Here is a 72089-nt window from a genome sequence, read left to right on the forward strand (position 1 = left end):
AATGGATCAGCAAAAACAAAACAAATAATGGACACCATAAAAAAAAATACACATATCTGAAAAAAGGTGATCAGTGCAAGTTAAAATTCAAGATATAAGAATTTGGGACAGTGGCAAATATAAGATTTATTCATTTGTATAGTCTGCTTTGTTAAATACATTTTGATATATTATAGGTTTTTTGCTGATGTTAGAAAAAACCAAGATGAAAAGAATGCAATTCCTATCTTCTACATGTGAACTAATTTGTAAACCATTTTGTTGTGTGCTATATTTGAATGTGAACCAGAGGTTAGAGAAGTTCAGAAAATTTTATAAAACCTAGTTAAGTCAGGAGATGGCAGAGAATGTATCATTCAAAAAGTAATATTTGAGTCACTGTAAATGACAAATAAGAGAACATCTTAAGCAGAAGAAACCACAGGTCAGTGAGCAGGCATAAAATATTGATCATTTCCTGTGGTTATCTCCTAGGAGAAATGTTCATAAGTATCACAAATACTGCAAAGATAAGCAAGAATTGGATCAAGAATCCCTTGCATGTGATATTAAGAATTTTAAAATGTATCACATGAGATTTGTGAAATTATGGAAGAACGTTAAGACTGGTTGGTAGGATTTAAAATTTAAAAGATGTAGCTGGTGGTACTGTAGAAAACAGACTAGATGAGATAAAGAAGGAAAAGGAGTTAGGAGCTGTGTTAGACACCTCTGAGGAAACGCTTCAGATCCTCTTTGGCTCAGCTGTCTTTGTATGGCTCCGTCTGACCTCAGACAGCTGCAGGCTGACCACACTTTCCCGCATGGCCTACTCTGATCATATGCTTTGTACTGCTTTTCCTGAGGCTTCCCTGTTGACCTTTGCGGTCCCACTTGATAACCACATATGTGCAACCCCAAAGTGTAAGGCTGTAAAAGCCCCATGATAAATCTTTGACTAATGGGACACGAGAACAAGTTGATGTATTCTTCTAATTTTAGTTTACTAGTTATTTAGTATTATTATAATTTTAGAATCTAGTATAGTTCTTCTAATAATTCTAATTTCCTTAACCATGCTCTTTCCTATAAATGCAGGTCAAAGGACTTCTCAGGGATGGTCTTTTGAGGACTAGCAGTCACACTTAGTGGCAGCCAGCTAGATACTGTGTCCACTGATATGTTCTCTTTCCTTCCCTTACTTATACCCCAGGTATTCCATAAAAAAATTTATTTTAACTGTAGCAGTGAAAAAAGGAAGAGAATGGATTTAAGAGGTATTAAGAAGATAGACTGAACACGGACATGTGGCTGACTGGTGATATGTGAGTAGTAGATAGTAAACTAGAGCAGCCTCTAAGACAGTAGTCTGGATGATATTTTGGAGAGTAGTGCCATAGAACAAATTAACAAATACAGAAAGAGAGACAGGCTTCAAAATGCAGAATATATTCAAGTTTAGATAAGACATAATTTATCATTGAGAAGGAACAATAAAAAGGTCATTGGAAATATGAGTATAGAGCTCAGAAAAAAAAAAATATGAGTATAGAGGTCAGAAAAAGTTTAGTCTAGTAGCTACAATTTGGAAGTCATCAGCTTTAAAGTAGCCAAGTAAAATCATAGAGAAGAGGATCAAGAATAATATTCTTGTGTGTTCTATAAGTGAGGTACATAGAAGAAGAAAAGTAAGAAAAAGTCTTACAAACAGTAGTAAATGTGAAAGAAAGAGAGGAAAAATAATAAAAGGCTGGAGCCAAGGAAAGAAAGCACTTCAAGAAGAGAGTGATTAACTGTTAAATGTGGCAAAGAGATTAGATAAATAATAGAGTGAAAATCATGAACTGGTTTGATAGTTAAGTCATTGTTGACCTGAGCATTTTCAGTAGTAGACTGGGGGAGAAAATAAATCTATAGAATAAAATAGCTGAAAATAATGAAGTAAAGCAGGAAAACTGTAGAAACACACAGGTAAATATGTATGTAGGATTTCCCTGGTCTCAGTGGTAAAGAATCTGCCTGCCAGTGTAGGAGATATGGGTTCGATCCCTGGGTCAGGAAGATCCCCTGAAGAAGAAAATGACAACCCACTCCAGTATTCCAGCCTGGGAAATCCCATGGGCAGAGGAGCCTAGCAGGCTACAGTCCAAGTTGTCACAGAAGAGTCAGACACAATTTAGGGACCAAACAACAACAACAAATATTTGTGTAACAGGTATTTCTCAGTTTGTCCCATCTTGTTCCATCAGGATTTTCTCCACCAGTAACTTGAAGACACTTTCAATGAAAGAGGTCTGGCTAACAAATCCCCACTAAAACGTGACATGGACTTAAGCCTTTCATTGTTCTGCTAGAGATTCACTACTGCTATTATTGGCAATTCTCTCACCTTCTGTTTTCCACTGACAAGATTCCTTGTTTTAATCCCTCTAGTGAAATGGTAGAATCAGGAAGACTTATCCATTGTTTCAGTTTGAATAAGTACAACATATTTCCATTGAAATAATTAGCCATGGCTTTTATTTATCCATTCATTCATGGGAAATATTTTCACAGGACACCGGGAAACACTTAATGTCTAGAGCAGAGCTGCACTGAGATAGGCAGAGCCATTTTCTCACAACTACACTGGAAACACATATCCAGGATATGCATGATACTCAAGGAATAAACAAATCTCCACCACTTCCCTACTCCATCCTCTACCCCTCAACAACTTAAAAACAAATAAATAAGCAAACAGCGTATCTCTCTCCTTTCTCTTCTCTCATTTTCCACTACATATATTGCCTTTCACAGTTCTAAGTCAAGCATCTTGTCCCATTTGGAGATTCAGTAACTAAGTAAGAAAGAAGACTGTAAAGTAATGAGAATCCTATATTAATATATTCAATCTTTAATGAGGTTTATTCTTTACTAAGCAAGGACTATGCTTCTTATTGAATAAGAGGGATTTCTAGTATTTTAACATGATTCAGAACAATTAGAATGTATCTTTATGTAAAGTGGAATTAAGAAAAGGTGATTTATGACTGCAAAGTTATTGTTTGAATAACGATTATGTGGGGATTTATTTTGTCACTGAACACATCAAATTGATTTGGGACATCATTATGAATCTAAAAATTTATAAGAATGTGAAAGAATTCCTGCTCAGTTTCCTTTTCCAGTAAAAGCAAATCCTGAACATACCAGTATGTTAGAAACTATGTGTAGGGCATGCAGGATCAAGTTTACTAATAATTTGTGATGAGTAAAATAATATTGCTAGATTATTCCAGTAAAAATAAAATAAGTTGGCACTAATGTATGCAAATATATTCAAACATGTTCTGAGACTCTGGCAGAAATGAGAAATAAAACCAAAAGTACAGATAAAATAACAAGAGAGGGATACAGGAGAAGAATGATAAAGAGATCTGACCTGCTCAGAAATGGAAAAGAAAACAAAATTCTAATAGCTCTAAATCATACTAAAATACTAGAAATGTGTCTGATTCAATAAGAAATACTGTTCTTGATTCATAAAGAATAAGCATAGCTCATATCTGACATAGAGATATGGTCAGCTTTGTTCACCAAACTAAGACTAAAAAGAGTTAAGTAGCTCTTAAAAATTGCCAGTTTTGAGGAGCTACTTCTAGAAGGGTTAAGTAAGGCCCTTCTAAAATATCCCTTCTGAATATAATTGCAAATGATGTTTAACAAAATACTAGCAAACCTAATCCCAGAAACATAAAAAGATTATATACCATGACCATGTAGGATTTATCCCAGGAGTGTAAGATTTGTTCAACTTACAAATGAACCACTTAATACCCCATATGACTAAACCAAAAAATACATATTCATCTGAGTAGGAAAAAAAATTGACAAAACTCAACATTCTTTTCTAACGAAACACTAAACAAAATAAGAATAAAGAGTAACTCCTCAGTCTGACTGTTAAAGGAGAACTAAAAAAAAACTCAGAGCTAATATCATACTTTATGTAGAAAGACTGCAAAACTTCTCTTTATAATCAAGAAACATAATTACATCTGTTCTTACCACTTCTGTTCAGCATTGAATTGGAGGTTCCAGCAAGGGCAATTGGGAAAGAATAAAAAATAAAAGACACCCATATAGGAAAGGAAGAAGTAGCTTGTCTCTATCCTCAGATGACATGAAAAAATCTTACAAGATACTTGATCAAGATACAAAGATAATTTTGTATCTTTTTTGTATCTTTGTATCTGTTTTTATACACTAACAATGAACAATCTGAAAGTGAAATTAAGAAAGTAATTCTATTTATAATAGCATAAAAGAATTACAAATAAATAATAATTCAACAATAGAAAGTAAGATTTATACACTGAAAAACTACAAAACATCATTGAAAGATGATAAAGAAGACCTAAATAAATAGAAAACTTATCCTATCTACATGGATGAGAGGATCAAATATTGAAGCTGGTATAGCAGTCTGTTCCCTTAAAACTTCTGTGTGGAACCCTAATCCTCAGTGGAATGTGTTTTTATTTGGAAATAAGGTCATTGCAGATGTAATTAGTTAAAGTAAGTTTAGGTTATATTGGAGGAGCATGGGTTCCTAATCCAATAAAACCTGGTTTCCTTATGAAAAGAATGCCATGTGAAGAGAAAGAAATGTGTATAGAAGTCATGCAAAGGCACAGGAAGAATGCCATCTACATGGAACCTCGAAGGTTGCCAGCAAGCCACCAAAAGCTAAGAGAAAGGCATGGAACAGATTTTAATTCATAGTCTTCAGAAGGAACCAGTTCTGCTGATGCCTTGTTCTCAGGATTCTAGCTTCCAGAACTGTGAGAAAATAAATTGCTGGTGTTTAATAAATTTCTGTCAGTTTGTGATACTTTGAACAGCAATCTCAATAAATTAATAGATTTAGCAATACTCTCAAAATTTACCTGCTGATTCAGTTGTATTGGAATTCAATACAATTACAAAAAGTATTCCAGCTGCCTTTTGCAGAAATAGACAAACTCATCTAAAAAAGTTCATAGGGTAAATTGTGAGACTCAATATATCCAAAAAAAAAAAAAAGAGAGAGAGAGAGAGAGAGAGAGAGGAAAAATCTTGCTCCCAATTTCAGAACATAAAAAGTCACAATAATTAAGTACAACGTGGATGGGAATAAGAATAAACATATATACAAATGAAATGGGCTGAGCATCCAAAATAAATCCTTATACTCTTGGTCAACTGACTTTAACAAGGATGCCGCTATAATTGGGCTTCCCATGTGACTGCTATAATAAAAAGGAGAAAGACCAGTCTTTTCAACAAATAGTGTCATGGCAACTGGATGCTGCTGCTGCTGCTGCTGCTGCTGCTAAGTCACTTCAGTTGTGTCTGACTCTGTGCGACCCCATAGAAAGCAGCCCACCAGGCTCCCCCGTCCCTGGGATTCTCCAGGCAAGAACACTGGAGTGGGTTGCCATTTCCTTCTCCAATGCATGAAAGTAAAAAGTGAAAGTGAAGTCGTTCAGTCGTGTCCGAATCTTAGCGACCCCATGGACGGCAGCCCACCAGGCTCCTCCGTCCATGGGATTTTCCAGGCAAGAGTACTGCAGTGGGGTGCCATTGCCTTCTCCTGCAACAGGATATCCATCTGTAAAAGAATGAAATTGAATCCCTCCCTCCTATCTTATACAAAAGTGACTCAAAACAGATCACGAAACTAAACATAAACGCTAAAACTATAGAACTATTAGATGAAAACATAAGAAATGTAAACCTTCATTATCTTGGATTAGGTAATGGTTTCTTAGCTATGATACCAGAAGTATAAGCAGCAAAAGATACAATAGATAAATATGATGACTTTAAGTTGCTTCACTTTTGTGTTTTCTTTCCATATTGCCTTCTCATATGCACATATCTTTTGTATTATTTTTAGACATAAGCAAAAAATTATTATTCACAAAAAGTTTATTCATCATTCCATCATAATTATTTTTATAACATCATCTTCTAATTTTATGCTTATCTGTATAAGTAAGATTATATATATTTTTGTTGTTTTTAGTTATTTTTAAATTTATATTTATTTATTTTAATTGGAGGCTAATTACTTTACAATATTGTATTGGTTCTGCCATATATCAACATGAATCTGCCACAGGCATACACGTGTTCCCCATCCTGAATACCCCTCCCACCTCCCTCCCTGTACCATCCCTCTGGGTCATCCCAGTGCACCAGCCCCAAGGATCCTGTATAGAACCTGGACTGGTGATTCATTTCTTATATGATGTTATACATATTTTCATGACATTCCCCCAAATCATCCCACCCTCTCTCTCTCTCTCCCTCTCCCACAGAGTCCAAAAGACTGTTCTGTACATCTGTATCTCTTTTGCTGTCTCGCATACAGGGGTATCGTTACCATCTTTCTAAATTCCATATATATGTGTTAGTATAATGTATTGGTGTTTTCCTTTCTGGCTTACTTCACTCTGTATAATCAGTTTCATCCAGCTCATTAGAACTGATTCAAATGTATTCTTTTTAATGGCTGAGTAATACTCCATTGTGTATATGTACCACAGCTTTCTTATCCATTCATCTGCTGATGGACATCTAGGTTGCTTCCATGTCCTGGCTATTATAAACAGTGCTGCAATGAACATTGGGGTACATGTGTCTCTTTCAATTCTGGTTTCCTCGGTGTGTATGCCCAGCAGTGGGATTGCTGGGTCATAAGGCAGTTCTATTTCCAGTTTTTTAAGGATCTCCACACTGTTCTCCATAGTGGCTGTACTAGTTTGCATTCCCACCAACAGTGTAAGAGGGTTCCCTTTTCTCCACACCCTCTCCAGCATTTATTGCTTATAGACTTTTGGATCACAGCCATTCTGACTGGCATGAAATGGTACCTCATTGTGGTTTTGATTTGCATTTCTCTGATAATGAGTGATGTTGAGCATTTTTTCATGTGTTTGTTAGTCATCCATATATCTTCTTTGGAGAAATGTCTATTTAGTTCTTTGGCCCATTTTTTGATTGGGTCATTTATTTTTCTGGCATTGAGCTGCATAAGTTGCTTGTATATTTTTGAGATTAGTTGTTTGTCAGTTGCTTCATTTGCTGTTATTTTCTCCCATTCAGAAGGCTGTCTTTTCACCTTGCTTATAGTTTCCTTTGTTGTGCAGAAGCTTTTAATTTTAATTAGGTCCCATTTGTTTATTTTTGCTTTTATTTGCAGTATTCTGGGAGGTGGGTCATAGAGGATCCTGCTGTGATTTATGTCGGGGAGTGTTTTGCCTATGTTCTCCTCTAGGAGGTTTTTTTTTGTTGTTGTTATTGTTGTTTTACTTTATTTTACTTTACAATACTGTATTGGTTTTGCCATACATCAACATGAATCCTCCATGGGTGTACATGGGTTCCCAATCCTGAGCCCCCCTCCCATCTCCCTCCCCATACCATCTCTCTGGGTCATCCCAGTGTAGTTTCTGGACTTAGGTTTAGATCTTTAATCCATTTTGAGTTTATTTTTGTGTATGGTGTTAGAAAGTGTTCTAGTTTCATTCTTTTACAAGTGGTTGACCAGTTTTCCCAGCACCACTTGTTAAAGAGATTGCCTTTTCTCCATTGTATGTTCTTGCCTCCTTTGTCAAAGACAAGGTGTCCACAGGTGGGTGGATTTATCTCTGGGCTTTCTATTTTGTTCCATTGATCTATATTTCTGTCTTTGTGCCACTACCATACTGTCTTGATGACTGTGGCTTTGTAGTAGAGCCTGAAGTCAGGCAGGTTGATTCCTCCAGTTCCATTCTTCTTTCTCAAGATTGCTTTGGCTATTTGAAGTTTTTTTGTATTTCTGTACAAATTATGAAATTATTTGTTCTAGCTCTGTGAAAAATACCGCTGGCAGGTTGATAGGGATTGCATTGAATCTGTAGATTGCTTTGGGTAGTATACTCATTTTCACTATATTGATTCTTCTGATCCGTGAACATGGTATATTTCTCCATCTGTTAGTGTCCTCTTTGATTTATTTCACCAGTGTTTTATAGCTTTCTATATATAGGTCTTTAGTTTCTTTAGGTAGATATATCCCTAAGTATTTTTTTCTTTTCACTGCAGTGGTGAATGGAATTTTTTCCTTAATTTCTTTTTCTACTTTCTCATTAGTGTATAGGAATGCAAGGGATTTCTATGTGTTGATTTTTCTTAATGTGTTGATTTTATATCCTGCAACTTTACTATATTCATTGCTTAGCTCTAGCAATTTTCTGGTGGAATCTTTAGGGTTTTCTATGTAGAGGATCATATCATCTGCAAACAGTGAGAGTTTTACTTCTTCTTTTCCAATTTGGATTCCTTTTATTTCTTTTTCTGCTCTGATTGCTGTGGCCAAAACTTCTAGAGCTATGTTGAATAGTAGTGCTGAAACTGGGCACCCTTGTCTTGTTCCTGACTTTAGGGGAAATGCTTTCAATTTTTCACCATTGAGGATAATGTTTGCTGTGGGTTTGTCATATATAGCTTTTATTATGTTAAGGTATGTTCCTTCTATTCCTGCTTTCTGGAGAGTTTTTTTTTTTTTTAATCATAAATGGATGTTGAATTTTGTCAAAGGCCTCCTCTGCATCTATTGAGATAATCATATGGCTTTTATTTTTCAATTTGTTAATGTGGTGATTTCTGATTACAGTTTCAATTTCCATGCTTGTGATGGGTCTGTTAAGATTTTCTATTTCTTTCTGGTTCAGTTTTGGAAAGTTATACTTTTCTAAGAATTTGTCCATTTCTTCCAAGTGGTCCATTTTATTGGCGTATAATTGCTGATAGTAGTCTCTTATAATACTTTGTATTTCTGTGTTTTCTGTGAGCTTTCCATTTTCATTTCTAATTTTATTGATTTGATCTTTCTCCCTTTGTTTCTTGATGAGTCTGGCTAATGGTTTGTCAGTTTTATTTATCCTTTCAAAGAACCAGCTTTTGGCTTTGTTGATTTTTGCTATGGTCTCTTTTGTTTCTTTTGCATTTATTTCTGCCCTAATTTTTAAGATTTCTTTCCTTCTACTAACCCTGTGGTTCTCCATTTCTTCCTTTTCTAGTTGCTTTAGGTGTAGAGTTAGGTTATTTATTTGACTTTTTTCTTGTTTTTTGAGGTATGCCTGTATTGCTATGAACTTTCCCCTTAGCACTGCTTTTACAGTATCCCACAGGTTTTGGGTTGTTGTGTTTTCATTTTCATTCATTTCTATGCATATTTTGATTTCTTTTTTGATTTCTCTGTGATTTGTTGATTATTCAGCAGCGTGTTGTTCAGCCTCCATATGTTGCAATTTTTAATAGTTTTTCTCCTGTAATTGAGATCTAATCATACTGCATTGTGGTCAGAAAAGATGCTTGGAATGATTTCAATTTTTTTTTTATTTACCAAGGCTGGATTTATGGCCCAGGATGTGATCTATCCTGGAGAAGCTTCCGTGTAAACCTGAGAAAAAGGTGAAATTCATTGTTTTGGGGCGAAATGTCCTATAGATATCAATTAGGTCTAGCTGGTCTATTGTATTATTTAAAGTTTGTGTTTCCTCGTTAATTTTCTATTTAGTTGATCTATCCATAGGTGTGAGTGGGGGTATTAAAGTCCCATTATTATTGTGTTATTGTGAATCTCCCCTTCCACACTTGTTAGCATTTGTCTTACATATTGTTGTGCTCCTATGTTGAGTGCATATATATTTATGATTTTTATATCTTCTTCTTGGATTGATCCTTTGATCATTATGTATTGTCCTTCTTTGTCTCTTTTCACAGCGTTTGGTTTAAAGTCTATTTTATCTGATTTGAGCATTGCTACTCCTGCTTTCTTTTGGTCTCTATTTGCGTGGAATATCTTTTTCCAGCCCTTCACTTTCAGTCTGTATGTGTCCCCTGTTTTGAGGTGGATCTCTTGTAAACAACATATATAGGGGTCTTGTTTTCGTATCCATTCAGCCAGTCTTTGTCTTTTGGTTGGGGCATTCAACCCAATTACGTTTAAGGTAATTATTGATAAGTATGATCCCGTTGTCATTTACTTTATTGTTTTTGGTTGGAGTTTATACACCCTTTTTGTGTTTCCAGTCTAGAAAAGATCCTTTAGCATTTGTTGGAGAGCTGGTTTGGTGGTGCTGAATTCTCTCAGCTTTTGCTTGTCTGTAAAGCTTCTGATTTCTCCTTCATATTTGAATGAGATCCTTGCTGGGTACAGTAATCTGGGTTGTAGGTTATTTTCTTTCATCACTTTAACTATGTCCTGCCATTCCCTCCTGGTCTGAAGAGTTTCTTTTGAAAGATCAGCTGTTATCCTTATGGGAATCCCCTTGTGTGTTATTTGTTGTTTTTCCCTTGCTGCTTTTAGTATTTGTTCTTTGTGTTTGACCTTTGTTAATTTGATTAATATGTATCTTGGGGTGTTTTGCTTTGGGTTTATCCTGTTTGGGACTCTCTGTGTTTCTTGGACTTGGGTGATTATTTCCTTCCCCATTTTAGGGAAGTTTTCAACTATTATCTGCTCAAGTATTTTCTCATGGTCTTTCTTTTTGTCTTCTTCTTCTGGTACTCCTATTATTTGAATGTTTGTTGGGATGTTTAATATTGCCCTGGAGGTCTCTGAGATTGTCCTCTTTTCTTTTAATTCATTTTTTTCCCTCTCTGATTCATTTATTTCTACCATTCTATCTTCTACTTCATTAATCCTATCTTCTGCCTCTGTTATTCTACTATTTGTTGCCTCCAGAGTGTTTTTGATCTCATTTATTGCATTATTTGTTATATATTAACTCTTTTTTATTTCTTCTAGGTCCTTGTTAAACCTTTTTTGTATCTTCTCAATCCTTGTCTCCAGGCTATTTATCTCTGATTCCATTTTGATTTCAAGATTTTGGTTCATTTTCACTATCATTATTTGGATTTCTTTATCAGGTTGATTCCCTATCTCTTCCTCTTTTGTTTGGTCTGGTGGGCATTTCTCCTGTTCCTTTACCTGCTGGGTATTCCTCTGTCTCTTCATCTTGTTTATATTGCTGTTTGGGGGTGGCCTTTCTGCATTCTGGCAGTTTGGGGAGTTCTCTTTATTGTGGAGTTTCCTCTCTGTGGGTGGGGTTGTACAGGTGGCTTGTCAAGATTTCCTGGTTAGGGAAGCTTGTGTCAGTGTTCTAGTGGGTGGAGCTGGATTTCTTCCCTCTGGAGTGCAATGAAGTGTCCAGTAATGAGTTATGAGGTATCAATGGGTTTGGAGTAACTTTGGGCAGCTTGTATATTGAAGCTCATGGGTGTGTTCCTGTGTTGCTAGAGAATTTGCATGGTATGTCTTGCTCTGGAACTTGTTGACCATTGTGTGGTGCTTGGTTTCAGTGTAAGTATCGAGGCATTTGATGAGCTCCTGTAGATTAATGTTCCCCAGAGTCAGGAGTTCTCTGATGTTCTCCAGATTTGGACTTACGCCACCTGCTTCTGGTTTTCAGTCTTATTTTTACAGTAGTCTCAAGACTTCTCCATCTATACAGCACCATTGATAAAACATCTAGGTTAAAGATGAAAAGTTTCTCCACAATGAGGGACACCCAGAGAGGTTCACAGATTTACATGGAGAAGAGAAGTGGGAGGAGGGAGTTAGAGGTGACCTGAATGAGATGAGGTGGAATCAAAAGAGGAGAGAGCAAGCTAGCCAGTAATCACTTCCTTATGTGCGCTCCACAGTCTGGACGGCTCAGAGATGTTCACGGAGTTATACAGAGAAGAGAAGAGGGAGGAAAGAGATAGAGGTGGACAGGAGGATAAAGGGAGGAATCAAAAGGAGAGAGACAGATCCAGCCAGTAATCAGTTCCTTAAGTGTTCTCCACCATCTGGAACACACAGAGAGATTCACAGAGTTGGGTAGAGAAGAGAAGGGGGAGGGAGGACAATAGAGGCAACCTGGTGGAGAAAAAGGAGAGTCCAAAGGGGAAGAGAACAATCAGGCCATGATCTTGCTCCCAAGTAAAAATGGGTAATGAAGATTGTGTTCTTAAAGGTACAAAATTGATAGCAAATACCAAAAAGCAAAGATTTAAAATCTAGAGTAGAGGTTGGATTTTCAAAAATACAATATTAAAGAAAGAAAGAAAGAAAAAAGTCACAAAATTATAAATATATATATATATGGCGTTTGCTTTAAAAAATATGGTCTCTCTCTCTCTTTTTTTTTTTTTTTTTTTTGCAAAGTAATAGTAGGTTATAAAAATGAAAATTAAAGGAGTAATAGAGGACTTAAAAATTTAAAAAAAAATTTTTTAAAGAATGATAGTAAAAATAGTAAAAATGTATCTAGGACTTTCTCTGGTGCTGTTATGGACAGTGTGGGGTAAATTCATTTTTGGATAGTTCCTTGATCTGGCTTATATTTCTCAAGGTCTATAGGCCCCTTCCTATGTAGTCAGTACTAACTACAGGGTTTTAATCTATTGCATCTGTCACTTCCAATGCAGTTCCCTCTGTTTTAGCTTGTTCTGTTTGCTGGTCTCTTCAGTGTCTGATTTCCACCCTGACACAAGGGGTGGTGGTGGACACATTTTTAGGCTCACTTGTTCAGTTGCACTGTGGGGAGGGAGGGACACTGCAAACAAATAACCCAGCTGTGCTTGCAGTGTCTCAGCCACACTGGACCTGCCCCCACTCAGTGCGTGTGCCCTCCCTGCCCACACTCCTCAGGCTCTAGGTTGCTCTGCCAGGAACTGTCTGATGCTGGCCCTGGGCTGCATGCACCTCCCAGGTCTAAGCAGCTCAGGTTCAGGAATTCAGGTAGTCCTCAGAGGCACAGACTCAGTTGGGCCTGCGTTTTGTGCCCTTCCCAGGTCCGAGCAGCTCAGGTGATGAGGTGTTTGGCGAGCATGGTCACTGTGACTTATCGCTGCCCCCGTTCCTGCCGCTCAGTTTTCTGGGTGTAAAACCGGCACACCTTCTTGGGTGGATGTTGACCGTCCAGAACCCCAAGAAGTCTTAGTTAGCAAAGAAGCCTGCTTACAGTTTGGTAGATAATGTCTCTCTGGGGCTGTGTTTGCCCCCTTCCAACTCTGACTGCCTGTCACTGAGGGGGATGGTCTGCAGCAGGCTAGCTCTGTTCAGTCCTTTGTTCTGTGAGCGGGCCTGATGGTGGCTTAGGTTAGGGCTTTTCACATGATAGCTATCCCACAGTCTGGTTTGCTAGCCCAAGTGAGTTCCCTCAGATTGACCTCAGGGATTTCAGGACCAGTCCTTACTCTAAGCAATGCAGCCTGTGCCTCCCTGCCCAACCCCTGCTTGCTACTGGCTGGTGCAGGCGTCTGCGCTGCTTCTCTTCTGGGGAAGTTACCGTTGGGCATGTAACCTGTGGGATTTAATTATTTATATATTTTTCCTCCCAGTTATGTTGCCCTCTGTGGTTCCAAGGCTCGTCACAGACTCGGCAGTGAGAGTGTTTCCTGGTGTTTGGAAACTTCTCTCTTTTTAAGACTCCCTTCCCGGGATGGAGTTCCATCCCTACCTCTTTTGTCTCTTTTTTTGTCTTTTATATTTTTTCCTACCTCCTTTCGAAGACACTGGGCTGCTTTTCTGGGAACCTGATGTCCTCAGCCAGCATTCAGAAGTTGTTTTGTAGGATTTACTCAGCGTTTAAATGTTCTTTTGATGAATTCGTGGGGGAGAAAGTGGTCTCCCCGTCCTATTCCTCCGCCATCTTAGGACCACCTCCAAGTAAGATTATATGACACATAAATTCTTATATATTTAGTATCATAGCAATTGCAATGAAGTGAACCAATAAATCAAAATGAGATATATTTTTATCTCATTTTATCTCAATATAATGGAGATAAATATATCTCAATATATTGGAGAACATATTTGCAATCATATAGCTGATAAAAGACTTGTATCTGTAATATATGAAGAACCACTGCAACTCAACAATATAGGCAGAACACACTTGGACATAAATCCTAGCAAGATCTTTTTCAATCCACCTCCTGGAATAATGAAAATAAAAACAAAAATTAAAAAATAGAACCTAGCTAAACTTAAAAACTTTGCACAGCAAAGGAAATCATAAACAAAATGTAAAGACCACACTCAGAATAAGAGAAAATATTTGCAAGGAAGCACTAACATGAGATTAATCTCCAAAATACACAAACAGTTCATGCAGCTCAATATAAAAAAATAAATAAATAAACAGCAGAAGACCTAAATAGACATTTCTCAAAAGAAGACATACAGATAAACAACAAACAGATGAAAAGTTGCTCAACATCTAAGTAGTAGAGAAATGCAAATCAAAACTACAATGAAGTTTCACCTCACACCGGTCTGAATGGCCATCATCAAAAAATCTACAAACAATAAATCCTAAAGAGGGTGTGAAGAAAAGGTAATTCTCCTACGGTGTTGGTGGAATATATATGGGTACAGCCACTATGTGGAACAGTATGCAAGTTCCTTAAAACACTGAAAATAGAGCTTTCATATAATCCAGCAATCCCACTCCTAGGAATACATCCAGATAACACCATAATTTAAAAAGATATATGCATCCCAATGGTCATTGCAGCACTATTTACAACAGCGAGAGCATTGAAGCAACCTAGACGTCCATCAACAGAGGAATGGATAAAGAAGATGTGTTCCATATATATAATGGAATGTTATCTGCCATAATGAAGAACAAAATCATGCCATTTACAATCACATGGATAGACCTAGAGATTGTCATGCTGAGTGAAAGTCAAATATAGAAAGACAAATATCTTATGATATCACTTATATGTGGAACTTAAAAAATAGGGTACAAATAAACTTATCTACAAAGCAGAATTACTGATGTAGAAAACAAACATGGTTACAAGGGGGCAAAGTGGGAGAGGAATAAATTGGAAGATTGAGATTGAAGTATACACAGTACTATACATAATAACTGGAGAAGGCAATAGCACCCCACTCCAGTACTCCTGCCTGGAAAATCCCATGGACGGAGGAGCCTGGTAGGCTGCAGTCCATGGGGTCCCTGAGGGTCGGACACGACTGAATGACTTCACTTTCACTTTTCACTTTCATGTATTGGAGAAGGAAATGGCAACCCACTCCAGTGTTCTTGCCTGGAGAATCCCAGGGACGGGGGAGCCTGGTGGGCTGCTGTCTATGGGGTCACACAGAGTCGAACACAACTGAAGTGACTTAGCAGCAGTAGCAGACATAATAATTAATAAGGACCTACGTTATAGCATGGAGAACTCTACTTAATAATCTGTAACAGCTTACCTCAGTTCAGTTCAGTTGAGTCGCTCAGTCGTGTCCGACTCTTTGCAACCCCAGGAATTGCAGCACGCCAGGCCTCCCTGTCCATCACCAACTCCCGGAGTTCACTCAAACTCACGTCCATCGAATCGGTGATGCCATCCAGCCATCTCATCCTCAGTCATCCCCTTCTCCTCCTGCCTCCAATCCCTGCCAGCATCAGAGTCTTTTCCAATGAGTCAACTCTTCGCATGAGGTGGCCAAAGTACTGGAGTTTCAGCTTTAGCATCATTCCTTCCAAAGAACACCCAGGATCAATTTCCTTTAGAATGGACTGGTTGGATCTGCTTGCAGTCCAAGGGACTCTCAAGAGTCTTCTCCAACACCACAGTTCAAAAGCATTAATTCTTCGGTGCTCAGCTTTCTTCGCAGTCCAACTCTCACAACCATACATGACCACTGGAGAAAATCTAAAAAAAGAGTGAATATATGTGTATGTATTACTGGTTGACTTTGTTGTACACTTGAAACCAACACAACATTGTAAATCAACAATGCATGCAAAGTCACTTCAGTCTTATTTGACTCTTTGTGGCACCATGGACCATATCCTGCCAGGCTCCTCTGTCCATGGGATTCTCTAAGCAAGAATTCTGGAATGGGTTGCCATTTCCTTCTCCAATACCCTAATATAAAATTTAAAAAAAAAACCTAAAAATTGACACTGAATTTGACATTTCTCCAAAGATATACTACAAATGGCCAATAAGCATATAAAACAGTAACATCATTACTCATAATAAAAATTCATTATGCGACTGTGGTCAAAAAGACAGATGATAGCAAGCATTGGCAAAGACATGGAAAAACTAGAATTCTCAGACATTGCTGATGGGAAAGTAAAATACTATAGATGTTTTGGAAAATAGTTGGCCACTGTCTCTACCATATGACCTAGCAATCTCACCTCAAACTATATACTCAAACCTTGGAAATACCTGCTCCAACAAAAGTTTAGACATGAATGTTCATAGCATCATCATTCATTACTGCTAAAAATGTGAAAACAACACGTGTCCATCAATTAATGAAGAGGTAAACAAAACATACAATGAAATATTATTCAGATTAAAAAAGAATTAAGTTCTGATATTTGCTACAACATGGTTGAACCTTGAAGATACTATGCTAAATGAATGAAACTGAACACAAGGACCACATACTCTATGATTTCATTTATATGAAAAGCCCAAAATAGGGAAATCCATAGGGACAGAAATAGATTAATGGTTATCAGGAGCTGGGAATGTCTGCTCATGTGTAAGTGGTCTTTTGGGGGTTGATAGACACTTTCTACTTTCATGCATTGGAGAAGGAAATGGCAACCCACTCCAGTGTTGCCTGGGACGTGGCTGCTGTCTATGGGGTTGCACAGAGTCGGACACGACTGAAGCGACTTAGCAGCAGCAGCAGCAGATATATTTTGGAGTTAGATGGTGATGATTGTACAACTTTATCAATATTCCACTCTGTACACTTTTAAAATAATACAAGTGAATTATACACTTTAAAATAAATCAATAATAATGCTAGCAAATAAACTATTACGATTTCCAGCATTGGGTATGACATAGACTCTTGAAATCAAAATTTCTAAAGATAGGCTGAGTGTTAACATTTTGAATACTTTCAAATAGAAACTAATAGAAACAAGTAGCCCATTTCCTCATAGGCAAATGTATGAGACTCCTTATTAGATAATTACTTTGAGATATCTCCTTTGTTTATCATGATTATTTTTTATATTAGGGGAAAACTATAAATGCTAAAAAATGTTTAATTACTTATCATCCTACAATTATAACATAATTATTTCCATTTTAAATACCTGTCAATCCTTATTCTTTCCCTTATAAATGTAATTATGTTATATATTTAAATATTTTAACCATCATACAATTACATTGTGCTGAAATTAACAAGTAAAATATCTGTTACTAACAAGTTAATATTTCAATAATGAGATAATCCTAAAATTAGAATCTTGGTACACATAGACTTTCTTGTCATAGACTTTTTCCTTAAGATTATCTTCCAGAAGTGATTTTTGAGCCAAAGTCCTTAATATTAGCATAGTACACAACTCTCCTTCCCAGAAAAGGTGGTACTAATCTAAATGTCATTGTTATTAAGTAAAATTTTTGCCACTCTTCACAAGCATATTATCATGGCCATCAATTATTTTTGCTAGATTAGTGTTGTCATAATACAATGTTTAATGGTCAAAATTGTATTGCTTGTTTTGGTGTTGTTGCTTAAGCAGATGTCAAGTTAGGCCCTCCTAGAGAGTTGTTCCAGATGATACTATGAAACTACAATAGTAGGCTAATTAAACTAGCAGTATTCCAGAATAATCTGTAATACTATCTGTTTTGGAAATCATCAGACCTGAGCTTTCTAACATTCATACTACATTCATAAAACCTTCACAATATAGTCCTGAGTAAAATTATGAAAACTATAAGAATTGCCATCTCTCATAATGACCCCTTCCCACTTAATAGCCCTGTTACTGCCACTCTAATTTTGATTTTCATTCTTCTTTACAGTGCATAAAAATTGATACATTATTTATAACAAAAAAAAACACTGCAAGGATATGTAAATTTTAAAATTGCTTATCCATCCCCCTCAATATTCATACCAGTCAAATCCCAACTGTATGATAACAAATATTAACACTCTAGAATGTATCTTTAATTCTTTTCCTCTATTTTTATGCAGTCATATACAGAAATGTTTAGCATCCATTTTTCTCTATGACTACTAAGACTGTCATAATTATTCCATAAGCTTCCCACCAAAATATATCCTCTATTTATTTTCATTCATGAATGACTAACCACTTATGGTATTAATCTTCCAATAATAATTTATTGCCAATAGGTCAAAAATTTGTAAATTAGAAATCAAATTGTGACAGCAGAACTGCAAGCATACATCAGTGTATAAAAGAGGATTGTGGATAATTGGAGTAAGGGAAGGAAAGTAGGTGACCTTCCAAAACCTCAGAAATATCTTTGAGTTATTAGCCTTTCTTAATTTATAAAATATATATGTAGTAGTCTTTGAGCAATTCTTATTTACCAAGTGTACATTACCTGGTAGGTTTCTGTTTACAGACAGATGTTACAATAACCTCACAGTCACATACAAACATGGTTATTCTTTCATCCATTTGAAGAATATATTAGTTCTTTCATGTTACAGAAGAACAATACATGTTCATCAGTGAAAAGTGTCTTTGTGATTTATGATCTGACTTTTTATATGAGAATAAAATAGGGGGACTATGGTTTTTCCAGTAGTCATGTATGGATGTGAGAGTTGGACTATAAAGAAAGCTGAGAGTCAAAGAATTGATGCTTTTGGACTGTAGTGTTGAATACTCTTGAGAGTCCCTTGGACTGCAAGGAGAGCCAACCATTCAATCCTAAAGGAAATCAGTCCTGAATATTCATAGGAAAGACTGATGCTGAAGCTGGAACTCAAATACTTTGGCCACTCATTGGAAAAGACCCTGATGCTGGGAAAGATTGAAGACAGGAGGAGAAGGGGACGACAGAGGATGAGATGGTTGGGTGGCATCACCGATTCAATGGACATGAGTTTGAGTAAACTCTGGGAGCTGGTGATGGACAGGGAACCCTGGAGTGCTGCACTCTAAGTGGTGGCAAGGAGTCGGACACGACTGAGTGACTGAACTGAACTGAACATGTAATGTATTAAACAATAAATATGATTATGAAATAATAGAAAACAATGAGGAAAGAATGAGGTAATGTGCAATGTGTAGGTAGCTCCTCTCACTCTGTCCCAGGTGATATGTGGGAGAATAAAATGCAAAGAACATCTAAGCTCTCCTTTTGTCTGTGTCTTTGAAGTTCACACCTGCTAATTACACCACTGTATCTCTAACTGTATAGCTTAGTTGAAGAAATTACTTATTGGGATTAGAGAAAATTTGACCACTGACTGCACTACACAGAGAACATCAATCGTTTTCCTGTTTAAAAAAAAAAAAATCAAAACTCTAAAACACCGTTTAAAAAATTGCATGGTTCTGAAACAGTAATGAAGACAGTTTAAAATGAAACGTTACCAAATGTCGTGGGAACACTGTTTAGAGATTTTTCAAGATAGATAATATTAGAAGGTAGATGTTTATCATTTCATGCATTCCTCTAGGATTATTTTTACTTACATTTCCCTGAAAATGGCAATGAAACCATTTCATGAAATAATAAACTAATTTATTGTGCCACCATGAAATCAATATATTTCTGACATTAAAGGTAGCTGAGTTCACTTGGGTCATATATGTTTACATTCTAAGTATGGAAGTAACATTTCAACACTGGAAACCTATGATTTCGTTTTGTGTATTATTTTCTAAAAATATTGTTGAGTGTATCAACTTTGCTTCCATTTTCTCATCTTTCTTCCTTAACACAAACCTGCTTTGTTTCCAAAAACCTAGTGCAAATCACAATCAAAGAGGAAAGATGAAGAGAGGGGAAATAGTAGTAAAACCCAGTTTTAATGGGTGAATTAAGATCCAAGACATTAGTAGTGTTCATGGTAGGAGTGGCTGAGGATTTTAGAAGCAATTTGGAAAGTAAGGTAGAATAAGCTAATGGTTACCAGGTCTATGACAAAAGAGACAAAGGATTGGTTTTATTATCTGGCAGCTGACAGCCCTGAGATAAAACTTCAAGGTTAACACAGCTATAAAACTGGATTTCTGTGTTATATCAGCAGAACTATTTGTGAATGTCCAAAGCTTACTTGATCTAATATTTTATATCCATTAGCATATTAAAAGTGATTTATTATGTAATCTTTGGAAAATGGGACACAAAATATGTGGTAGAGATAAAGGTTAGGGCCAGAACATAAATCATACTTAAGGTGAAACATCTAAAATATGGTACCTGCTAAGTCCTGGGGCAGCATGAGGCAATTGATAACTCAAAGAACAAAATGTATACATGATTACAGTCATCTTTGCCTGCATAAAAATATACATTTTCCTCAATAAATTGCCATTAATATTTTTAGAACTGAAAATGGACCATAACAAAAGATTTATCAGATCACAAAAACAGCTTAGGAAAATAATATTTTAAGAAAACATCAACAAATTTTCAAATATGATCATTTAACAATGATCAAGTGCCAGACTTAAATATGTCCTCAAAATTTCAATAGACAATATTCAAAGATTTTAAATGCTATTACAAACTGTTCTCCAAATAAAACAAAAATATGCACAAAATCTTGTATAATCCTACTTGAAATTAATGGGTTCATGATTTGCAAAAAGTGTATAATTTAACTAGAAGATACATGTCCACAGCCTTCATGTATAAAAATGTATACACTATGTTATACAGCGACTTCCCATTAGTTATCTATTGTTTATGGTAATGTATAGGTTTTGATATTTGTCCCACTCTCTCAATTTATCCCACTTTCTCCTTCCCTCACTGTGTCCAAAGTCTGTTCTCTATGTCTGCTTCTCTATTGCTGCCCTGTTAATATATTCATCAGTACCATTTTTCTAAATTCCATACATATGCATTAACATAAGAAATTTGTTTTTGCTCTTTCTGACTTACTTCACTCTGTATAACAGGCTCTAGGTTCACCTCACTAGAATCGATTCAAGGGAGCCCAGCCTGGTGTTCTGTGACAAGCTACAGGGGCAGAATGGGGTGGGAGGTGGGGGGAAGGTTCAAGAGGGAGGGGACGTATGTACACACATTTTTGTATGGCAGAAGCCAACATAATATTGTAAAGTAACTATCCTCCAATTTAAATAAAGTAAAAAAAAAAAAATGCTTACACTAGCTTTATGTTTCACAGGAAAAGAAAAAAAAAAAGTATTTCTTAATGAAATGGATATAATTGCCTAAATTTAAATTTACTCTGATCCATGGGAGGGAAATGAACACCCAAGGGCCAATAAAGAATTACAACAATTAGAAATGTTAAAGCTTTGACACGGTTATTAGATTCTAGACATTAATGAATGGACTGCTATGATGACAAATATGATTTGTTTAGTCTAAGAAGCACAATTATATGAGCCAATTTTTGAAAATTGTAAAATGTTTCTAGTTTTGATTAGTTAAAAAAAATACTCTGTATATTTGAATTTAAATTTACTTAGGTCTAAACGTTATTTACAGAAATTAAGTTGTATAACTTTTAGGAAAAATCAAACAAGAATTTCTGCTTATTAAACTAAAAAAATGTTTTGGCATATCTAAGTACCATCCTGCCATTCAGTTTCTTATCACACTAAAATGACCTAAAATGCTTAAAAATAGTGCCTTCTTTCCTGAGGGTAAACAGGCTCCTTGACATTGCCTGAGGCTATTTGCATTAAAACCTGCCTCTTCACAATTGGTGCTAAGTAAACCATAATTTAACCCTTTCACTTCTCTCATTATTACAAACAGAAAATTTTGATGTCAAGCAAAGCAAAAGATAATTTAATCCTTGTTCACACTTGTATTTGCATGCTCAGTTTTGTCCAGCTCTTCATGACCCAATGCATTATTACAATTAGAGATGCCTGAGGTAGTGAGAAGGGCACTGAAAGGAAACACGAGAGAAACACCTGGGTGCAGGTCATTGCTTACCACTAGTTTGCAGTAATGCTTTGGTCTCATCACCTTATCTTTGACTCTAATTGCTTTCACCTCTATACTGAGGGCATTGAATAAGAGAATGTATCACTGATTTTTCCAACTGAACTGATGAAGTAATAATTAATGTAAAATTACTGTTCTAGACTATTTGATTTAATAATCTACTGTGCATTGATGCTTTAATAAATCAGTCAAGACAGTTGGCAATAAATGCAATGTAATGTAAGACTTATGCTTAAACTTTCAGAGTTGTTTGATATATTTTTAAGAACATATTTAATTGTCAGCTCTTTTAGTACTAGAGAACTAAGTCTTCTAAAAATATCTAAGATAGAATTTTAAAAAACAGCAGTGTATAAGTTAAATCTCTTCAGCAGTTGATGTTTAGCTCTGTGTTCACATAAAAGAAAAAATAAACCTTTTAAATTAGGAAAACTATGATTTAAAAATAAGGATTCTAAAAAAAAAAAATAATAAGGATTCTAACTTCTTTAAAAAAATGGAAGGTTTGGGAAAACTGGTCCACTCATTAATACGGAAAAACAATTGTCAGATGAAGGCATCTGTGGCCGTTTGACAGAGCAGTTCTCACCTCAGTTTCCATTCAGCCTCACTTTCTTATTTACATTGTAGGTTTTGGGTTTTTAGATCATAATCTATTTCAAAGATTCATCAAGTGATTAATCTGAGTTGAGAGAATAAAAGGAGACTTGGTCATCAGGGAAAGTGATGACCTACAGGAACTCTAGCAGAAAACGTGAAATCAGCAAATTTAACTATTACCTTTCTCTATTTGTCACTAAGAAACATATCATCCTAAGAATATGCAAGCAAAAATTTTTCCTCTAAATATGTACAGACAAAAGGGCATTTTTAAAATTGTTATATAAAATATATAGTGCCTGAGCTGTGTGTAATTTTGAATTGTAGCAGTAAAAATTTAGCTATGTGAACAGGAACCAAAAGACAGACTGTGCACTATATTTCCTGCTCATATGTTGTCTCAGCTGTTTTGCACTTTACAGTTTCAGCTGAAGAATGTCCATTTATCACGTAATGCTAATCAGTTATCATTCTACTCTACATTTTGCACAAAACATTGCTGGGAAGTCTGTTCTGGATTTGATGGATAGCCAGAATGGGACAGCACATAACCAAAAAAGGCATAAATACTCACAGATGTCTGGTCATAGAGATGAGCTAAAATCAAAGAAAATTAGAGCTGGATAAGACAGACGTGATCATAGAGCACATCAGGGAAGCATAAACTTGCCTTTTCTTCACCTTTTTCATCCAAATGGTCTTTTTTCTCATTCAAATAAATATTCAGACCAGAAGGCCTTTCATTTGTTTCCTTAAACTAGTAGACTTTTTTTTTTTCACCTCAAATGTAAACCCCACATCAAGAAGACAAAAAGCAGAAATCCTGTTTATTACCAAAGACATCCAAAAAGCTGTCCAAATCCAAATGAGAGCATATGGTACAAATCCCCCCTTTTTATCCTCCAGCATTCCCCATCTCATCCCCTCATCTCACTGTCTGTATGGTTTGAGAAATCTGTATGTCTTTTAAATTCAGGAGCCACCTAGCAAAAGTCATTTTTCCATGCTGAAATAATTGACTAGCTGAGAATAATGCAATAAGTTTACTGTCTTCTTATTCCATCAATGATTTTGTATTTTTGCCAAGCAGTATCCGATTATTGTGAATGTTTCTCAAATGTTAATTTTATTGTTGAATATTATTCTTTCAATGTATTGTTATCTGTGCCTCAGGCTTTCATTGTTCATACTGTTGGTATTCTTTTAAGAGTGCCAACCAAACGTTGCTCTCATAGCCACTCATGAAAATTATTCCATATGAACTAGACTCAACCTGAGCATTATGACTTTAACATTTCTGCCTGTAAAAAGAGTTACTGCTGTTTTCTCTTATATCATGTCAACTAACGGAAATTTAAAATTAGAGAATGGTAGTTGTTTTCTTCTTGAAAACTGTCCTTTCACTTCATGATACAACAAAATATATTTTATGTGGATATTCTATCATATAGTTAATGTTCAATACACAGCAGCAGCAGCTCTCTCAAAGTTGTATTGTTTTCCAAATTTCTTGAGAGATTTAAATCATAATATTTAAACATATAAAAGATACTTTTAAAGTATTAGATATTTGCCTAACACATGTCAAGATTTCAAGTCAATTGGTGACTGTGTGGATCACAATAAACTGTGGAAAATTCTGAAAGAGATGGGAATACCAGACCACCTAACCTGCCTCTTGAGAAATCTGTATGCAGGTCAGGAAGCAACAGTTAGAACTGGACATGGAACAACAGACTGGTTCCAAATAGGAAAAGGAGTACATCAAGGCTGTATATTGTCACCCTGCTTGTTTAACTTCTATGCAGAGTACGTCATGAGAAACGCTGGGCTGGAGGAAGCACACACTGGAATCAAGATTTCAGAGAGAAAATTCAATAACCTCAGATATGCAGATGACATCACGCTTATGGCAGAAAGTGAAGAGGAGCTAAAAAGCCTCTTGATGAAAGTGAAAGTGGAGAGTGAAAAAGTTGGCTTAAAGCTCAACATTCAGAAAACGAAGATCGTGGCATCCGGTCTCATCACTTCATGGGAAATAGATGGGGAAACAGTGGAAAAGTGCCAGACTTTATTTTTTTGGGCTCCAAAATCACACAGATGGTGACTGCAGCCATGAAATTAAAAGACACTTACTCCTTGGAAGAAAAGTTATGACCAACCTAGATAGTATACTCAAAAGCAGACACATTACTTTGCCAACTAAGGTCCGTCTAGTCAAGGCTATGGTTTTCCTGTGGTCATGTATGGGTGTGAGAGTTGGACTGTGAAGAATTGATACTTTTGAACTGTGGTGTTGGAGAAGACTGTTGAGAGTCCCTTGGACTGCAAGGCGATCCAACCAGTCCATTCTGAAGGAGATCAACCTTGGGATTCCTTTGGAAGGAATGATGCTAAAGCTGAAACTCCAGTACTTTGGCCACCTCATGCAAAGAGTTGACTCATTGGAAAAGACTCTGATGCTGGCAGGGATTGGGGGCAGGAGGAGAAGGGGACGACAGAGGATGAGATGGCTGGATGGCATCACGGACTCGATGGACGTGAGTCTAAATGAACTCCAGGAGATGGTGATGGACAGGGAGGCCTGGCCTGCTTTGATTCATGGGGTTGCGGAGAGTTGGACACTACTGAGCAATTGAACTGAACTGAACTGAAATGGTGACATCAATTCCAGAAAGAGATTTGAAGATTAGGAAAGCACTGTAGATTATAACTCTTCACACTAGATTTTTAAAGGGAAATCTTGTCACTTCAGCAAGCTTGTAAAGACCAAGGTAAGAATTATAATAAGGAAGGCTCAAAGTAATCATCCACTTCAAACTCACATCTCTTGAAGATATTTTTCAGCACAGATTTTTGAACATATATTTCTTTACAGTTTATTTTTAGTTGTAGTTGCTAGAAGGAAATTTACTTGACTTATACATTATTATGCTTTCTTTCCAAGAAAGAAAAATATCACATTATTAAGCAGAAAAATTACTATTTCTCAAAACTAACAGTTCATTCTTTACATACATGACCATTAGTTCTATTTCATTCTTTAACAGAATTGTACAATTCTTGCCAATAGTTCTAAATGATTTAGCAAAAAAAGACCATCCCCTCTTCTTCCAGCTCAAATATTTTAAAAGGTAAAGGGAAAATTGTGAATTATAAAATCTTGTTAACATATTTTACCTGGTGGGTAGCAAATGAGAAACATAGAAAATAAAAAAATCATATAAAATGAAAAATAAGCAAAAAAATATAAATTTGAGACATACCTTTCAAAATTTAAAACAACCATCTGATGATTTATATATAAATTTAAGACAGAATCTACTTAGTTCATTAATTTATTCCATTTAAAAATTTTATTTATTCAATACATAATTACTGAGTAATTGCTATTTATAAGACACTCCACTAACATGTGAAAACATGTTATTAGAATCAGACTTCTAGAGTCAAGGCCAATTAATTTCAGCTTGATTAGAGGGCACAGAAGATATATCTTGCTACTCTCTATTTGACAAAAACCTGTATTTGGTGAAACTGATAATACAAATTCAGGATCAAAATTAATTCACTAGCACTGGGTATGTCACCAATGAATGCTAACAACACAATTTCCCATTCAAAGAGCACTGCAATTAACTTTATCAAAAAATGAAAGGAAACATGAGTAACTCCAGTGCTTCATAATAATGCTTTTTATGTTTTGGCAAACATCTTAAATGTATTGATTCATCATTAATTTCATAAATGGTTGTGGAGCATCTACCATATGACTTAATTCTGAGTTAGCTGTGGTGAATAAGCATAAAGATCCAACAAACTAGAGAGGAAGACAGACAGGAGAGCAGGCAATGTCAATATAAGCAGTTGAATCAAGGGAGACATCTCGGAGAAGATGAAGAGGAGAGACCATGTTTAGGGATTTCAGATTTTATCCTTTAGATAACAGGAAGATACTAAGGATAAATAAACTGGGAAGTAACTTAATACATTTCCTTTTTAAAAAGATAATTCTCATTGAAAGTTTGAAAAAAGGGAAAATATAATAGAAAAACAAAATACTAGAAGTAAAAAGAGCAGTTGGAGGATATTTTCAGGAAATAAAACAGAATAGTGTCTGGAACTAAAATCATGATTATAAAGATGGAAAGAAGTAATTTGATGTGAGATAAAACAAAAGAGTTAGAAAAGGTTTACTAAAGTGATTGATTTGATATTTTGGCTGGTGAAAAGAATATTATAGATGGCACTGAGGAACATGTATGATAACTCAGATTCACCGTATGCAAAAATCATTCAGCTACATGAACATTCATCACATATATTTATTATTTCTATACTTAAAATTAGCTTATTAATTTGATATATAAGTTATTCCCCCATAAAATTCAAACATTGATTCATTCTTCATTCATGCATTCATTCAGTTATTAATCTGTCAGGTATTTATTGAGATTCATCTGAATGAACACAGTTCCATACAGTATCAAGGTAAATGGGGCATAACTAGTTAAAAAGAGATAGAAGAATAGAAGACAAAAACATGTGCAAATGTGATAGTAGGGACACAGCATGTACAGTGAACTTAGAAAGGTAGAAGATAAAAACTGAAAATGCAAAGAAAATGTGATGCAAGTAGGAGCTGATTGAGAGACCATGCTGAAACCTATATTCAACATATTACTTATAATTAATCTAAGAAAAACTGGCAAACTTCCAAGAATTTTAAGCAGAGGAGAAAAAGGTAGTGCCATTACTACATTTGTGTTTTGAAAAGGTTATTCTGGCTACAATGTGAAAAAATGGATTGCCAGTTGTTAAGGAAATAAATAAGAGATTGCTTTTAGGGGATATATTTAATGGTATTAAGCAGCAGAATATTGAAGTGAAGAGTATGGAGAACAGATAAATATATTTAGAATACATAAGCTACAAAGTTTAGCAAAAAAATATAAAAAGGAGGGAGAAAAGAAGGGTTATCAAGATTTCTGGCTTGAATTACTATATGGATAGAACTACCATTTACCAAGATGGACAACTTTGGAAGGAGACAGTTTCATTTGGGGAAAGATCATACTTTTGTTCCTTTAAGACAAGAAAAAAGATCTCATAGGTGGCTGGATATATAGTGTGATCCAAATAGACTAATAAGCTTGACCTCAGAAAGGTGAGCACTTCTGTTTTCTCTGTGAAGTGGAATATAACATCAGAAATGGAGTAGGAAATAATGGAAATTGGGGTTAGTGAAGAAAATAAAAGTTTTAAATATTTGAATGAACACATTGATCAAGGAAATATTAACAAGTTAAGGTTGGCAAGCAATGTGGAGATAAGTACCATGCATTTGTAGTGGAACTTGTTTCCACTGGGATTTCTCTTTCAGTGTTGGGTCATAGGCAAGACATAATTAGATTCATCCATGATTTTCTGGAAAGAAAAACAAAAGTGAAACAAGGATGTTTTGTATCTTGATAAGATTACAACTGAAATTATTAATCATTGACTTTAATTTGGATAAAAAGAAAACAAAGAAGCCTTAAATATTGGGAAAATTAGTTATAACTGCTTTCTTATGGTGCTGAGGAAGAATTAAAATGGCAATTGTAGAACTAGAAAGGTGGAAGAGAGCAAAGTGACATTTAAGTGAGAAATTTTGGAAACAGGGCTGTTATGGGCAATGATAGTCCAAAATGTTACTGTGGAAGAGAAAAATTTAAGAAATCAAAGAGCTGCATGAAACAGATTATTGGAGGATGATACATTCATGTGGATTTGAAATCATTCAAGATGAAGGCAAAGCTTGTATAAATAAGGTGCTTACATTTCTGCTAGGTAAGAATGAATAACATGATAAGAGAGAGAATAGAAGCTTAATTTTCAAAGATGCAAGACCAAGTAGGAGGCTGTCATGGGCTGAATTGTTACCCCCTTCTTAAACATATATGTTGAAGTTCTAACCTCTAGCATATCAGAATATAACTCTATTTGGAGATGAGTTGTTTTAAAAGGCAGTGAAGATTGAATGAGGTGATTAGGGTGGGCTCTAATCCAATAGGTCTGGTGCCCTTATAAGAAGAGAAGATTAGGTCACAGATGCTCACAGAGGGAAGACGGTATCTAGGTAACAGGGAGAAGATAGCCACCTATACATCAAAGAAAAGCCTCAGAAGAAACAACCCTGCTGACACCTCCATCTGGGACTTTTAGTCTCCAGAACTGTGAGAGCATAACTTTCTGTTTTTAAGCCACTCAATCTGTGGTACTTTGTTGTGGCAGAAAATTGACATAGGGGAATTAGGGGAAGAATGGAGCAGCAAAAGGGAACTATCAACCCCTATTCTTGGCCCTGAGGTTCTTGGACTATGATTTTTAAAAAAAAGAAGAAGACATTCACTGAAAAGTACTATACAGGATATTAGTCCTCAAAGTTTCAGTTATGACGAGGAAGTAGAATAGTTCTCGGTAAAACACATGAGGATATAGAGAGTAATATGGATACTTTTCTATTTCCAATAATTCAAACTCAATTTTAAGGAAGAGAGCAATCAAAGGATATCAAACTCTCTAGCAGCTGAGGTCAGGATGTAAGCCAGTGGCATTAACTTTTCTAAGAGGCACTCCTAAATACAAACAAAATAGTTTAATTAAGTGCACCATTTAGATCAATCCAGATTTAGATAGCCAATTTAGATAGCAGCCAGTCTGGTATAAAACGGAGGGAAAACCCAACAATCTGTCTTTCACATTTCTTCTATTTTCATACTGACTAAAATATGCTCTTTTTCAAACGGATATTTGCTATACATTCTTAATAAGAATAGTGGAAGGGGAACTGAACGCAGAAACACTTATTGACCTGCGTAAAGTTGGAAATTTCCTCAGGTGAGAGTTCAAGATCCTAGCGGCCTAACTAGACAGATAAGAAAAAGCAAAATGATATATCCAATTACAAATCCTTTTAAGGATGAGTATAGAAAAGTGAAGATATCCAAATTATTTTCTTAGAAAAAGTGCCCAGGACTCAAGTGCTTTAAAAGGATAAGAAGATTTGCTAAGGTAAGCTGAATTCAAAGTAAGGTTTTTCTGAATCCCAAGAAGACAAGATGAAGAAACTATTGAGGCTCTCTGAACCCATAGAAAAGAGTTAGTATTTGCAGCAACTGGGGAACTTATTTTTCATGAACAAATTGACTTCATTAGAGGTGAATATATTTGAAAGAGGGAAAACTGGAAAATCATGGATGAATACTTTTGAAGCCATTTAGTAGTTTCAAAGGGACAGAGTTTATTGTACATGGGGAATCAGTTCTGCCCTGTGTGAAGGTCCAGGGAAGGTGAAGAGAAGAAAGAGCAGTGGCCAAATCCACTAAAAAGAAGCCAGATGAAACAATTTATCCAAAACTATTATTAAAGTGTGCCTCCTGTGTGAAAATGTCACAATCAGGGAAAAGATAAGGAGAAAGTCTTTTGTTTAGTTAGTTTGTTTGTTTAATATAATAGATGCTTTGGAGACACCTACTATTCATCGGTTTCTAAAGAAACCAAGGCAAAATTTAGAAAAATATGCTCAGAAAATAAATGTTCAAGCCTGAAACAAAGAAAAATGAAACATTTTAATTCTACCAGAAATATGATATTATTTCCTATAAAAAAACATAAAAGAAGCATGTACAATTAAAAAGTGGATTGGATATGTTTAAGCTTAAATATTTGAGAGGATTGGGGTATATCAGGGAAAAGTAGAAGCCTTGAAAAATGGGACCTTTGCTTTAGAAGTAAAGGAAGTAAAGAGTTTTTCTGGTGTCTTAAAAATAGCTAATAAAAGATACTATGAATTGGAAAATTAAAACTCTGAAGGGAAGCACATATTGTGAAGTATCAAAAAATACATTTTTTTTTATTCCCTGAGTCATTGAACCTATAAGTTTATTTATTTATTTATTTGAACCTATAAGTTTAGAAATGTCAGTCGCTCTCTCAGTCGTTCAGTCATGTCCAACTCTTTGCGACCCCATGAATCACAGCACACCAGGCCTCCCTGTCCATCATCAACTCCTGGAGTTCACTCAAACTCACGTCCATCGAGTCAGTGATGCCATCCAGCCATCTTATCCTCTGTCGTTCCCTTTTCCTCCTGCCCCCAATCCCTCCCAGCATCAGAGTCTTTTCCAATGAGTCAACTCTTTGCATGAGGTGGCCAAAGTACTGGAGTTTCAGCTTTAGCGTCATTCCTTCCAAAGAACACCCAGGGCTCATCTCCTTTAGGGTGTACTGGTTGGATCTGCTTGCAGTCCAAGGGACTCTCAAGAGTCTTCTCCAACACCACAGTTCAAAAGCATTAATTCTTCAGCGCTCAGCTTTCTTCACAGTCCAACTCTCACATCCATACATGACCACTGGAAAATGTCATCAACAGCACCTTAAATTCAGGATTCTGTTGAGAACGGTCCTCTAGTTGGCAGTGAGAATACCAGGAGGAAACATCCTTAGAAGGTAGCAGCAGGAAGCTCTACAGCACAAGGGGAAAAAACGGAGGGTTCCATTTGTGTTGAAAAGTACAAATACAAGCATCTGATTGGGCTTGCGTGGAATCATAATAGTTTACATCACTTGAAGAGCTAGCTGCAACAAAGGCAAAGTATCCTACTCATATGTGTAGAAGATACCAGAAAGCAAGCCAAGCTTCATAGTGTGGAGCTGATGTAGAACTTTTTATTTTTATTCAATCATGGGGATTTTGAAACTGAAAAACAGGAAAGTCTGGGATTAGAATAATTCCCCTTTGGAGTGGAAGAATGTCCAGGCTAAAACTACTAGTGCGTGTGTGTGCATGCGCAGTCTCTCAGTCATGTCTGACTCTTGCAATTCCATGGACTGTAGCCCACCAGGGTCTTCTGTCCTTGGGACTTCCCAGGTAAGAATACTGGAGTGAGTTGCCATTCCTACTCCAGGGGATCTCCACAACCACGGAATCAAGCAAACATCTCTGGAATCCCTGGCACTGACAGGTAGATTCTTTACCACTGTGCCAACAGGGAAGCCCCTAATATTAGCATATAATTAAGAGTTGTATTGTTGAAAGGGTTAATATATATGGATGAATTCAGGATTTAATATCCTTGAAATTGAATTTCTCCAATCAATAAGGGAATTTCATTTTGTATTATAATTTCACTCTGAAAATGTATGGGAAGGAGTGATTTGTCTTGTAAATGTCCCCTCCTACACAGTATGATTGGATTAATTTTTTAGGGCTCTCAAATCTTCTGGTGGAAGAGCAAGTTGTTTTTTTTTTTTAAGTTGAAATATTTAATCAAATGGGTTAAATTTCAGTTTAATGTACAAAGTTTCTTTGAATTGTTTTAAATTACTGTTCTATTTAAATCAATTTCAAAAACTAAATTTCTGAGAACAAAACTACTCATTTTGGTGTGTGTGTGTGTCTATGTGTGTGTGTGTGAGAGAGAGAGAGAGAGAGAGGGTGTGTGTGTGCTTGCATATCAACCAGAAGCCCAAGGTGGACCCAGGCCTGTCTTCCCAGACCAAAAAGAGGTTCCACAAGCTGGATTACCATAGTCTCTCTGGGTATCCTAATGAGCTAAGAGAGGACAGGCACAGAGCATCAGGAAAGAATACTTACCCCTTCTCGTAGCCTAGCAGAGCAACCTAGCATTGTGAATGAAAACATTGCTACCATCCAAATTTCACAAATTATCAATATTTAATCTTGAATGAGTTATTTATTAGGTCAGGAGCAGCGACTGAGAGGGGCAACCCCACATCCAAGGAGTGGTGGGTGCACGGGCACAGGAGGGCCAAGGGGAGCTACTCCACATTCAAGGTCAGAAAGGGTGGCTATTAGGCGATACCCCTCATCCAAGGTAAGGAGCAGCAGCTGCGCTTTGCTGGAGCAGCCGTGAAGAGATACCCCATGTCCAAGGTAACAGAAACCAAGTAAGATGGTAGGTGTTGTGAGAGGCATCAGAGGGCAGACACACAAACCATAATCACAGAAAACTAGTCAATCGAATCACACGGACCACATATGTCTAACTCAATGAAACTAAGCCATGCTGTGTGGGGCCACCCAAAACGGGCGGGTCAAGGTGGAGAGGTCTGACAGAATGGGGCCCACTGGAGAAGGGAATGGCAAACTACTTCAATATTCTTGCCTTGAGAACAGTATGAAACGTATGAAACAGTATGAACAGTATGAAAAGGCAAAATGGTAGGATACTGAAAGAGGAACTCCCGAGGTCAATAGGTGCCCAAATTGCTACTAGAGATCAGTAGAAAAATAACTCCAGAAAGAATGAAGGAATGGAGCCAAGGCAAAAACAATACCCAGTTGTGGATGTGACAGAAGCAGGGTACGATGCTGTAAAGAGCAATATTGCATAGGAACTTGGAATGTTAGGTCCATGAATCAAGGCAAATTGGAAGTGCTCAAACAGGAGATGGCAAGAGTGAACATTGACATTCTAGGAATCAGCAAACTAAAATGGACTGGAATGCATGAATTTAACTCAAATGACCATTATATCTATTACTGTGGGCAGGAAACCCTCAGAAGAAATGGAGTAGCCATCATGGTCAACAAAAGAGTCTGAAATGCAGTACTTGGATGCAGTCTCAAAAATGACAGAATGATCTCTGTTTGTTCCCAAGATAAACCATTCAATATCACAGTAATCCAAGTCTATGTCCCAATCAGTAATGCTGAAGAAAGCTGAACGGTTCTATGAAGACCTACAAGACCTTTTAGAACTGACACCTAAAAAAGATGTCTTTTTCATTATAGGGGACTGGAATGCAAAAGTAGGAAGTCTAGAAACACCTGAGGTAACAGGCAAATTTGGCCTTGGAATATGGAATGAAGCAGGGCAAAGGTTAATAGATTTTTGCCAAGAGAACGCACTGGTCATAGCAAACACCCTCTTCCAAGAACACAAGAAAAGATTCTACACATGGACATCACCAGATGGTCAACAGCGAAATCAGATTGATTATATTCTTTGCAGCCAAAATGGAGAAGCTCTATACAGTCAGCAAAAACAAGACCGGGAGCTGACTATGGCTCAGATCATGACCAACCTAGACAGCATATTAAAAAGCAGAGACATTATTTTGCCAACAAAGGTCTGTCTAGTCAAAGCTGTGGTTTTTCCAGTAGTCAAATATAGATGTGAGAGTTGGACTCTAAAAAGCTGAGCACTGAAGAATTGAAGCTTTTGATCTGTGGTGTTGGAAAATACTCTTGAGAGTATCTTGAACTGCAAGGAGATAAAACCAGTCAATCCTAATGGAAATCAGTCAGTCCTGAATATTCTTTGGAAGGACTGATACTAAAGCTGATGCTCCAATTCTCTGACCAACTGATGTGAAGAACTGACTTATTTGAAGACCCTGATGCTGGGAAAGATTGAACACAGGAAGAGAAGGGGACGACAGAGGATAAGATTGTTGGATGGCATCACCCACTCGATGAACATGAGTTTGAGCAAGCTCTGGGTGTTGGTGATGGACAGGAAAGTGTGTTATGCTGCAGTCCATGGGGTCGCAAAGAGTAGGACATGATTGAGCGACTGAAATGAATTGGTATTTTTCAATATTTGTAAAATCATGAGATATTGTAGAAAAAATAAAATAAAATATAAAGCTTAAAACCATTAATAAAACAAATTCCAATCCTCATTATCCAAAATGAAACAGAATATTATAAATATCCTAAATAACTTTTTGTTAATTTCCTTCCTTGAATAATAATAATACTAATAATACTACTAATAATAATAATACTTCCTTGAATAATAATAATAAAACTTTCTCATCATAAAATGTTCTCTCCAATTTTTTAATGAAATCACAATAATTGATGTTAATGTATTCCTAAGTAATATAGCACAATCAGATACACCATTATTCATCTTTATGTCATTATTTGATTTGTAACATTGAAATATCAACTTTTGACATTCTGGACTTCTTGAATGTACATTTACTATACATTTTAGTAGACTTAGTATACTCTGATAACAAGATTTGGGGAAGGAAATGGCAACTCACTTCATTGTTCTTGCCTGGAGAATCCCATGGACAGAGGCACCTTGTGGGCTACAGTCCATGGGTTGCCAAAGAATTGGGCACAACTGTAAAGGTCTTTGTCCAAAAGACCATTGAAAATAATTTTGCACATAGTAGTATAGACAGGGAAATTTTCTGTAGGGAAAATTGATCATAAGTAACAAAATAAGCTTATTTTTTAATGAAGTATGGTTGATTTATAATATTGTATTAGTTTTAGCTGTATAGGAAAGTGTACAGAGATACATATGTATATATCTATTTTCATTTTTTGTTCTTTGCCATAATAGTTTACAAAATAAGCATTTTATATTTCCTTGAATCAGTAATTCAAATTTGGGTGTTTAAATATATATTCAGAGAAATGTGCAAAGATATGTATGCTTATTGTAATAGTTCTGTTGCTTTTGCTGCTGTTTATGACAATGTGAAAATAGCCTAAATACCTATTACTAGAAGAGTGGGTAATTAAAGTAAATGTCTTTATATCCCAAAAATGCTAATTAAAAGGAATTTAGGAGAATTATGTCTATTAAAATGGTTCAAAATAATTGAAAAGATTACCAAGAACATATATAGTATGATTTCATTCACTTTTTTCAGGTGTAAAACTTTTAATGGTAGACACGAAATTGTTAACAGAGGTTATCACTCAGAGCTGAAAAACTACGAAGACTTCACCTTTCTTAAATTTTCATACTTCAACATTATATAATTAAGTGTATATATGAACACATTTTATTTCAACAAGTGAGTGAGATGAAGTTGCTCAGTCGTGTCTGACTGTGACCCCATGGATGGTAGCCTACCAGGCTCTGCCGCCCATGGGATTTTTCAGGCAAGAATACTGGAGTGGGCTGCCATTTCCTTCTCCAGGGTATCTTCCCAACCCAGGGATCAAATCCCGGTTTCCTGCATTGCACAGACACTTTCCATCTGAGCCACCAGGGAAGGAAACAAATGAGAAAAGAAAGGTCCCCTGAATATTATTTTTTTCAGTCTTCTGATATTCAATGCCATTCTAACATGGATTATGTAAAAGTAACTAGTCAATATTTAAAGTACTTTTATAATCTCATGAAGATGAAGGAATGTATACAAAACAAGTCCATTTATAAAAGGGCAGGGAAAGAATACAGGATGGTGCTTAGTGAAGAAGAAAGAAATGAAAGAGAGATGTATAGTGCGGTTAAGAGAAACTTGGGCAATAATTTGTTTATGCTCCAATTTTTGCAGGTAGCAAGACTTACTATTCAAAATTCACTGTTGTGTTAGTCACACAGTCATGTCTGACTCTGCAACCCATTGGTCTGTCCATGGAATTATCTAGGCAAGAATACTGGAGTGGGTTGCCATTCCCTTCTCTAGGGGATCTTCCCTGCCCAGGGATCGAACTGCATTATGGGCAGATTCTTTACCATCTAAGCCACCAGGGAAGCCCGAATTTGGGGTGTCTTAAAACATATAAAGTAATCTCTAATGAGCCAGAATTAGGAGAATCACATCAAAAGAATAAGCTGACATGGCTCTCCAGTGTATTTTCCTACACCAATGTTAAAATTGAGTTGACATCTTGCTTTTGATCCTGTTAATAGAATGAAGTATCCAATTCTTGGCATTTCTTCTGATATCCACCACAAGCCATTTCTGCAAGCAGTTTCAACAATAAAGCAACATCAAGCAACGTAATTGCTGTTTAAAAAAGCCAGAAGATACAATTAAGAAAAGAATCTCTCACGCAAAAGTAAATGGAGGGGAAAAGCACAACTTCTCCTACCCACCACCAACCTCTTTCATGATTCATTCATGTTCCCCTTCCTTGTTGTTATCCACCAGAAGTTCTATATCTGAAATTCAAAGCAACTCTAAATAAATGATATACAGGCAACTAAATGCTAGTTTTTACTTCCCATGACTTCCACATTTTATGCATTTTCCATTTTAACAAATGGCTTTCATTTGTGCTAAATGATTAAAATTGAGTTTTCCTTGTTAATCACTTGAGGTGTGTGTGCTCTTAATGTATTGCACAGAGTAGAACTGAGTTTGCAAGAAAAAATATTCTGGTGATCATAAGGCCTTTAAAAGCCACTGCCTCTAAAATAAATGGTGAACACTTTCTCTGTATAGTGAATAAACTTTGACTGGTATTAATAGAGCTTATAAATATCTACTCATGAACTGGTTCTTAAATCTGCTTTCCCATTTCAAACCTTACAAATATGCAAAGGGTTTCTTATTTGGAAAAATGGAGTACATTACTGAGTAACTGTTGAGCTGCCTATGATGTAGCCAAAAAATACAAATAGTTCCACTTACTGAGCCCTCTCCTGAGGATTTTAAAGACCACAATTTGCTGCCTTCTAATTCTGGATTTCTGGAATAAAAATAAGACATCTTTGGAATGAAGAAAGCTTACAATCTATCCACAAGGCTAGTGCCAGAAAATGAAGTCTATTTAATTTCATCTAACATTCAGAGTAGCATTTTTTTATGAGAAATGTAGTCATACTTAAATTATATGGCAATGTTTTGTTGAGTTTGAATCCTATAGGAAGAGCTCATTCCACTGTACATTCATCTAATTGAATATTTTCCACTGACAGTCAAACCAAGATTGTGTTATTTGGCCAACAGCCAGACGTTAACTTTAGAAATGTTGTAAGTGTCCTGTTCAGAGTACTCCAAGACTGCAGTTAATTTGTGAAGCCAACACTGATGGACAGGGCTTCAGGAAATCCATTATTGAATGTTAGTGGTTTGTAATATTTTTTACTCTGTTCTCAAGACTTGAACTATGTAACTCTATACAAACCTGTTTGCTGTGTCAGATGTTTATCATTAGAAGTACATTTCAATAAGGTATACTCCTAAACTATAAAAACATACATATGTACATACATAACACATCCATACCCATATACACGTGAATGATAGAGCATTACATGTGGTGATACTGAAATATGTATATGTTTATATACAGTGTGTAATTCATCATATTTTTCTCAGATATACATTACACATTCACATGCACATACAACACTGTACATGCAAAGATAATTCTGGAAAGACAAGACACATTAAAAATTGTTATGGAGATAATACCCTGGGAAGTACGACTGGAGAGTTGTGGAATTATGGAAGAAATCTTTATTTTTCACCATATGCTTCTTTGAATTACCCATTTTATTTTGAGCAATATTTACAATTTCATAAATTTTAAAACTAGAAGTATTTATGTACACAGGATTAAAGACAAATTATTAATGCTGATTTCTGATAAATATGCAATTAATTTTCTATATAAATCAAGAAAGATTAATTCCTAAGAAAAATTTTTGTCTTATTTACAGATCTCCATCTTCTGGGAAAAATTCAATCTGTTTTTCTTATGTCGTATATACTCACTTAACACAGGTTTAACTTTTATATTAACCTTTTTTTCATGTTTATAGGATATTTAACTCAGAGAGCACAGATTCACACATATTTATATACACTGATGCAACATTTCCTTGTTGCAGCTAATTTAGCCATGTTTTCTAACAGTGGAATGGTTATTCTTGATCAACACTGGAAACTTCATCTCCTTGTGGGTGACTCACAAGTGATTTAATGCAAACCGATAATGTTTCTAAAATAAAACACTTTCAAGTAATCTGAAATCTCTAATATAAGACTTTTGCACAAGAGGGGGATATATATTGTCATAATTGGGCTGCAAATGGCAAATTCAAGGTATCTCAAGGTATTTAATAAAATACCCTCATGTGTAGATAGAAGTCAAATGGTTGTGCCTCAGTTTTACTCAATATGCTCTTTGCTTCAAGAGATTAGTGAGGGACGTAAAAATAATTCCCCCTTAGATAATCTATGTTCAGAGTATCCAAACTGCAGTAACAAAAATTTGGAGAGTAATATCTCATGAAGATAAGAAACCAGGCTTCATGAGGATCCCTCACAGAAAGATTATATTCCACCAAAACAAAACATAGAAATGTACTCCTTTGGAAGAGTCCAGAATCTTGGTGTTAGTCTAGCAATTGACTCTGTGATTAAGACGTTGTTTCCAGCTAACAAGACCTCAGATCTATGTACTTTTTTTCCCCAGAGAATTCCAGCATATCCTTCCCTCCTCACAGTTTCCCTTCTTATTAACATACATTGGTTTAGCACATTTGTTATAATTAAGCAATAAGATACATTATTATTAACTAAAATCTATAGTTCATACTAGGATGCATTCTTAGTGTAGTATTTCTATGGGTTTTGACAAAAATATGTCATTTATCCACCATTACAATAGCATACAAAAAATTATCTGTGCTTCATACATTCACTCGTCCATTTCTCCCTCCTTCTTCTAAATCTCTGACAAGCATTGTTCTTGTTACTATCTCTATACTTCTCCCTTTCCAGAATGTCAGATGGTTGAAATCTTATAGTATGCAGTCTTTCAGACTGGCTTCTTTCCCTATACAAATATATATTTAAGCCTCTTCTGTGTCTTTTCGTGGCTTGATAACTCATATCTTTTAATCACTGGATAATATTCTCTTACATAGCTGTACCACATTTTGTTTATCTGTTCAGCTTTAGAAGGACCTCATGGTTCTTGCAGATATAAGCACTTTTAAATAAAGTTATCTTTCTGCCATCCCTTCTCTGAGGTTTAACTGCCATTTCAAGTAGGTAGCTGACAATTGCACTATACTGAGTTATAGATGATCTAGCTTTAGTCTCTCCCACTCAAGAGTGCTTGTATTTCCTCAGCCTTTCTGTTTTTCTAGTACCTCTTGTATGAAACATCAGCTAGATACATTTGAATCTCTGCTTGCTCCACAGGTCTCTCCCCTACATCCTGACACTACAATCTATGCTCACAATGGGAGTCAATCTACTCTCAAAAGTATTCCTGGAAAGAAACATGAGAACTCCTAATCTTATATTTGGCTTTGTAAGTTTAGATGCATTTATCTATACTCACTGAAACCATAAAGATAAAGCTTACACTTGGAGAATTTCAATCAACTGTGTAGGGTTTGGACCTCCCCCCAACAAAAAAAAAAAAAAGTTGCTGGGAGGGGAAATAGAAAAGAAAGAAAAAAAAAAAAAACAGTATAAACTAAATATCTTCATAGATCTTAAATAAAAGGAGTTTGGGGCTTATAGACCTTGAAAGAAAGTGGGCTTGATGATACTATTTATCATTCAATATTACCATATGACAGTCACATAGTTTAGCATAAGACAAATTATTTAACACATGATGGTCTATAACTTCAACAGAAATCTCTGCTTGCTCCACAGGTCAAACATAGATTGTTTGACCTGAATGTACCATTCAAACATAGATTGACCTGAATGTACCATTCAATCATAGATTGACCTGAATGTACCATTCAAACATAGATTGTAGTGTCAGAATGCTGGGGAGTGACCTGTGGAGCAAGCAGGGATTTTTGTTGAAGTTATAGACCATTCATACATTCTGACACTACAATCTATGTTTAAATGAGAGATGAACAATATAAAAGGCTGACACTACAATCTATGTTTGAATAAGAGATGAACTATATAAAAGACTGAGTACCGAATAATTGATGTCTGAATCAGGATGTTGGAGAAGACTCTTCAGAGACCCTTGGACAGCAAGGCAAGCAAACCAGTCAGTCCTAAAGGAAATCAACTCTGAATATTCATTGGAATGACTGATGTTGAACCTGAACCTCAAATATTTTGGCCACCTGGTGGGAAGAGCTGACTCACTGGAAAAGACCCTGATGCTGAGAAACATTGAAGGCAGGAGCAGAAGGGGATGACAGATGATGAGATGGTTGAATGACATCACCAACTCAATGGACATGATTTTGAGCAAATTCCAGGAGATAGTGAAGGAAAGGGAAGCCTGGCATGCTGCAGTCCATGGGGTGGCAAAGAGTCAGATATGAATGAGCAACTGAACAATGACAATATTGTTTTGAATTTTTATCTTGTAAATTAATTTATTGTTATTCTATAATAATTTTCAATAAGTAGTGTAATTTTATGTATTAATGGTAATATCTTGATATCTTAAAATTAGCACACTATTATAACTTACATTTTTGTGTATTTCTAACCTCTATGTTGAAATGTATTACACCTTGATGTCAGATAATTCACTCGATAAATATTGATGACATTTATTTTTTAGGTCCTACATTGAAAATATGTGAAACAAGTAATTGTGGCCTATATTTACAAATCAAAAATTTCTAAATATCAGGCAATCAGAAAAATATTAATCAGTTCATACCTTACTTTCTTAAAATATGACTCAGTAATAAGTAAATACAGAAAAGACCTATGAAGTTGAAGAAAAGGGTAAAATAGGCAGAATATGCAGTGCCCCCCCCACCCCCCCCACCAACCTGGCGTGCTGCAGTCCATGGGGGTCACAGAGAGAGTCAGACATGACTGAGCCACTGAATAGCAACACACTCTCCCCAACCAAAGATGTCAAAAAATGCTAATTCCTTGAACCTATGAACATGTTACCTTATATGTCAAGAGGGACTTTACAGAAATGATTAAATTTGAGTCCTTATAAAAAAGAGAGCATTACAGATTATTCAAGTAGGTCCAATGTAGTCACAAGAGTTCTTATAACTGGGATGTCAGAGGATCAGATTTTTAGAAAAGGAGATGTGAGGATGAATCAGAGGTCAGAGTGATGTCATGAGCCAAGGAATTTAAATGTTTTAGAAGCTGGGAAAGGTAAGGAAAGTATTTTCCACTAAAGCTTTCAGGAGAATTTAGCTCTGTAGCCATCTTTAAGACTTATTTCAGATCTAACTGCCAAATTGTAAGATAATACATTAATATTTATAGGTATACCTCATTTTATACTCTTTTGATTAATCACAGTTTGCAGATAAGTGTGGGGATTTTGTTTGTTTGTGTGTTTTACAAATTGAAGGTTTGTGGCAACTGTTCATTGAGCAAATCTATCAGCACAATTTCTCCAATAGCATTTGCCCATTTCAATCTCTGTGTCACATTGAAGTAATTCTTAACAATATTTCAAACCTCCACCAGAAGAAAGATTGAAACCACTGAAGGCTCAGATGATAGTTAGCATTACTTAGCAACTAAGTATTTTTTACTTTTATTTTTTAAATTGTGTTTCCCTGGTGGTTCAGTGATAAAGAATTTGCCTGCCAATGCGAGAGACATATATTCAGTCCCTCGGTGGGGAAGATCCTCTTGGAGAAAGAAATGGCAACTCACTCCAGCATTCTTGCCTGAGAAATCCCATAGACAGAGGAGCCTGGTGGGCTCTCTTATAATTACATGTTGAAAAAATACAAATTGTAAAATCCTGCACATTTTTATTCAAAATATTCTCTTAAATGTGTCCCAGGCTCCTGCAATATGCTACCCAGATCAGATCTTTCAATATCCCAAACAGATTATTGTGCTACCTAATGTTGGTTGGATTTTTATAACTTATTACTTTTTCTCCATTTATGTTTTTTTCGGAGAAGGCAGTGGCATCCCACTCCAGCACTTTTGCCTGGAAAATCCCATGGACAGAGGAGCCTGGTAGGCTGCAGTCCATGGGGTCGCTAAGAGTCGGGCACGACTGAGCGACTTCACTTTCAATTTTCACTTTCATGCATTGGAGGAGGAAATGGCAACCCACTCCAGTGTTCTCACCTGGAGAATCCCAGAGACAGAGGAGCCTAGTGGGCTGCCGTCTATGGGGTCGCACAAAGTCGGACACGGCTTAAGCGACTTACCAGCAGTAGCATTTATGTTTTTAGTTTGAAATTTCCAACAACTGGCCTTCCTGGTTGGATCTGAGTTTTCATAACACAGCTATCCCATCCCATCTTCTTCCTCTTTAATGCCACCTTTTAACAGACTAAACACTTTCAGGCTTCCAGCCCAATGAATATTATCTCCACCTTTCATTCTGGTCACGAAAGAGTCAGACATGGCTTAGTGACAAAATAACTTTTAATTAAGGTATGTGTATGTGTGTGTGTGTATATATATATATATATATATATATATATATATATAAGACTTAATACTATTGCACATTCAATAGACTACAGTACAATGTAAATATAACTTCCATATGCACTGGGAAATCAACAAATTCCTTCAACTTACTTTATTGCAATATTCTGGAATTGGACCTGCAATATCTCTATAAGGTATGCTTGTGTGATGTTTTAAGTCACTAAACTTTTGGTAATTTGTTACAGCAGCAACAGGAAACTAATACAAAAAAAAAATCAGCCAGTTATTTGCTTGTTTCTTCTCAAAGCTATTGTATGCTCTATATTCTATCTTCAGTTCTTTTTCCTCCAGCTTCTAGGGAATGTAGCTAAATGAAGAATGGATGGGTGACTAGAGGATGTGCGGCAGGGAGAATCTCAAGTACTGTCTTCTTTGATTCAGAATTCCTTCTGAGCTGTGCCCTCATATGATGCCAGCTTCTGCTTGATAGATCTCCCTTATTTATTTAAAACCAATAGAAAATTGCTCATACACTCCACAGATATTAATATTTTGAGAACAGATATTTAAATACATTTCTAGATTTCTTTTAGTACTAGTTTGCTAGCTCTCTTATAATTACATGTTGAAAAAAAAAAACAAATTGTGAAATCCTGCACATTTTTGTTCAAAATATTCTCTCAAATGTGTCCCAGGCTCCTGCAATATGCTACCCAGATCAGATCTTTCAATATCCCAAACTTAGATTATTGTGCTACCTAATGATTTTTATAAGTTGTTACTTTTTTATGATTTATGTTTTTAATTTGAAATTTCCAACAACTGGCCTTCCTGGTTGGATCTGAGCTTTCATAATACAGCTATCCCATGCCATCTTCTTCCTCTTTAATGCCCCCTTTTAACAGACTCAACACTTTCAGGCTTCCAGTCCAATGAATATTATCTCCACCTTTCATTCTGGATGCTTCATCAAGGCAATTAGTCTTAAAAGCTATGACACATGCAGTTTTTTGAAAGATATATTTTATATAGTATATGCTGTTAATAAAAGTATAGAGCAACACACCCTTTCACATTAGAAAATTAAGATAAAGTAATGAAATATTTACTGATACTTTCATAGACAATTTTAAATTAGAAATTTAATAGACATTTTAATAGAAATAATTAAGAACAATAAAAATAAGAAGGCAGTAAGTTTGCCGATGTCAGAGTTGTTCAAGTTCTACCTTTTCCAAGACAACTTTCTTGACCTGCTTCTTTATAATAATTTTTTAAAAATTCCTTAGAGTTAATTTTTGAGTGAACGTTAATTTTATTTTTTTCATAAATCCTTAAAAACAGATTTTTTTTCACCCACCATATGAAATAAGGTATACAAAAAACACAGGCAATATTATTTTTTATTTTTCTACTCACAAATGACTATTACTTTCCCAAAGACAACTTAACAATTCTATAATATCTTCCTAATATGGATGAATGCATTACTCACAGACTACATATATCATCGATGCCCTATCTACTTCTTCTCAAAGTGAACTGGAATTTCACAGTAATAAGCATTTATGATTTTTTTCCTGAAAAGCTTATATGAATACATTACTTGCAGGCAAAAAGAAAAGTAGCAGTAAGCTGTATTGAATTTGAGTCCAATTTGAAAAAAAAAAAAAACACTTAAACAAACAGTAGTGCACAATTTGCATAGTGCTTTTGGAAAAGCAGCAAGATGTCCAAGTATGATTGAGATTGGTCCCTAAATCCAAAATTACATCAACTCCAAGAGTTATGGTTACTTTCATCAGAAAGGTGAAAGTTGCCTGCTCAGTCAGATTACTTTCAGCAATATGCCAGAGCTTGTTGGCCATATGTTTCAAGTTGTAAGATGTCCTGTTAGAGTTATGGATGCAGTTTAGCAGTCAGGAAAATGACAGATTTCTCTTGCTTGAAGACATTAACTTTATTCCACTTTGTTCTAACACTGTGTGCAGACAATGAGAATGATATAGCAGTCTCCTGTTTTCTCAATGAGTATAATTCAAGATGAACCTACTGATACATTCTCATATGGCTTCTGTCTGACCTTTAAATTTCAGGTTACTCTCAGCCTTGTCTTCTATCAGTGTTGTCTCACTTATGGTCTTCCGTGATTCATTTCTTACTCATTTAATAATAATGAAATGTTATTTATTCAGTAATAAGCATTGTTTATTCTTACTGCAGCGGAAGAAAAGTATTAATCTTTTCATCTAGTGATTCAAAATTTACTGCACAAGCAACTATTAAGTGCAAACTTAAGTAGAAAATTAAAAAATACAATTAGTAACCATTGTTATACGGAACATTTCACACTGATAATTAAAATTTTTAAATATACAGATATTTTAATACTATAACTTGTTTTTATATATGAATCATTTATGAAAACATTTTCTTTCAAAATCCCCTAAATGCTAGAATTTTTGGTTTAATCTAAATGTACCTGATCCTTTAGTTTACATTTTAGATCGTTCTAACAATCCTTCCTCAAACAGATACACACTTATTTCTTGACCTCAGGATCAACCCCAGGATCACCTTAGCCTTTCTATTTTACTTAAGCATCTTTCCTTGCACTTTCCTAAAAATTTTGCTTCTTTAGTGCATATCAATTAACACATAATTTTTTGTTGATTTTCACATTTAATACAAAGTTGCACTCATTTTCCCCTCCATTTTAAAGAGGTATAATTGACAAATAAAATTGTATATATAATGTGTACAACTTGATTTTTTGAGATATATATATGTACACACATATATGCATATATGTGTGTGTGTGTGTGTGTATATATATATATATATATATATATATATATATATATATATACATTCTATTTCCTTAAATCACTTCATTATATCTGGACATATTTATTTCACTCATTTAAAATCATGAACGGCTGGAGAGCACAACAATGCACTGATTTCTCCTCAGAGTTTTGGGTTTTATCAAACAATTAATGGTGTTTAATTATGATGAAAAACTGCTTTGGAAAGAATATTGAGTCATTATGGTGTTTTATTTATTCAATGAACACTGAGCACCTGCTCTTTATCAGATATATTAGAGACATGGTACATGTGGTAGAGAAAACACCCTGCCCTCACAGAGCCTATACTAACACTTGAAGAATACAGACAATGATCAATGAATCACACAGAATCATGATGTAAGTAGAGTTCAGATAGTAATATATACTTGAAGAATAAAAAGCAAGTCATTATGATAAAAAGTGAATGGGACTGGAAGACTACATTGGTCTGAGGATGAAGGGAGGCCTCCCTGAGAAGATGACATCTAAGCTGATGCTTAAAGAACATGGCAGCTATGCAGAGCTTTTGCAGATTAGCATCCTGATAGCAGAAAAGCTAACATAAAGAACCTAACACACTCTGCTCAAACTTGAAAAAAAATAGGTACATGTATATATATATAACTCAATCACTTTGCTGTACACTTGAAACAGACACATTGTTAATCAACTATACTCCAATATGAAATTCCAAAAAAGAATCTAAGGAAGAATTAACAATGGTTTTGAAACAGCAACCAGATACAAAATCAATATACAAAAATCAATTATGTTTCTAGAAACTAATGGCCAGTGAGTGAGTAAAAGTTGCTCAGTTGTGTCCAGCTCTCTGTAACCCAACTCCATGGACTGTAGCCCACCAGGAACTTCTGTCCATGAAATTCTTCAGGCAAGAATGCTGGAGTGGATAGCTATTCCCTTCTCCAGGGAATTTTCCCCACTTGGGGACTGAACTCAGGTCTCCTGTACTGCATGTGAATTTTTTACCTTTTGAGCCCCCATAAAAGTTAATAACAAACTATCGAAAAGAGAAATTAAGAAAACAATCCCGTTTATAAGTACACCAAAACAATAAAAACCTAGAAATAAATTTAACCAAGGGGGTGAAAGACCTGTAAACTAAACACTGGAAGATATTGAAAAAGAAATTGAAGAGCACATAAATATATGGAAAGGTATCTCATGTTTATCAATTGGATACTTAATATTTAAATGCCTATAGTACCCAAATATATATATAGATAGATAGATAGATAGATGATAGATATACACACACACACACACGTTCAGTGAAATTTCTGTCAAAATCCCAATGATTTTTCCAAAGAAATAGAAAAATCAGAATCAATTCTAAAATCTGTATAGAACCACAAAAGACTTCAAATAAAGCAATCTTGAGAAAGAAGAACAAAGCTGGAAATATTATGCTTCTTGATTACAAAATATATTACAGACCTACAGTACACAAAAGAGTAAATTATATCCATAAAAATAGGTGCCTAGATTAACAACACACAATAGAAAGCCCAGAAATAAACTCACACATATATGGTTAATTAATGTATGACAAAGAGCAGAGACTATACAGTGGGAAAAGGGTAATTTCTTCAACAAATGGTGTTTGGAAAACCGGACAGCCATATGCAAAATAATGAAACTGGACCACTATCTTATATTATATAAAAAAATAATTCTAAATCGATTGAGACTTGATTATAAGACTTGAAACCATAACACTCTTAGAAGAAAACATAAGCATTAAGCTCTTTGATATTAGTCTTGATATTTTGTGGATTTTAAATGAAAAGCAAAAGGAATAGAACCAAAAATAAATAAATGGGATTACATCAAGCTAAAAAGCTTCTGAACAAAAGAGAAAACCATCCCGCTAAGACAAACTACTGAATGGGAGAAAATATTTGCAAATCGTACATCTGATAAAGGGTTAATATCTAGAAAATATAAATAATTTATTCTATTCAGTACCAAGGGGGCTTCCCTAGTGGCTCAGTTGGTAAAGAATCTGCCTGCAATGCAGGAGACTCAGGTTCAATACCTGAGTCAGAAAGATCCCCTGGAGAAGGGAATGGAAACCCACTCCAGTATTCTTGCCTGGAGAATTCCATGTACAGAGGAGCCAGGTGGAATACTGTCCAGGGGATCACAAAGAGTCGGACACAATGGACAAGACTGAGCAACTAACACCACACTCAATCCCAAGAAACAATTGACTAAAATATGGGCGGCGGCTGCTGCTGCTAAGTCGCTTTAGTCGTGTCCGACTCTGTACGACCCCATAGACGGCAGCCCACCAGGCTCCCCCGCCCCTGGGATTCTCCAGGCAAGAACACTGGAGTGGGTTGGCATTTCCTTCTCTAATGCATGAAAGTGAAAAGTGAAAGTGAAGTCACTCCTAGCAACCCCATGGATTGCAGCCCACCAAGCTCCTCCATCCATGGGATTTTCCAGGCAAGTTCTGGAGTGGGAGGCCATCACCTTCTCTGAAAATATGGGCAGGGGATCCAAATATAACTTTTTCCAAAAAGAAATACAGCTGGTTAACAGGCGCATGCATAGGTGCTTGACATTGCCAAGCATCAAAACCACAATGGGATATAGCATTACACCTAGTAGGCTCACTATTATCAAAAAGAAAAAAAAAAAAAGTTGGCAAAGATGTAGAGAAAAGGGAACCCTTTTGCACTGTTAGTAGGAAAATAAATTGGTATAGCTATTATGGAAAACCATTTGGCAGTTCTCAAAAATTTAAAAATAGAACTACCATATTATCTAGCAATACCACTTCTGCATATTTATCTAAAGAAAATGAAAACATTCTCTCAAAAAAATATTTAAACAATGGAATATTATTCAGCCATAGAAAGATGGAAAATTTGCTATTTTTGACAACCTGGCTAAAACTTGAAGGTATTATGCTAAGTAAAATAAGTCAGAAGGAGAAGGGCAAATAATGCATAATCTCACTTAAATGTGGAATTTTTTAAATAAAAATTGGTGACATGATTTGGTTGGTTTTTCAAAAAGATCATCTGGAGAATGAAAAATATGCTAGCAAGGTTTAAACAAGAACGTCAATGAAGAGGTCATTGTAGTAATCAAAACGTTCTACAATAGAGATTGAAAAAAAAATGGAGAGGGAGGAATTACATTTCACAGCAGCACTTTCCCAAACTGTTAAAAACTTCAGTACTTGACTATAGTACTCTCCACCTTGGAAGGGTTTCATACTACTAATTCCTCCAAATTCCAAATGAATTTTTTTGTTAGTTTATATATCTATTGTTGTTGTTGTTGTTTCAGTAAAACAAAGAGTGGAGTTCTAATATATATTACTTCAGTTCAGTTCAGTCATTCAGTCATGTCCAACTCTGTGATCCCATGAACAGCAGCACACCAGGCCTCCCTGTCCATCACCAACTCTCGGAGTTCACCCAAACCCATGTCCATCGAGTCGCTGATGCCATCCAACCATCTCATCCTCTGTTGTGCCCTTCTCCTTCTGCCCTCAATCTTTCCCAGCATCAGGGTCTTTTCCAGGGAGTCAGCTCTATGCATCAGGTGGCCAAAGGATTGGAGTTTCAGCTTCAACATCAGTCCTTCCAATGAACACTCAGGACTGATCTCCTTTAGGATGGACTGGTTGGATCTCCTTACAGTCCAAGGGACTCTGAAGAGTCTTCTCCAGCACCACAGTTCAAAAGCATCAATTCTTCAGTGCTCAGCTTTCTTTATAGTCCAACTCTCACATCCATACATGACCACTGAAAAAACCATAGCCTTGACTAGACAGACCTTTGTTGGCAAAGTAATGTCTCTGCTTTTTAATATACTGTCTATGTTGGTCATAATTTTCCTTTCAAGGAGGAAGCATCTTTTAGTTTCATGGCTGCAATCGCCATCTGCAGTGATTTTGGAGCCCAGAAAAATAAAGTCAGCAACTGTTTCCATGATCGTATTTTTCTGAATGTTGAGCTTTAAGCCAACTTTTTCACTCTCCTCTTTCAGTTTCCTCAAGAGGCTCTTTAGTTCTTCTTCACCTTTTGCCTTAAGGGTGGTGTCATCTGCATATCCGAGGTTATTGATATTTCTTCCTGAAATCTTGATTCCACCTTGTGCTTCCTCCAGCCCAGCATTTCTCATGATGTACTCTGCATATAAGTTAAATAAGTAGAGTGACATTATACAGCTTTGACATACTCCTTTTCCTATTTGGAACCAGTCTGTTTTTATTATATTATAATATAATGTATATTATTATATATAGTCTGATATATATTACTTGCATGCATTTACATCTGCAATATCCTGCTTTCCTTTGATGCAAGTATCTTCCTTTTCTATTGCGCTACATAGAATCAGTTAAATGATAGTAAATCATAGTTAAAGTGCAATTGGAAAGAAATATCCTACTCATTCTTTGCCTCCAAGTGTGAAATTCCTACCGTATCTATCCATATTTTTAGAGCTATGGTCAAGACTATATTTTGTCTATTTTTACCTATTCACTCATGCATTTTATAGACAAACTGTCAGAGTCCTGACTCTGCCTATTAAGCTGATGTATTTATTTATTAAAGGGTCTTTTATATAGGAATTAGTTTCTTGGAAATTCGTGTTCTTGAAAAGAAATGGGTTTGTACAAAAAATGAGGAAAACTGTTTTTTGTTTTTTGATCCAGTACTCAAGCTGTAGATTGGTTTAATGTGGTAACATCATTATGCCTTCAACATACCATATTATTAATTAATGGTTTTGAGAAAAGGAAAGTGATTCATTCATATATAAACAAATATAATGCCATGCATAAACCTGAAATTCTTTAAAAATTTTTTTCTCAACTAACAATGTAAGTTTCCTATGAGGTCAGTTTTTTCATTACATTTATCTTTTTAAGGCAGATTATATAATCATGAATTCAATCTTGAAACTAGTATGAGGTTTTCAATCTTAATTTAAATCTAATCTCTTCTGACAAGAGTGGGCAAAGAGGCAAGCTTCGTATAATGCATTAAAGCCACGACTCAACTCCCCAAAATTTACAGTGACGACTAAAACAGGGTAAGTTTCACATTCTTGTTAGAGGAGGGAAACTGAGTAGAGTGGTATATTTGGGAACCAGGACCAAACTAAGAGGAAGGGCCTTTGTAGTAAAAGAAAACATGACTGGATCTCGTTACAAAGCTATAATAAGGGCCAGGAGTCTAGGTGCAGGTCAGTTCTAGGGAGCAGTAATAAGTTCTAGTGCAAAATCCATGGTCTCCTCCCTACTACTTCAATAAAGAATTCATTGCAGTTAAAATTCAAGTAAGAATGAAGGATATTCAACCATCTCTGAGACCCATCATCACCCTATTTTACCTGAAAAATACTCAGAACCCAAATCCTCCCATCCAGCCCACCTAGAACACTGATGCATAGAGAGAAGAAATATTCTCAGTTCTTAAGTTCAGTAGTCACAAGCAGATCTGAAGGAGAGATAGACAGCAGTAACTACACAGAACTACTTTCTATTGTGGTACGCATGTCAAGTTCACAACTAAGAGATCTGTTCATTCACCATGGTTAATATTGTATGATAACTTTTGAAAGAAAATTATAAGAAAGAAGATAAGTTACTAGAATAGAATAGTTTCATTGATATACTTTCTCTAGAAAGAATTTTGAAAATATGGCTGTGATTTGATTCAGCTTTTAATTCATATTCCTGAAGTAAGGAAAGGAGAAACACAAGCTTCAACAAATTTTCTTTTCCTTTGTTTGGTGTTGGTGGGAAAGGACCATTATAAACTACTGCAAATTAGTTGGTTCCACAGTGGTGACTAAAGTTGGTCATGTTTTGTAGCAAAAAATAATAAGTCCATAAAACCATAAAACCAGTATGTCAGTTCAGTTCGGTTCAGTCACTCAGTCGTGTCTGACTCTTTGCGACCCCATGAATCACAGCACACCAGGCCTCCCTGTCCATCACAACTCCCGTAGTTCACTCAGACTCATGTCCACCGAGTCAGTGATGCCATCCAGCCATCTCATCCTCTGTCGTCCCCTTCTCCTCCTGCCCCCAGTCCCTCCCAGCATTGGAGTCTTCTCCAATGAGTCAACTCTTCGCATGATGTGGCCAAAGTACTGGAGCTTCAGCTTTAGCGTCATTCCTTCTAAAGAAATCCTAGGGCTGATCTCCTTCTGAATGGACTGGTTGGATCTCCTTGCAGTCCAAGGGACTCTCAAGAGTCTTCTCCAACACCACAGTTCAAAAGCATCAATTCTTCAGCGCTCAGCCTTCTTCTCAGTCCAACTCTCACAACCATACATGAATACTGGAAAAACCATAGCCTTGACTAGACAGACCAGTACTTACTCATGGAAAAATGTGGTAGCATAAAATGTTAAGTAAACATTATCTTTCTTTCCTATTCCCTTCATGAGACTCTAGTCAAATAACCCACATAGTAGTCATTAATAACACTTTGAAGTGTTTGTCAAAATTTGCCATGCATATACAACATATATAATGATATTGTTTCCACTTAAAGACTGAAATTTAAAGCAATATTAAACTCTCTTTTTGAAAATAACATTTAGAAACATAAATGCTTCTACACTTCTATTATCTATTAAAATAAATTAGTAAATAAAAGGCTGCATTTACTTATGGCTCTATCAAAAATCAATGTTAGAAAGTCACAAATTTAGCTGAAATATAGTCTTTTCAATATTTCAGACTGCCCATTAGGCTTTTTAGTTAGTAATTAAGTTGAGGGAAAATAAATTTCAACTTTTGGCTCAAAAAATATCAAAGAAAAAAAAGTAAAAATCTAACTCCTCACCCAAAATAAAGTGTATATATTGGTAAATGTGGAAATAGGTATCAACAAGGAATTTTTAAGAGAAATACTATTTTCACTGGAGCTGAAAAATAGTTAAATAGAGATACTGACTAAATGAAGTGAGGAAAAGCTAATGACTCCATTGGTTAGATTCTCTTAGTCCATAAGTTACTCTCCAGAAATTTAAGTGTTTTGACAGGAGCATAAAGCCAGCATCTTGCAGCTGGAACATAGTCACAGGAGCAAAATTTACACAGAGAAGTTTTGGCTCACCATCAAGAAAACTTTTATCCGAATAAATTTTTTTAAAAATTTAAGTTTTGGAAAGGACGATAGAATTCCCAAAAGAGATAGAGTATACTCCCCTATATCGAGACATTCCATACCTTACAAAAGAATTTAACTTCCTTGCTTTTCAGAAACACCAGTATTAGTAATTCTCCAATATCTCTGTGTAATGCATCCCATAGCCTCACATCCTTATGTTTAGAATCATATGGCTTTCTGGAAGTCTAATTGCAATTTATTTCAGCTATAATTCAGCCAATTCATCTTCTGTTGTTAATGTAAGAGAACTGAACACAAACTCTCAGTTCGTTTAGTCTAAGCCTATTATTAGCATATGTCAGTCTGCAATGTTCCTTGGAGAAATATTTTTCCACTTTGCCATAATGCACCTAAAATTTTAGCCATAGCTTTGTAAAAGCATCAGCATTATTTGCATACACTGTACACAGCTGGATGACAACATGGTTTTGATCACTGCTCTAGTATCCAGTGACATGGCAGGAAGCCAGAAAGAGCACATAAAATGAGAGATCTCATCCCTGCCCAAGATTATTTACTCTGTGGTGAGGAAGAAGTAAAAGCCATTTTGAAATGTGTGCTGCAGCTTCACAAGAAATAGGCTTGAAATAAAAGAGCTGAAGAGCTTTCATTATGAATGATATCTGGATCTCTTGGTCCCAAAACAAAAACTCTACACAAAGCTCTTAAAGAGCAGCCAAACAAATCCCAGGAGTAAAAAGGCACAGTGGGATAAATGTATGCTCTGCTAAAGGAAATACGTTGAAAAATGAAGCTGTAAGTGGGATAGAGGTGAGGAGAAAACATAAAGTATTCACGGGTTGATTTCAGGGAATTCAAAGAAATAAACTTTTATGTGAAGTTGTAAATGAGCCATATTGAAGGACCAGGGAAATGGAGAAAATGATCAAAGACCAAAGGGGGAAAAATACATAGGATATTAACCTTGCAGAAACAGGCTGTTTTATTTAAAGAACACATGATAATGATCCAGAAAGTAAAGGCAGAAAATAAAATGGGGAAAACAAAGGACACTGAGATAGAGGATAAAAGATTTTACAGATAAATAAAGCAGCAATAAGCTTACAAGAGTCACTGTTACCTCTTGAGTGATCAAAAGGCAACTAGGTTATGAAACAAGCAGATGGGTTGGGGTGTGTCATCCTCTCTTCTTCCATTAGAAAGTAGAAGGAAGTGTGCTGAAAACAGACTCTTTTATTCCAAAGTTAGAGACACTGAAAAGAAAAGTGAAAATTAAGAATATCTCAAAGATATGTTTAAAAAGAATTTGTAAGCCGGCTAAAACTAGAAATTTGAAGAGAACACTAATAATGGAGGAAGAAATAAACATTTGCATGTGCTAGCTAATACAGGAAAATAAAATGTACAGTTAAAGTACATTTTTATATAGATTAATGATTCTTTTCTTGCTGGTAAATATAGTAATATTTAGGTACAGTATGAGATGGTTTGTTAGTCAAACAAAATTTCCTTTCTATTTAAAATAAATGGAAATGAAAAACAATCGATGATGTTATGTGTCAGCCTGGATGGGAGGGGGTTTGAGGGAGAATGGATTCATGTACATGTACGCTGAATCCCTTCACTGTTCACCTGAAAGTATCTAAACATTGCTAATTGGCTATACCCCTATACAAAGTGGTTTTTGTGTTAAGAAAAAAGAAAAGAAAAAGAGTTGATGAAAACATGTAGTATAGATACATCATGTTTTGGTTTTTTGGTTGCCTCATAATATAATTTTACTTCAAGTTTGATACAGCTCTAACTTCTTGCACCTATAGCAATGGTACAATCTTGTAACAATGTTGGAAAACTAAATTGTCAATGTAAATCTGGCAGATATATCACAGAGTCATGCTTATGAAATATCTTTAACTGCTTGCTGAACATTATTATTATTATACCAAATTGCTCAGAAAATTTCTTTGAAATATCTGAATATTTTCTATTCCTTAAAATTTCTTTTTAAATTCACTACAAATTAAAAAAAAATGGTTGTCAGTACTATATATCAACCTGGCAAGGTACATAAAAACATATTTACTTTTATACACTGTGCTTCATTTCTGTTAAATGCACTCAGATGACCAGAAAGCTGTTAGGTGGTTAAATCTGAATAGCACTAGCAAAAGTCAGAATACGTAGGTTATATGCATGCTCTCTAGTCCATATCTCCAGATCCCATATCTCTCCATATGGCATCACATTTTCCTTCTCATTTTAGAGGAACTGTCTACATTAAATCCAGCATGGTACACAACTCTTACTCAATCCAGGTCATTGAACCCAGACAAGTAAGGTTGTTTCTATGACTCTTTATTTACCAGAAGCCAGAAAATAAAAAAGAAATTTAGATGTTTTAAAGTTCTCACCACTATTTCAGATAAAAATTAATGACATACTATATATGATTACAGGGCTTCCCTGGTAGCTCAGATGGTGAAGCGTCTGCCTGCAATGCAGGAAACCCGGGTTCAATCCCCAGGTTGTGAAGATCCTAAGAGAAGCAAATAGTAACCTTCTTTTAATGATTATGGCATATAAATTGAAGAAAATGTACATGATCTTCTGCCATTTTAAATGTATAATATCAGTAGCATTTTATTCACAATAGAATGAGAATACTGCAGGTATATATCAGAGTTAACAGAAAACTTGGGGAAAGAGCTTCAAAGTATTCTTCAGAGAATCACCTAAAATATCTGTAGAACATTATCTGAAGGAGTGGCTTTACTTCAATGGTAAATTTCACAAGTATTAGGAAAAATGCCTTTCAGTGGCAGCATAACCATAGTGGAAATGTACATGGTTTCAGGACATCAGTCTTTTCATCTCTTGGCCATGAAGAATTTCACTACCACTCAAGAGTGTTAAACTTGAAGAGAAAACCACTGTTGACCATTCATTTTTCATTTTCTATCAGCAAGTACTCTATTAAAGTAATATGATTTAAACAATCTACACAGCAGCAGTGTTGATTTTAAATTGATTCAACTTTATAATGCATACATTACCATCAAAGCAAATATTCCAGAATGGGTATGTTAATATAATGCAATACTCTGGTTATATAATTAACAGTATAAACGATTTACCCTGCAATGTCTTGTCATGCAGCTAGTACTGGGTTGGCCAAAAATCTTGTTGATGCTTTTCTGTAAGATGTTATGGAAAATCCCCAACAAACTTTAGGATCAAACCAATAGATTGTGAAGAAATAAACTGATCATTCTCTGTAATGGACAATAAGTATCTGATTTCTGCCAAATGTACCCTTAATTACTGTGGCCAAATGACACATAGCGCCAATTCTTTAGCAACCTTTATTTGTCTATTAGCTTACTATTGGAAATATAAATGGTTGAGAAGCTATATCTCTTGCAGTGAATGGTGTCGTTCAGATATCTCCGGTTTTACTTTGTATTTCATTCAACCAGTTTAACTCTAGCTTGTAAATCATGTATCAGAAATAAATTGGGTTGTAAGATATCCTATTCTCAAGTTTTTTTCTACATAAAATCAATTTAATAAGATGTGATGTAAGTCTGCCTTGTAAATTGCTTAATATTCAGGGAAATGAATAAAAAACAAAAATTCCTACTAAAACTAGATTTTTAGCCATAAGCAAAATGTTTAATATCCTAGTGAAGTGGAAAACATAATCCCGTCTTTTATTGTGTCATTGAAAATTAATCATAACAGAAATAATGCTATTAGCCAAGGAAAAGAGGCAATGAGTCAGTTAGTTCAGTTGCTCAGTTGTGTCCGATGCTGCGACTCCATGGACTGCAGCATGCCAGGCCTTCCTGCACATCACCAACTCCCAGAGTTTACCCAAGCTCGTGTCAGTTGAGTCAGTGATACCATCCAACCGTCTCATCTTCTGTCATCCCCTTCTCCTTCTGCCTTCAGTCTTCCCCAGCATCAGGGTCTTTTCAAATGAGTCAGCTCTTCCCATCAGGTGGCAAAAGTATTGGAGTTTCAGCTTCACCATCAGTTCTTCCAATGAACACTCAGGACTGATCTCCTTTAGAATGGACTCGTTGGATCCCCTTGCAGTCCAAGGGACTCTCACGAGTCTTTTCAAACACCACAATTCAAAAGCATCAATTCTTCAGTGCTCAGCTTTCTTTATAGTCCAACTCTCACATCCATACATGACCACAGGAAAAACCATAACCTTGACTAGAAAGACCTTTGTTGGCAAAGTAATGTCTCTGCTTTCTAATCTGCTGTCTAGGTTAGTCATAAATTTCCTGCCAAGGAGCAAGTGTCTTTTAATTTCATGGCTGAAACCACCATCTGCAGTGATTTTGGAGCTCAGGAAAATAAAGTCTGACACTGTTTCCCCTGTTTCCCCATCTATTTGCCATGAAGTGATGGGACTGGATGCCAAGAATTTAGTTTTCTGAATGTTGAGCTTTAAGCCAACTTTTTCACTCTCCTCTTTCACTTTCCTCAAGAGGCTCTTTAGCCCTTCTTCACTTTTTGCCATAAGGGTGGTGTCATCTGCATATCTGAGGTTATTGAATTTTCTCCCTGAAATCTTGATTCCAGTGTGTGCTTCCTCCAGCCCAGCGTTTCTCATGACGTACTCTGCATGTAAGTTAAATAAGTAGATTGACAATATACAACCATGATGTACTTACTCCTTTTCCTATTTGGAAGCAGCCTGTTGTTCCTTGTTCAGTTCTAACTGCTGCTTCCTGACCCGCATACAGATTTCTCAAGAGGCAAGTCAGGTGGTCTCATATTCCCATCTCTTGAAGAATTTTCCACAGTTTATTGTGATTCACACAGTCAAAGGCTTTGGCATATACAGTAAAGCAGAAATAGATGTTTGTTCTGGAACTCTGTTGATTTTTTATGATCCAGCAGATGTTGGCAATTTGATATCTGGTTCCTCTGACTTTTCTAAGTCCAGCTTGAACATCTGGAGGTTCATGGTTCACATATTGTTGAAGTATGACTTGGAGAATTTTGAGCATTGCTTTGCTAGCGTGTGAGATGACTGCAATTGTCCAGTAGTTTGAGCATTCTTTGATGTTGCCTTTCTTACGGGTTGTAATGAAAATTGACATTTTCCAGTCCTGTGGCCAAAGCTGACTTTTCCAAATTTCCTAACATATTGAATGCAACACTTTCACAGCATCATCTTTCAGGATTTGAAATAGCTCAATTGGAATTACATCACCTCCACTAGCTTTGTTTGTCATGATGCTTCCTAAGGCTCACTTGACTTCACATTCCAGGATGTCTGGCTCTAGGTGAGTGATCACACCATCATGATTATCTGGGTCATGAGGATATTTTTTGTACACTTCTTTGTATTTTTGCCACCTCTTCTTAATATCTTCTGCATCTGTTAGGTCCATACAATTTCTGCCTTTTATTGAGCCCATCATTGCATAAAATGTTCCCTTGGTATCTCTAATTTTCTTGAAGAGATCTCTAGTCTTTCCCATTCTATTGTTTTCCTCTATTTCTTTGCACTATCACTGAGGAAGGCTTTCTTATCTCTCCTTGCTATTCTTTGGAATTCTGTATTCAGATAGGTATATCTTTCCTTTTCTCCTTTGCTTTTCACTTCTCTTCTTTTCACAGCTATTTGTAAGGCCTCCTCAGACAGCCATTTTGCTTTTTTGCATTTCTTTTCTTTGGGGATGGTCTTGATCCCTGCCTCCTGTACAGTGCCATGAACCTCCATCGCTAGTTCATCAGGCACTCTATCAAATCTAGTCCGTTAAATCTATTTCTCACTTCTACTGTATAGTCATAAGGGATTTGATTTAGGTCATACATGAATGGTCTATTGTTTTTTCCTACTTTCTTCAATTTCAGTCTGAATTTGGCAATAAAGAGTTCATGATCTGAGCCACAGGCAGCTGCTGGTCTTATTTTTGCTGACTGTATAGAGCTTCTCCATCTTTGGCTGCAAAGAATATAATCAATCTGATTTCAGTATTGACCATCTGGTGATGTCCATTTATAAAATATTCTCTTGTGTTGTTGAAAGAGGGTGTTTGCTATGACCAATGCATTCTCTTGGCAAAACTCTATTAACTTTGCCCTGCTTCATTCCATACACCAAGGCCAAATTTTCCTGTTACTCCAGGTGTTTATTGACTTTGTGCTTTTGCATTCCAGTCCTTTATAATGAAAAGGACATCTTTTGGGGGTGTTAGTTCTAAAAGGTCTTATACATCTTCATAGAACCATTCAACTTCAGCTTCTTCAGCGTTATTGGTTGGGGCATAGAAATTACCTTATTTTTGCAACAAATTTTCTTCTCTTCTACTAGTGTCTGGATTACCCTTAGTTCATTATGACTCATTTTTAAATTAAATATACTACCAGTTTTACATCACTCCTACCTTTGGATTGATTCACCCTGAAGTAGCAAAACAAGAAAGTTACCACAATAACTTTTTTAAGCCCAGGCATCTTTTCAGTGTGAGACAAATCTATAGTTCAAAGTATAGAATCTGCTCAACTGATGGGCTCGAAGTGGAATGATTCATGTTCATCAACTCTTCTGTGAAGAGTCCAAATAATCATGGACTGAACAGAAGCATGTATTTAATTCTATAAAAAATTGTAAGCAATTCCTGTGCTATTTCTAAAATTATAACTGGTTTTGAATGGGAACACCCTTCATTGCCTTTGACACTCTATGCACTAAATTCAATATTTTGTGTACCATGTTGATATATAAAATTGATGAGTACAAAATTGAAAGGACAGATCTGCTCTTAATACCAGAGGTGTAATTATCTGGAAATCTATGGTTAGAACCAGAGGTGAGGTTAAGATAAAGGTGTAAACATAGCTAGACATTTCAGAAAATAAATACTGAATAAATAAATAGCATATACTGTTTCAAGCTAAATCTATAAAAAAATGTAAGATGGCTCAATTTTCTTTTTTTTTCCCAAGGCTTTCTGGTTATAAGAATTCATTTAACTTAAGTCCAACTTTCAAATGCCAAACACAGAGAGTGACATTGTTTCCAGATGTAGCTTTTAACAGATCATGTCTTCAGTAATTAAGTGCAGTCAGATCTGAAAAGACTAGTAATTGAAGCAGCATAGATTACAATTTATCGCTGAACAATTCCAGACACAAGGAAGAAAGTAGAATCAAAGAACTTCAAACATCAGACTCCACGTTCTTAGATGCTGCTTTTGTGCCTTAAAGTAACAACATTCATTTTGTTTAATACACACATACACACAAGTGTGTGTGCATGCACAGCTTATACAATAAATAAATAACAAAATTAGTAGAATTGAAGAGATGGGGAAATCACTGGAAATATATCATCCCCTCTGGGGTATCCATTTTTTTAGTGTTACTTTTATTTGTTGTACATGGATATGATATTATTTAGTGCAGTAACTGCACTTACAGTGAAAACTCATTAGATGTCCACTTTACCCTTCCCTACTTAGTTCAAAGGACAGACAGTTTGACTCCAAACCTGAACATCAGCTCTTAGCTCTTGGCTCTGATGCGCTCAAAATAGTTTATGTGCATGTATAAACCGAACCATCAGAAACAGGACCTCAATCCATTAAAATGTCAGAAGATCACGTTCACAGTGAGTCAATAGCTAAATTTCCAAGCCCACAGTCTGGATCACTGTCAGAGTCTCACGATTATTTAGGTGAGTTGATTTACTAATATGGCAGCCAATAAGATTTGTGTTCTTGAAGTCTGATTTATAGATTGAATGCATTGCGTCCTACAAACTGTAAATAATATTTACCTACATAGAAACAAAATTTCAAAAAGGTGGCTTTTAAATATAAAAAATGAATACAAAAGTTTTCAAATGTATTGTTCTGCTACAAGGTGTATGTCAGAACCATAGGCAAGATAGTTTTACCACAATCTCTCTAAAAGGACTAAAATGATGAAAATACATTTTTCTATTCTTTATAACTGCCATTTCTCAATTTGATGCTTTTTTAAAACACAACTGACAACCACAGAAGAAAAAATTCATAGTATTTTTTCACTGTATCAGACTCTTGGGTCTTCCCTGGTGGACCAGTGGTTACAACTCCGACCTTCCACCGCAGGGAGCATTAGTTCTATTGCCAGATTTTTGCTTTGTTAATTAAGGAAATGTCAGTCAAAATGTAAACTATTTTGATAGAGTTTTAGTCAGACTCTATTCTATTTGAAAAGATTTTTTCATCTTTGCTCAATTAACAGATAAATCATGGATATTAGTTTAGTATTTTACTTCTTTGACATGGTGGGCCCATGTGAATAAGAAGGGAGCCAGAACTTGTCTCAGAGTTTTAACATGCAAGAGGTCAAGAAACAAAACACAAACTCTGATAACTCACTCTAATCTATATGTTGCCTGGATACTATTTATTTTTGAGCACCTATCTGGGTTCCATTAAGGAGAATCAAATAATAACATCTTAATAAGCATAACAGAGGTTCATTAAGTGCTTTGCTAATGTGATACCATTGGTTACTTTGAATATTTAATACATATTATTCTGAATCATAGACAAAATTGGTTGGAAAGTCAATAGTTTAGTTTCTAAATGTTTAATAATTATCAGTGCACTTCTGAAAAGAGGAGTCTTTTCACTGAGTAATAAATGACTATATTTATTGCCAATATTGATTCATCCATATATATATATATATTCACTTACAATCAAGAAAACTGGAGCACAAAATTTTGTACACATATTTGAGCATGAAGTCATATGTGTGGTGAGAAATATACTTAATTTTACAATAATATATTAAATCACCATTTAAAATATATTTCATTCTAACTAAAATCGAGTTAAATCTCAAAGAGTCGGACATGACTGAGCAACTGAACTGAAAATCAAGTTTGAACATGAGCTATCTTACATATAAAATATACAACTAAGAAGCTACTGAAGATCACTAAGGGCAATAACATGAATTTTTAAATATAAATATTTTTTCTACCTTGATATTTTTATAATTAGAAAGCTATTACCAGAACCATCTTTAGAATAAACAAAGAATAAATTTGGCCTAAAATACATTAATTTGCTTTAATATAGAATCATGCCACAAAAGCTTTTTGGTATCTTTTAAATTGAATCACACATATTGTAATTAATTGGTTGATACTTATTATAAATAAATTCATAAAACTGAGGCTGAAATAAATTATGTTTTCAGACAATGCAAAGTTAACTTCTAGGCTTCCATGATGTTAGGTGAACCATTATAATGAGATGGTTTTTCTCCATCTTTCTAAGGTGTAGCAGAAGATAATCAGAATGCATTTTCAAGGGTTCTTATTTACTTTCCCCTTGAAATGAAGCTGGCAAATTGTAGTCAGTCCTTGGCTATTGTTAAGTTTATGCAAAAAAGTTGATGAATGAATGAATAAGTAATTTTTGCTCTTTAAAAGGACTTATAGAGAACAATGTTTCACTTAAGAAGATTTTTTGATGTCATTACTAATTCACTTTTATTGCAGTCTAAATTCTCAGAAAGTCTACTGAAATATTCCAATCAAATATGTCATAATGACTGTATTTCACACAAGCATATTTTTGTTATTCCTTCTGGTGAGTGAAAGTTATTGTTTAACTCTTATTCCCAAAACTTCACCATACTTTAGATCTGATAAAAAGATAACTATTGAGGATATTAAGATAAGACATCTATTACTGAAACTATTGTGATAGACTTGATAGAAAAGCCTCTTTGACACGCATCTTCAGTATATGACAATGTCAAAATAATTTTCCAAGGCAGATTAGATCTTGCCATGAGCACCAACATAAAACACATAATGCCTTAAAAGATTATAACAGCAAACTGTATATTGTTTTTCATTTCATGCTTCTTAAACACTGGACTCATTTTCGGAGTCAATCTTCTTTATTCCTCAATATTCCTTGGCAGATAGTTTTCTTTCATGCTATTTGTAAGGTGAATTTCCTTGCTTATCTTTAAGATACTTCACTTTTCCCTTGGCTTTCCTCAAAATTTTTTTAAAAGAAAAAAAGTTGAATCAAACATATTTGAATTTGTGTAATATGTCTTAAATATCTTGGTCATAAATAAATACCTAAAATAATGTATGAGTATATTTTAATCTATAAATACATTAATAGAGTACATATTTAGGCATTATTTACCCTATTAATGTATTTATATGATATAAACATATATCTGTACATTTTGCCTAACTCATCTTTCTTATCACACTCACTGACAAAATTTGCTTTAAATTTCTTTTTTTTTCTTTTTTTACTTTTATTTTTTTATTATTATTTTTTTACTTTACAATATTTTATTGGTTTTGCCATACATCAACATAAATCCACCACAGGTATACACGTGTTTCCCATCCTGAACCCCCCTCCTACCTCCCTCCCCATACCATACCTCTGGGTCATCTCAGTGCACCAGCCCCAAGCATCCAGTATCATGCACTGAACCTGGACTGGCTATTCATTTCATATACGATATTATACATGTTTCAATGCCATTCTCCCAAATCATCCCACCCTCGCCCTCTCCCAGAGTCCAAAAGACTGTTCTATACATCTGTCTCTTTTGTTGTCTTGCATACAGGGTTATCGTTACCATCTTTCTAAATTACATATATATGTGTTAGTAGCAATAACCATTTTCTTACTTTATTATCATCAAAGTAAGCATTAATTATGTATGCTATGTAACTAATTCTAATCCCACCAGTGCTTGTTGTTCCAGAGCAGTACTTTGAGAATTTTGGCTAATAGTGGGGTGTCCAATAGAAAATGCTTGATGCTGCAGGATGAAAGAGAAATTTGCAATGATTGGCACTCAAAGCCAAGATGAAACCTAGAGATTTATCCAGAGTAGGTGTTCAATAAGTTTATTATTATTTATTATTACCACCCACATTTTATGTTTTCAAATACTATAAAATTCACAATGCATGTTTCTGCAAAAATCATTATTTGTTATTATATATGTTTATTGAAAAATTTCTGAGACATCAAAGCAGATAATCTGTCTAGATTGTCTTGGTTTCCTCTGTCAGGGTCAAGTTCATAGCCAAAGACATAACTCCTAATCACTTGATCAGTCACCAATTACACGTAATTGAAAAATCAAATAAATAAATTTAATTAAGAACACTAACACATACAGAAATAGGGATTTCATCCCAGGTTACATTTAAAGAAACAAACAATAACAACAACAAAAAGGCAGAAAGTGATTCCAGTAGTGTCAACACCAAACCTTTCTCTACACTAGATACATTTTTAGATGAGTTATTTCTCTGTGGTATAAGACAAAAAGTGGTGGGGAAGGAGATGCGGGACTGGAGCTCAGGGCCGAACATCTGAAAATATACATATCTCTCATGTCATAACTCAAGCAATGCAAAAGTCTCTGCTACCAGCTAACAAGTTCAAAGCAGGATGGTCTTTGTGCTATTGTGTTATTTTCTCCTGAAATAAGGGCACCTTATCAAGAAAATAATTACTTGTTTAGGGATTTGCTTTTAACTGATCAATCAGCTCCCAGACTGGTTGACCATGAATCTGTCTCTAACTGTAAGGCAGTCTTTAGATCCCCTACAATAGGAAATGGCAACCCACTTCAATATTCTTGCCTGGAAAGTCTCACAAACAGAGAATGGGCAGACTACAGTCCATAGGGTTGCAAAGAGTCAGATATGACTGAATGTCTAAGCACGGACTCTGACTCTTCACTATACTGCATCAGTTCAGTTCAGTTCAGTCACTCAGTTGTGTCTGACTCTTGGTGACCCCATGAATCACAGCACACCAGGCCTCCCTGTCCATCACCAGCTCCCGGAGTTCACTCAGACTCACATCCATCAAGTCAGTGAAGCCATCCAGCCATCTCATCCTCTGTCGTCCGCTACTCCTCCTGCCCCCAATCCTTCCCAGCATCAGAGTCTTTTCCAAGAGTAAACTCTTCGCATGAGGTGGCCAAAGTACTGAAGTTTCAGCTTCAGCATCATTCCCTCCAAAGAAATCCAGGGCTGATCTCCTTCAGAATGGACTGGTTGGATATCTTTTCAGTCCAAGGGACTATCAAGAGTCTTCTCCAACACCACAGTTCAAAAGCATCAATTCTTCGGCACTCAGTTTTCTTCACAGTCCAACTCTCACATCCTTACATGACCACAGGAAAAACCATAGCCTTGACTAGATGGGCCTTTGTTGACAAAGTAATGTCTCTGCTTTTTAACATGCTATCTAGGTTGGTCATAACTTTTCTTCCAAGGAGTAAGCGTCTTTTAATTTCATGGCTGCAGTCACCATCTGCAGTGATTTTGGAGCCCAAAAAAATAAAGTCTGACACTGTTTCCACGGGTTCCCCATCTATTTCCCATGAAGTGATGGGACCAGATAACACGATCTTCATTTTCTGAATGTTGAGCTTTAAGCCAACTTTTTCACTCTCCATTTTCACTTTCATCAAGAGGCTTTTTAGTTCCTCTTCACTTTCTCCCATAAGAGTGGTGTCATCTGCATATCTGAGGTTATTGATATTTCTCCTGGCAATCTTGATTCAAACTTGTGCTTCTTCCAGCCCAGCGTTTCTCATGATGTACTCTGCATATAAGTTAAATAAGCAGAATGACAATATACAGCCTTGGCATGCTCCTTTTCCTATTTGGAACCAGTCTGTTGTTCCATGTCCAGTTCTAACTCTTGCTTCCTGACCTGCATATAGGTTTCTCAAGAGGCAGGTCAGGTGATAGGTTATTCCCATCTCTTTCAGAATTTTTCACAGTTTATTGTGATCCACACAGTCAAAGGCTTTGGCATAGTCAATAAAGTAGACAGAGATGTTTTTCTGGAACTTTATTGCTTTTTCCATGATCCAGCAGATGATGGAAATTTGATTTCTGGTTCCTCTGCCTTTTCTAAAACCAGCTTGAACATCAGGAAGTTCACGGTTCACATATTGCTGGAGCCTGGCTTGGAGAATTTTGAGCATTACTTTACTAGCATGTGAGATGAGTATAATTGTGTGGTAGTTTGAGCATTCTTTGGCATTGCCTTTCTTTGGGATTGGAATGAAACTGACCTTTTCCAGTCCTGTGGCCACTGCTGAGTTTTCCAAATTTGCTGGCATATTGAGTGCAACACTTTCACAGCATCATCTTTCAGGATTTGAAATAGCTCAACTGGAATCCCATCACCTCCACTAGCTTTATTCATAGTGATGTTCTCTAAGGCCCACTTGACTCCACATTCCAGGATGTCAGGCTTTAGGTGAGTGATCACACTATCATGATTATCTTGGTTGTGAAGATCTTTTTTGTACAGTTCTTCTGTGTATTCTTGCCACCTCTTTTTAATATCTTCTGCTTCTGTTCAGTCCATACCATTTCTGTCCTTTATCGAGCTCATCTTTGCATGAAATGTTCCCTTGGTATCTCTAATTTTCTTGAAGAGATCTCTAATCTTTCCCATTCTGTTCTTTTCCACTATTTCTTTGCATTGATCACTGAGGAAGGCTTTCTTATCTCTCCTTGCTATTCTTTGGAACTCTGCATTCAGATGCTTATATCTTTCCTTATCTCCTTTGCTTTTTGCTTCTCTTCTTTTCACAGATATTTGTAAGGCCTCCTCAGACAGCCATTTTGCTTCTTTGCATTTCTTTCCCATGGGGATGGTCTTGATCCCTGTCTCCTGTACAATGTTACAAACCTCATTCCATAGTTCATCAGGCACTCTATCTATCAGATCTAGGCCCCTAAATCTATTTCTCACTTCCACTGTATAATCATAAGGGATTTGATTTAGGTCATACCTGAATAGTCTAGCGGTTTTCCCTACTTTCTTCAATTTAAGTCTGAATTTGGTAATAAGGAGTTCCTGGTCTTGTTTTTGTTGACTGTATAGAGCTTCTTCATCTTTGGCTGCAAAGAACATAATCAATTTGATTTCGGTGTTGACCATCTGGTGATGTCCATGTGTAGAGTCTTCTCTTGTGTTGTTGGAAGAGGGTGTTTGCTATGACCAGTGCATTTTCTTGGCACAACTCTATTAGTCTTTGCCCTGCTTCATTCTGTATTCCAAGGCCAAACTAGACTGCATAGATGCAACTATATTTACATATCCACTATTGTCCTTGCTGCATCTTCTTATGGCCCATCCTGGGATTGTTAAATTGATTACAAAATTGACACACTACAGAGTTATCCTTTCCATCAGTTTTTGAAGACACAGCTGTCACTGGAGCATTAGAGAATATACTATTCAATAATGTGGCTATGCTATTCTCATTGTAACTTCTCATCCACAGAAAATAAAGCTATTTACTCATTTTTCTTGGTCAAAGTACATCTTTAACTCAGTTGTTCAGTTCACTTCAGTTCAGTTGCTCAGTCATGTCCGATTCTTTGCGACCCCATGAACCGCAGCACACTATTGTTGAAACATTATATTGATATTTTAAGGGTCAAAAATATAGTTCAGCTTAATATATTTATGTAAAGCCTACTGATTTGATACTGAGTCACCTCATAGGTATCATACTATAATGATTAAGATCATATATTCTAATATTAGGCCTGCCTGTTTTCCAAGTCCAGTTCTCTGCCTTTCCAGTGTGACTTTGAGCAAATTACTTAACAGATATTCACAGTATCATTTTATTCACTTTTTAAAAATTTTGTTTGTTTATTTGTTTATGGCTGTACTGGGTCTACATTGTTCCACAGGCTTTTTCTAGATGCAGCAAGCAGGGGCTACTCTCTAGTTGTGCTGTGAGGACTGCTCTTGCAATGGCTTCTCTTGTTGTAGAGCACCAGCTCTAGGATGAGTGGGCTTCAGTAGTCATGGCACATGGGCTCAGTAGTTGGGGCTGTCAGACTCCAGAACACAGATTCAATAGTTGTGGAGCACAGGCTTAGTTGCTCTGAGGTAGGATCTTCCTGGAAGAAGGATGGAACCTGTGTCTCCTTCACTGGCAGGCAGATTCTTTACCAAGATCCACAAGAGAAGCCCCTCTTTACTTTTAAAGTGAGAATATTAATGGCCCTTACTTACTTCATAGAATTATTTTATATATCAAATGAGTTAATATTTGTAAAGTAATTAGAACAGTGCCTGGACTAAAAGTATTTGTTAGATTTTTTTTTAAATTGTATTTATTTATTTATTTATTTTTAATTTTAAAATCTTTAATTCTTACATGCGTTCCCAAACATGAACCCCCCTCCCACCTCCCTGCCCATAACATCTCTCTGGGTCATCCCCATGCACCAGCCCCAAGCATGCTGTATCCTGCGTCAGACATAGACTGGCGATTCGATTCTTACATGATAGTATACATGTTAGAATGTCATTCTCCCAAATCATCCCACCCTCTCCCTCTCCCTCTGAGTCCAAAAGTCCATTATACACATCTGTGTCTTTTTTGCTGTCTTGCATACAGGGTCGTCATTGCCATCTTTCTAAATTCCATATATATGTGTTAGTATACTGTATTGGTGTTTTTCTTTCTGGCTTACTTCACTCTGTATAATCGGCTCCAGTTTCATCCATCTCATCAGAACTGATTCAAATGAATTCTTTTTAACAGCTGAGTAATACTCCATTGTGTATATGTACCACAGCTTTCTTATCCATTCATCTGCTGATGGACATCTAGGTTGTTTCCATGTCCTGGCTATTATAAACAGTGCTGCGATGAACATTGGGGTACATGTGTCTCTTTCCATTCTGGTTTCCTCGGTGTGTATGCCCAGCAGTGGGATTGCTGGGTCATAAGGTAGTTCTATTTGCAATTTTTTAAGGAATCTCCACACTGTTCTCCATAGTGGCTGTACTAGTTTGCATTCCCACCAACAGTGTAGGAGGGTTCCCTTTTCTCCACTTGCCTGACTTCAGGCTCTACTACAAAGCCACAGTCATCAAAACAGTATGGTACTGGCACAAAGACAGACATATAGATCAATGGAACAAAATAGAAAGCCGAGATAAATCCACACACATATGGACACCTTATCTTTGACAAAGGAGGCAAGAATATACAATGGAGTAAAGACAATCTCTTTAACAAGTGGTGCTGGGAAAACTGGTTAAACACTTGTAAAAGAATGAAACTAGATCACTTTCTAACACCGCACACAAAAATAAACTCAAAATGGATTAAAGATCTAAATGTAAGACCAGAAACTATTTGTTAGATTTTAAATTAAAGTTTGTGAGGTGGGGAACATGGGGGAGAGGTACTAACTCCATTTTATAGATACAGTAATTAAAAAATTGATAAAAAATTAATCCATTCATTCATCAGATTATATTGAAATTTTACATTCTGGATACTATAGCTACTGAAAGGATTTTACAGAATAGTGGAGTAGACAATGGCATGCCACTCCAGTACTCTTGCCTGGAAAACCTCATGGACAGAGGAGACTGGTGGGCTGCAAGTCCATGGGGTCGCTAAGAGTCGGACACGACTGAGAGACTTCACTTTCACTTTTCACTTTCATGAATTGGAGAAGGAAATGGCAACCCACTCCAGTGTTCTTGCCTGGAGAATCCCAGGGACAGGGGAGCCTTGTGGGCTGCCATCTATGGGGTCACACAGAGTCAGTCAGACATGACTAAAGCGATTTAGCAGCAGCAGCAGCAGGATTTTTAATTATATTTATGAAAAATGATAAAGAAGCACAGAAAAAAAAGTAGTCTGAATGGCAATTCAGAGAAGTATTTTTAATGACAAGCACTGAAATTCAGGATCTCTGTATTATTACAATCACCAGCATATCTGCCTATATATATTTAGCACAATCTAAGTGGAGTTGACTCATTGGAAAAGATTCTGATGCTAGGAGGAATTGGGGGCAGGAGGACAAGGGGACGACAGAGGATGAGATGGGTAGATAGCATCACCAACTCGATTGACATGGGTTTAGGTGAACTCCAGGAGCTGGTGATGGACAGGGAGGCCTGGCATGCTGCAGTTCATGGGGTTGCAAAGAGTTGGACATGACTGAGTGACTGAACTGAACTGAACTGAAGTGGTTATTAAAACAATTCAGACATTTGAGAAAAACTGAGCCTCCTGGAATGGAGACGGCGGTGGCACCCCATTCCAGTAGTCTTGCCTGGGAAATCCCATGGACGGAGGAGCTGGGTAGGCTGCAGTCCATGGGGTCTCTAAGAGTTGGACACAACAGAGTGACTTCACTTTCACTTTTCACTTTCATGCATTGGAGAAGGAAATGGCAACCCACTCCAGTGTTATTGCCTGGAGAATCCCAGGGATGGAGTAGCCTGGTGGACTGCGATCTATGGGGTCGCACAGAGTCAGACACGACTGAAGCGACTTAGCAGCAGCAGCAGCAGAGCCTCCTGGAAAAGGCTATTTTTGTAAACTACCTCTTACCTGAGGAGAGGATCAATGATTGGGAGAAATAATCTGAAGACAATCAAATTGTGGTGCTACAGCTTTAGTTTTCTATCTATTCTATTTTCTGAAAAGAAAATAATGAATTTAAGATGTGCTGGAAAGCAAAAGATAAAGAGAGCTAAACTACTAGCCAAGCAGCAGTATATGACATTGCTTAAAAACAAGGATTCTAAAGTTTGACTCCCTGGGTTCAAGACACAGTTTTGGCATTTTTATATTCCATGACTTGGACAATTAACTTTATTTCAGTGTGTACTGTTTCTTCAACTGTTAAACTATGTTAAGAAGAAGATTGTTCTTTTTCTTTGGTTGCAAATAGTACAATGCATGATATAAAAGATATGTTTCATAAATTATAAATAACAAATATAGGTTTGTTACTAAAAAATAGCCTCTGAAGTAAGATTGTCTGGATTTGAATTCTGGCTCTAGCAACTACAGTATGTAAAAAGTTTATGTGTTACTTAATCACTGTATAACAATCAAGAAGGATATTTTTTAAATCTACATATTTTAAAACATATTGTTGGGATAGAGTAAAAAATTGTATTTAATTTACCTTAAAAAAACAACACTGCTCCAATTCATCAGATTATAAAAATAATCCCATATTTAGTAGCTCAAAACAAAAGTAGGCAAGCTTCTACAAGTCCTTGTAGGACTAGAAATATTGCTAAGATCGTCTCTTGAAAATTATAATTCACCACTTTCTGTTCTCTGGCCATAATATTTCACTACACTCTGATGTGCAAAATACAATCTCCCCTTCTCCCAGATCCCCCAAAGTCTTATCCCATTATGGCATTTCTTTCAGTATTGAAGTTCAGGATCTTCTAGCTCAGTTTCAATTATAGATGAAGCTCCTCAGGTAACACTTGTCTAGTATAACTTCTAGAGAATAGTCCTGTTGATTTGAAGTCCTGTTAATCTGAAACTAAAACAACAAGATGTCTGACCCAGACAACCCCAAGATACCATGGTTAGACATGCCATAGATTCTTTAGTTTAAAAACAAAAATCTAAGACACTAAGAAGTCACAGATCCACAGAAATTCTAAATCCCAGTTGGAGACAGTTTGACAGGAATGATTCTCCATAGGTATTGGTTTTGCCCTCTTGGCTTTTGGGCTTTCCTAGTAGCTCAGATGCTAAAGCATCTGCCTGCAAGAGACTTAGGGTTCAATCCCTGGGTAGGGAAGACACGGCAAGCCACTCTAATATTCTTGCTTTGAGAATTCCAAGGATAGAGGAGACTGGTGGCCTACAGTTCATGGGGCCGCAAAGAGTCGGACATGACTGAGCGGCTAACACTCTGGGTTTTTGGTAATCGCCTCTAAATTATTCTCCATTTGGCATTAAAAAAAAACTGTTGGCATTTGCAGATGAATAATTCTTTCAGTTTGCTTTCTAGCTACAGAATTTTGAACCCAAAATGTCTCTTTTCATTTGACATTACTTCTGTATCTTTTAATTCAAGCTGGCAGTGCTTTCACTAATATTATTCTCTTGAAGAATCTATGGATTTCTTATAAATTGTATCCTAGTTTAATCCATTAGATAAAATCTACATTCATAAAATTTGAAATAAGGCTTTCGGTATTATGGGATTTCAAATATGATATTTTATGACAAATCTCTTATGATCTTAGAAGCTTTATTTCTTAACAAAGAGGATCCATGAGATACAAAAAAGAATTTGTCTAATCAAAGTACTACTTTAAATCCTTCTAAACTTCTAACAACAGAATATACAGTTCAGTTCAGTTCAGTTCAGTTCAGTTCGGTCGCTCAGTCGTGTCCGACTCTTTGCGACCCCATGAATTGCAGCACGCCAGGCCTCCCTGTCCATCACCAACTCCCGGAGTTCACGCAGACTCACGTCCATGGAATCAGTGATGCCATCCAGCCATCTCATCCTCTGTCGTCCCCTCTCCTCCTGCCCCCAATCCCTCGCAGCATCAGAGTCTTT

This window comes from Budorcas taxicolor, chromosome 6 (genome assembly GCF_023091745.1).
Source record: "Budorcas taxicolor isolate Tak-1 chromosome 6, Takin1.1, whole genome shotgun sequence".
NCBI classification, from domain to species: Eukaryota; Metazoa; Chordata; class Mammalia; order Artiodactyla; family Bovidae; genus Budorcas; species Budorcas taxicolor.